Genomic DNA, 72089 nt, shown 5'->3' with positions numbered 1-72089 from the left:
GATTTTTTGGAACACCAATTACCTTAGTGAAGCTTGAACTTTTTATTTCCCTGGCATGTCAATTAAATTTTTTGGTAGAGTGACTCTATATTCTTTCCATCATAGTCCAGTGTTTCCTGCAAGAGTCAATATTTTGTCCATAAAATTATTCCATATATCAACTGGAAATTTGAGTTATTTCTTCAGTCCCTTTATATTTCAGAAATGCAAACTCTTTTCTTTCTTTTCGGTCTTCCAACATCGTCTTTGCAGATGTTATTCAAAGACTTACATTGTCTTCTTGATCTGACATCTGAGCTCTCTTAAGCTGCTTTTGGACATAACTAATTTAATTTGATTTACTATACACTCAAACAATTTCAGAGTCTTCCTTTTCAGAGTCTGTTTTTGTCATTTATTTCTTTCCTACCTTTTAAACAAGCTTTTGCTTTTAAGTAGTTGATATTATTTATGTCACTTTATAGCCCTCTGTTCTTCAGTCATTCATGCTAAGTCTTCAGATCTACCCTTGCCATGGTCTGAGTTAGATGGACTCTTCTCAAGGTCACAGTTTGGCTACAATAGACTTATTTTATTTTTTAAATCTTAATCTTGAACTTCTATATGAATAATTTATGGTAATCTGTTTGATGCTAACCTTTTTAACACCGATGGTATTGATTTTGTCCATCAATTATACACACATTGAGTGGATTGATCCCTGTAAGTTCTATCCAGTGACATCTACATCTACAGTATTCATGTATGCTGTCCACCACTCATCGGTTAGTTTCTTGTAATGTGTAACTTGTATGTTGCTTTGGTGCAGAAAGTTTTTCCACTAACAGGGATATCCAAGGTGAAAAGATTTTAATTTAACTTTCATATTAAGAAAATAGGAAAAAGAGATAACAATCTATTTCTTTAAATATTGGATAGGGAAAACTTTAATAGAGCATGGAAATATTCTCTGACATACTGCTAAAAATTAGCACCCTAGGTTGGAAGAAACTCAAAACAACCAAGGAAGAGCTGTCTCCTAATAGTAAAATTGACTTTGAAAAGGTGGGTAAAATAGCACTGTAAGAATTTTCATTTGTTGATATGACAAAACTGAGCTGAATAGAAATAACTTCAAGCATAAATTGTGATATGTATAAAATATGAATCTAGGGAAATTGGAGGTCATTACATTTAAATGGGATCCTTAATAATTAATATCCTGGATTCAGAATTGGCTCCATGTCAATATGGGTTTTTGTGTGTTTGTTTTCTGTAAGCATTATTGAGCTGATACAAAATGGTATTGGCCATTTTAAATTGGAGAAACATAAGGTCTACTGTGCTACAAATGACTAATTGAAGTGGAATGAAGCTATATTAACATCAAAAAGTATATTTCAATAAGTATCCTGAAATATAATACTGTCTGTGATATGATGTGTATTTATACCCATGTGCATACAAGAAATCGGCAATTTTGATTACTACTTAAATTTAATCACTGGTTTGGCTAGTTCTCTAGAAAAGCAAATACAGTGATGCATTTATTTATTTATTCATTCATTTATTTATTTATCGCAAGGAAATGGCTCACACTTTTGTAGAACAGTTGATACATCCAGTATGGCTCAAATTTGGGGTCAGTTTTTAAGCTCTGGTTTTTACTGACTCATGTAGCTAGCCGGGCAGACAAAACAGGAAGCAGAAAGTTGATACATGAAGGAGGGAGATCACAGACTGGTGGAGTCATAGATGGATAAATCAACTGTCAGTAAGTCAGGTTAGTTGCTTCAGACTTGCTGGTAATATGGCCTGCCACTACTCCAAGGGCAGGCAGGCAATATGGTGATCTATTGGCTTAATGCCAAAGGATCTGCCATGCATGAGACATATTCCAAACCAAGACCTGCGAGAAAAGACAAGCCTTCCGACAGAGCCTGCTTATGTGGATGAAGTAGGCCCAGCCCCACAGAAACTTAATTTGCATTGGTCTCTGATCAGAGTAAGGAGGCTACATTCTGCTGTAATTTTCTTGTTATTGTTTCCTGAATACAATACACCCCATCACAGAACTGATTAAATATACGTTCAAATCCTGGGAGAATACTAGGTCCCATTCAAGATAATACTAATAATCCTGGCCCAGCCATATCCCACCTTAATGTCAAGAACATCTTGATGATAGATTTGTCACATTGAAACTAATGACAGGAGACATGATGAGCTGTGGGAAAACATTATGAACATTATTTATGAGAAAGCAAAAGGCCATAAAGAAACAAAAAAAGAAAATAGGATGTCAGAAGAGATTCTGCATTTAATCTTAATTGTAGAGTCACTAAATCACATGCAAGAAATGATGAAGTCAAAAAGCTGAGTAGCCAATTTCAAAAGGCAGCTCAAGAATACAAAACAAAATATCACAAAGGATGTACGAACACCTAGAATTAGAAAAACAAATGTAAATAATACATTTGGTATATTTTTAGCTGAAAGAATAAAAGAAAAAATTAAAGTTTTGAAATGCGTTATTGAAAGATCCTATGAGAAAAATATTGAATGATGCTGGAAATCTGAAAAGAGGATGTAAATAATACACAGTTATTGTATCAAAATGTTCTAATACATTTTCCACCATTTTGGGAGGGAGCATATGAACAAATACCAGTGATGCTGAAGGATAAAGGACAAGCAAGACTACAGAAACTGATGGAATACAAATTGAAATATTTCAGCAAGCTGATGAAACATGGGAAGCACTTGTTCATCTATACCAGAAATTTGATAGACAGTTACTTGGCCAAGCAATTAAAAGAGACTTATACTTATACTAATTCCAAAGAATGCAGACTCAACAGAATGTCAAAACACAGAACAGTATCATTGATATCACATGAGAGTAATTTTTATTAAGATCATCCAGCAATGTTTGGAGCTGTGTATTGATTCAAAATAGGTTCTGGACAAGGGATATCATAGCTAATGTCAGATGGATTTGGGTGAAAGCAGAGAAAACAGGAAAGTGTTTTTATTAGTGTTTTATATGACTGAAGCATTATAAACTATGGATAACCTTGAGAAGAAGGAAATTTTAAAACAATCCATTGTGCTCATAAGGAAATCCTGTACATGAGTTAAAAGGCAGTTGTCTGAACAGAACAAGGGAATACTACATAGTTTAAAGTCATGAAAGCTTGAGTAAGAGTTGTATATTTTCTCCATACTTATTCAATCTTATGCTGAATAAATAATCAGAAAATCTGGATACTATAATTAAGAGTGTGGAATCAGAATTAGAGCAAGTCTTGCTAACAACCTGTTATACGCACATGACACAACCTTGCTTGCTGAAAGTGGGGAGAACTTGAAGCACTTGAGAAGATCCAGGATGGCAGCCCTCAGAATGGATTGTACATCAATTAAAAAAAGAACAAAGTACAACTTGAGCAAGAGTTAACATCATGATAAATGGAGAAAAGTTTACATGTGAAAGTTGGACATTGAATTCAGAAGTACAAAGAAGAATTGATGCATTTGAATTTTGGTGCCCCAGAGAATATGTAAATTGTGGGAGACTGCTAAATGACAAACTGATCTCTGTTTTTAAGAGGTAAGAATGTTTTTTAAGGCTTAAGATTGGCAAGACATTTTTTCTTAACATAACCTTTGAATGTTGTCAGGAGGGAGCAGTCCATGGAAACGAATATCATTCTTGGAAAAGTAGAGCGGCAGAATTTAAAAGGAAGGCCATCTAGGCATGGATTAATTCCATGGCGGCTACAATGAACTCAAACGTAAGAACAATGGTGAGCATCGCATAGGACGGGGTCATGCTTCCTTGTGTTGTGCATAAGGTCACTGTGGGCCATCACTGTCTCGACGGCACCTAACGACAACAGTTTTTGAGTTAGCAGTGCCAGGTTCTTGAAACACAGTGTAAGTAGCATATAAGGGACATTTGATAGTTCTCTTAATAATATCCTTTAGAACCCTGCTTGCAAAGTGATGGTGGACTAACTGAAATGTCAGCAATTCAAAACAAGTAGGTGCTTTTCAGGAGAATTACTAGACTTTCGACTCCAGTACAGAGGTACAGTATCTGACAACCAGAGGGTAGTTCTACTCTGTCATACAGGGTCACTATGAGTTGGAATCAACTCCATGAAACTGTGTTACTAATAATATCCTTAATATAGATAACGGTATAGAATTTAAAATAATAATGTGGAAAGGAATGTGCACATGAATAGGGAATGTATTCATCTAAAATACATGGAAATTTCACTGTTTTAAATGTTTTATTAGGGGGTCATAGAACTCTTATCACAATCCATAAATACATCAATTGTGTAAAGCACATCTGTACATTCATTGCCCTCATCATTTTTAAAACACTTGCTCTCCACTTAAGCCCTTGGCATCAGAGCCTCTTTTTTTTTCCTCACCCTCCCCGATACCTTCTCCCTCATGAGCCCTTAATAATTTATAAATTAGTATTTTGTCATATCTTGCCCTGTCCAATGTATCCCTTCTCCGCCGTTTCTGTTGTCCATCCCCCAGGGAGAAGGTCACATGCAGAACCTTGTAATCGGATCCCTCTTTCCAACCCACTCTCCCTCTACCCTCCCAGTATGGCCACTCACACCCCTGGTCCTGAAGGTATCATCCACCCTGGATTCCCTGTGCCTCCAGCTCCTATCTGCATCAGTGTACATACTCTGCTCTATCCAGACTTGCAAGGTAAAATTTGAATCATGATAGTGGGGAGGGTGGGGGGAAGGAAGCATTTAGGAAATAGAGGAAAGCTGTATTCTTCATCGCACCCTGACTGACTCATCTCCTTCCCTAGACCCCTCTGCAAGGGGATCTCCAGTAGCCGACAAATGGGCTTTGGGTCTCCACTCTTCACTTCTACCTTAATTCACTATGGTAAGATTTTTTTGTTCTGATGAAGCCTTATACCTGATCCCTTCGACACCTCGTGATCACACAGGCTGGTTTGCTTCTTCCATGTGGAATTTGTTGCTTCTGAGCTAGAAGGCTGGTTGTTTACCTTGAAGCCTTTAAGACCCCAGACACTATCTCTTTTGATAGCTGGGCACCATCAGCTTTCTTCACCACATTTGCTTATTCACGCACTTTTACAGATTACAAATTTTAGTGACTAAACACTGCTTAAGAAAACAATTGATGTTAGACACAGGGGAAAAAAGTTCAATAACATTTATTCACACAGCAAGAATGATGCCTGCAGAACCACTACATGTCACACAAAACAAAATAAATATGTGAATAGAAAAATATATTTTGATTTTAGCTCATCAATGCTTGGGAAACCTTGAAAGATAGATTTTTGACCCAGAGTCTAATGATGAGAAAAATCCAGGATGTTGGATGTTACCAACTCCAGGGTATTAGAGGTTTAAGTCAAAGGTAATATTTATTCCCTTCAATAGCATCATTTAAAAATATGGGAAACTTTGGGACACTATAGAGTGGCAGGTACTGCTAAATGAAAAGTGACTCTCTCTGAGGTGTGACCTCCACTCAAGAAATAATTTTTAGATATACAGATAAAAGAGCAGAAAACACATCATAAACATTAGATAGTCACATCATAACATCGTTTAGAACACTGTATTAAATAACTACGTGACCTGAGACCAGAAGCTAAGCTTTGCCTTGGTGTTATCCTCATAGTAGTAATATCTTATAATGTTTATCGTTTTGTGATTGGATAACTTCACTCAATATATTGTACTCCAAGTCCAGCCTTGTCATAAAGATCTTTGTAGTGTCTTCAGTGACTTTTGTACATATATACTATTCCATAATGCGTATGTGCCAGAATTTCTTTGTCCAATATTCTACAGAAGGACTATTGGGTTGACTCTTGGTTATTGTGAACACTCATGCAATGAACCTTGGAGTGTATATATCTATTCATAATATGTCTCTTACTTTTTATGATATTCATCCATATAGGCATTGCTGGGTCATATGGAATTTCTCTTCTAAATTTCTTGAAGCATCGCCAGATCCCTTTCCAATGGTTGTACACATTTCAGACCCCCTGGCAATAGACACATACAAGTTTTAATCTTTCTAGTATGAGTTTATTTTAATAGGCTATTGTTTTGAGTGCTATTGATATCTCATCAATATTTTTATTTCATCTTCAGCATAGTGATTCTGAGCTTGTGTGTGTGTGTGTGTGTGTGTGTGTGTGTGTGTGTGGCCATTAAAACATCTCTTTGGATGAACCATGTATTCATGTATTTTCTCCAACTTTTTTTTTTCTATTGAGATACTGCATTGTTTTATAGAGTTGAGAAATTAGTCCTTTTTCTGCTGTGTCATTGATAAGGGTGTTTTTACCAGTCTGTGATCTCTTTTAAAATACTCTTTAGATTACGACTTTGATGTGCATATGTATCTTATAGTTAGTAGGTCCCAGCCATCTGTTTTGTCTTCTAAGGTTTTGTCTTCCATTCCTGTGTTTGATAGTGTATATGTAAGTAGGAAGTTTACCCTCATATTCCCATTAATGATCTTGATAACTCTGGGATTTACATTAAGGTCACTGATTTACATTAAGTTTGATATTGTAAATGAGGTGAGGTATGGGTCTTGTTTTATTCTTATGAGGTGAGATATGGGTCTTGTTTTATTCTTCTGCGCACAGATGTACAAATTTACCAGCACAATTTGTTGTATGTTTCTTTCCCAATTATTGTTATTTGGCCCTTGGTTGAATATCAGTTGTCTGTAGGTGGATGATGTTCTTTTTGGATTTTCTATTCTATTACGTCAACTTGTGTATATATCATTGTACCAGTAATGTGTTGTTTGGACTGCTGTGAATAGATAGTAGGTGAGGTAGTTAATTGTAACAAGCTGACCAATAAACACACGTGGGATTAATTGAAGGGTGTAGAGATAAATGATTCATCGAGCCTCACCTTTCTAATTCTCAGGTCTCTTGCTATGTGATGGTCAGACCAGAGTGCAGCTGCCTTAGCCAGTTCCCTGCTTCAGCTAGATAGGCTCACTTCCTGCAAGACGTCCCCGAGGAGAAACCACATGGACCTACCCAGATGCAGCCCTGGGTGCTGAAGCAACCATCTGGAGACCCCTGCCAGTGCCGAGATGCTTACACATTCACTGGTTTGGCTTTCCTCCTGCAGTCGGCATCATTGTGTATGTTTTGTGAGATGGAGGAGTACTTTGTGGATTGGTGTCGGACATATGGGTTAATGTTGGTCTTGTGGGCTTGGACAGCACTGTTTGAGATGTTTTCTTGATGTGCACTTACCCTTTATATAAAACTCTCTCTTATACATGAGTTTCTGTGAATTTGTTTCTCTAAAGTACCCAGACTAACACTCTAGGTAATAAGGTTAATCAATCTGAGGCCTAAAATTTTCTTCTTTTTCTTTAAGAGTACTTTGTTTATCCTTTGGTTACACTCTCTCCATACGAAGATAGTAACTCATTTTTCCATTTTCATAAATAATGAAACTGGGGTTGGATCAGGATTGTATTGTATTTATAGCCTGCCTTGGGCAGTATTGACATGTTCACGGCATTAACCCTATCTATTGACATCAACTCCATGACAGTCTTTTGGTTTAGAGTTGGGTAGCCATGAGCATAGGAAGAAAGGATATTAGTGATAGAAACAAAGCTGGAGATCACATGATAAAATTTTGCAGGACCAACATCTTCAGTGCAAATACCTTTTTAAAAACAACACATAAGGTAACTACACACTTGGATTTCTCTGAATGGAATACACAAAAATAAAACTGACAACGTCTTTGGAAAGAGACAATTGGGAAGCTCAATATCAGCAGGTGAAATCAGGTCAGTGGCTGACTGAAACATACCATTAATTGCTCTTATATAAGTTCACGAGCAGTTGAGGAAAATGAAACACATCTGATAGAGTCAATATATTGCCTTGAGTCTATTCCACTTGAATTTGAAGAACAACTTAACACATTGGACACATTGAACACTAATGACAGAAGACATGAAGAAATATCAAAGACATCACACACAAAGAAAGAAAAGAGAAAATGAAAGTGGAGGTCAGCAGAGACTCTGATAGTTGGTTTTGATTGTAGAGAAAGTAAGGTAAATGGAATAAAAACATTTCAAAAGCCAACTAGAAAAATACAGAGAAAATATTATAATGAAATGTATAAAAACAGAGTTAGAAAACCAAAAAGTAAGAATAGGTTCAACATATTGTAAGCTGAAAGAAATGAAGGAAAAATTAAATTTCAAATTGCAATGCTGAAAGATTCTATGAACAAAGCTGGGAAAGATGCATGAAGTGTCCTTAAGTACACAAAAGCCAAGGTAAATAACCCTTCAGAAACTACAGGAAGAAGGAAGGGGGAGGAGGGGTACCCCACTTAATTGGAATCAGACGACATTTTAAGTGAATGGATATATTCAATTGTGTAAGCTATGGCAAAATACTTATTATAGGTAAAAAAGGGGAGTTCCTGTGGGTAGTGTAGGGGAGGGAGAGGTTAAAGGGGAGGTGATATCAAAAAGTTCAAGAAGAAAGAAAATATTTTTGAACTGATTGTGGTAGCAATTGTATAATTCTGCTTGATGTGGTTAAATTATGGAATGTTATGATATCTGTAAGAGCTACCAATAACATAATTAAATTAAAAAATAATTGCTATCTGGCATTCAGTCATTTGCAGATGTAGCATAGGAGCCTGGAAAGAGGTGATGAAGGAAGAATTTCAAGATGCACTGAAAAAGAAGCCTCCAGGAATTGATAGAATACCTATTGAAATATTCCAACAAGCTGATGAACACTGGAATCATAAACTCATCTATGGAAGGAAGTTTGGAAATCTGCTAGTCGGCAAACTAACTGGAAGTGAGAGTTTTGCTTTTCTTTTCCCAATGGTATTCCTTTGATATCTTTGTGTTGTCTAATGTTTCTGCTACGTCTTGCAGCACAATGCTGGATAATTAGTTGAATGAGGAGTTACAAAGGGCATCCCTGTCTAGTTCCTGTTCTCAAGAGCAATGCTTTCCATTTTTCCCCATTAAGTAAGATGATGGTCATTGGCTTCAAGTGTATGGTGTTTATTGGGTTATGAAATGTTCCTTTTATTCCTATTTTGTTGAGTGTTTTATGATGGATATGTGTTCGATATTGTCAGATATCTTTCTCATGTTGATTTATACAATCATGGGATTTTGTTTGGTACTGTGGATTACATACTTTTGTTATGTGCCTATTGTGGTTTTATACCAATCTGCTATAATTTGTGTATACAGTGCATTTCTAGAAATGTGTCCATTTAAGTTAGGTTTTCAGACTTGTTAGGGTACCGTCTCATACTGGTGTGCTATTGCTATTTTTATTCCATGGCTTCTTACGATCGGTTGCGATGCATCGTGTCCATCTCTATTTGTACACATTTTTATCTTCTCTTTTTTTCCCTTGGCACAGGTTGATTTTCACAAAGCAAGCCTTAGTCAATTTTTTAAAAAAATAATTATTTAGTGTTCTTTGTGTGTTAGTGGTGTGTGTTGTTTCTTAATTTATACTTGGTTTGCTTTGCTTCTATGTCTATTTTTATCAGACATTAAAATTGTGAGTGAAGCTTTTTTTAATTGCCATTGTGTTGTTGAATACGTCTCCATCTGTGGTAGTTAAATTTTAAGTTTTATGCCAACTTGTACCTGTCTGCAGGTGTAACGCTTGATTTCGATCTATTAATCTAGTCACAATTTTATAATGCATCCTTGAAGTTTGGGACTTTTAATAAGGGAGACATTTGTAACTTATTTTCCTCTTGACCTTCATCGTCACCCTTGCTGGGACTCTTTCTGCCTGGAGGTAGCGCTATGGGTACTGCTGACCCTGGGAGCAGATCTAGGAGCTGTTTGTGCCCTACCATGTAGCTGCTGGCTTTGGACCTAGGAGACTCTGCAGCCGCCAACCTGGGATCTTCCTGTACCCAGCTGCAATGGTCTGCATCATTAGCCTCAGCTTCACAAGTCTGAAGATGGTTCCAATCAGCATTGTACCCATACACTTGGGTTAGACTTTGCTGGTATGCTTTCTTGATATCAAATTACTTATTGGTAGAGGGTTTCTTATAAATGTATGCTGTCTCTGGTTTTATTTCTCTGGACAACCCAGCCTAATAAAGTATTCCTTGATTTTCAGTCATGTTTTTTTTCTTCATGTTTTAGTAAGTATATTCTTATTTTCAAATCCAGGCTCCTACTATCTGTCTCTTGGTTGGGGCCTTTAATCCATTGACAGTCAGCATTGTTATTAATTTGTGTGGGATTGTTGCTATTATTTAGGTTTTTAAAAAATATTTTATTCATTTCTGTTTTCTTTCTCTACTTCTGGGTTATTTTGGATAAGGCTTTTATTAGTTTCTGGGTATATTTTTCCAATATGATGCAGAATTTTTATTTTAATAACATCCAATATCATTTGTAGGTTTTTCATATTCTTAGTTTTATGTTTTTTCTCAAGTTTTATTCCAAAGACATGCCTCAAATCTTAATAATTTAGCTTTCTTTCTTTTTTTTTGAACATTTTGCTACTATTACTTAGCTCTTTATCCTTTTTTTACCTCTGCTATCTAATGGTTTGCCTTCTGGTATTTTATTTGGTGTAATTTATTTCCTGTATCCATTGTAGGCATTTAAACTTCATTCTCTTGAATTGTGATTCCTGATAATCCTAGGACAACTGGGTATCAGGGACAAGGGATCCTATTGGGGCCAATGGGGAGCTGAGCTAGGTTTATCTGAGACAATCAGGCAGAGTGAACAGGGACGCCAAGCTGAGCTGATCTGAGATGAATGGGGCAGCCAAGCAAAGCAGAGCAGGCCAGGCAAGGAATTGTGCCTGGAAGAAGGGACAGGGGTCTGAGAAGCATTGATTCACCATGGGCCTCTGATCAGTGTTGAGGGGGATTCACCCCCGCTGCCCCCCCCCCAATACCATGATTGCTGAGTTGGCTCCTGGCAGGGGTTGCAAGTACTAAAAAGCAGAGCCTGCTAAACTGCACATGTTGGATGAGAGATCTTCCTCCCCTTGTTTTGCCTGTCACTACAGACTCAGAACTGCAAAGACCCGGAATGGTTTGGTTGGCATCTACTCCCCTGGTTTTCAGGGAATTTATGTGTCCCTTCTTGCCAGTATTTACCTACTGTCTGTTGAGGAAATTTTCCTGCACTTGATAGTTGTCAGCTATCTTCCTTGAAGTTATATTCCATTTACTTTGGTCCTCTTTAATTTCCTGTACTGTGTTTTGTACTTTTACATGTTAAAAGCTTGCATTTGTAAGTTTAAAAAGATTGTTTATTGTTTTGAATACTATTATTAGTAGCTGAGTTTAATAAGCCAGAGGACAGGAGTGCCTCTACTTTCCATGCCTTTTACCCTGTTCTGATATCAACCATCCTTCCAACATCCCCAACATGATTCTAATCCTATGTCGGGATTTGAGCATTCACTCCAATGGCTAAACTGCACTCTCAGAGAAGTTAACATGCTCCAATTCAGCTCAGAAATGCACAGGCTATGGCTAGGTAAGCACAGTTTCTTCTCTACCTTGCCCACATCCAGGCCTTGTTCTGGACCTTATTTCCTTGGCCTGGCACCTCCTCTGCTTGACAATGCAGTAAAACTTTTCTAGGGCTGTTAATAAATGCCCAATGGGCGTACTAATGTAGGACATGACCCCAAAGTACTCTGTTAATAAACCAAAGCTCCCCACCACGGAGTTGATTCCCACCCAGGGCAACACTATAGGTCAGGGTAAAATTGCCCAGGTGGGTTTCTGAGAGTCCAGTCCTTTAAGAGAATAGAAAGCGGACCTTTTCTGATGGCCTCTGTTTGAAGGCAAGGCATTTTGTATCTTTGGTCAATGGTCTTATGGAATTCAATAATGGCTTAATCCAAGTGGATCCTTAGATAATCTAAAGAGTTGATATTAATATTATATTGTTGAAGAATTTTAAAAAGTACACCGACATGTATCCAGTCATATATCTTATCCTCACTGTTGCATGTTCTTTCTTATTAATGACAGATTAACTGGAACATTTCTCAATAGCTCTCCCATGAGAATTTATTGAGTCACGTTGTAATCCTCAAATGAGACTCACATTAGAAATTAATTTCTTAGATGCATCCATGTCTTAGATGTTCTCCCAAAGGCAATTCAATGTATTCAAAATTATCTTTTTAGTGATAGCTAGCTTACTTCTTATTAAATATTACAGGGATTGAAACATTGCAGTCCCTGTAGCTGATTCTCAACGGGCTTTTCTGTATTTTATAAAAGCGTTTGTCACCCTTTGCCAGCCATGGGCAAAGTTCACATTACACAAGGAGTACATATCAGATGCTTTTATCTATGACCAATTCTCTATGGTCTCGCTGGAGTGTGTAGTGGATTACGTGATAGACGACTAATTAGAAGTAGAAGGCCAGCAATTGAAAATACCAGGATCTCCACAGGGGGGAAAAAACCCCAAATGAAGCTTTCTACTATTGTTAAGATTTACTGTCTTGGAGATCCACTCAGGCAATTCTGCCCAGTCCTGTGACATCATTATGAATTGTAATCAATGCAATGGCAGTGAATTTGAGCTTTGAGTGTGTTCATTCTAAATGTGTATTTAATAACCAAGAGATGATTGATAAAGAATGTTTAGTCTTCATAATGTATTATTTTCAAAAATAAATTTATTAATTTGTAGATTTTACTTGCAGAAAATAATGAAAATTAAAACAAAGTTAAACTGGTCAAAATGGAGAGCAAGGTATTACATGTTAACCTAACTGTGCTTCTGCCATAATTGACTTCACAATGCTTTCTGTCTCACGGCAAGGCTACTAACATGCCACGTTCCACAAACTTAAAGGAACTTTAGTATACATATAACTTGTTTCTATTTTCTCAAAGTCTCTAGTTTCATATTAAAAAGGAATACATATTTCATAGATCATGTTTAGCGTGTATTTTCTTTTAATGTTCTTATTGAATACCCCTGAATTAACTAAGTCATTAGAAAACAAATTCTCTTACCAAGAGTTACAACTAGAATGAGCATATGTGAATTTTCATTATTGAGAATTCTTATTCATTTTAAGTTTACCTAAATACAAATTTATGAGTACAGACCTGTAAATATTCCTAATAGTAAAGTTTATGAAATTGTTTGTATACTTCTTCAGTCTAAATAAAATACCATCTGATCTGTATTTTAATGTTTCTATGACCTACTTTAGAGAAGTTAATACAAAATGTTAAATAGACCACCAATTTTTATTATTTACAAAAGAAATTTGAAATTTAATTTAAATAAAATTATTATATTTCCATATGCACTATCTAAGAATATTTTTAACAACTTTCATGAGCCCAGTTAAGCTAGTTTTTATGCTTTATATGGAAAATGATTATAAAAGCCATTCAATGTTATTAAATTACATTTGCAAAAAAACTCTCCTACATTTCTCTACTTGATGAATCTCACCCTAGAGTTTCATTTTATTAAACTATAATTATTAGCTTCTCTAATATTCATAAAGGGTGAGCCTGTATCACACTTTGAGCTCAAAACTAAGCCGTGGGAAGACAAAGTGTAATGGGACAAGAGAATTAAAATAGTTATAGAAGTCCATTGAAAGTATCAGTTCCTTTAATATATGTTACAGTAATTAGAATGAAGTTTGACTATACTTTATTGTCCACATACAGGTTGACTTTCTAAAATACCACCTTCATTTTATAAACTTGCTGAACATATTTTGTACTTACTATGCTTAGAATTACTCTAAGTTGCTGTTTTCCTTTTTTTTCTTTTTATCATTCTGAACTTTTTGGTATCTGATGTTGTTTCACATTACACAAGAATTTGTACAGGACTTCTTATATATCATTTAGGTACCCTCATCAATATACCCTAAAACTGGCATCCACAAACTATGGCCTGCAGGCCACATGGGGCCCGCCGAGGACATTTATCCAGCCTCCCAGGTGTTTTGCTCCGTTTGCTCTTTTACATCAAAATAAGATATGTGCCGTGTGCATAGCACTTTGTTCATAGTTTTTTTTAAAAAAAAAACAAAAACAAACTATAGTCCAGTCTTCCAATGGGTCTGAAGGACAGTGAGCTGGCCCCCTGTTTAAAAGTTTGAGGACCCCTGCCCTAAAGGATAAATAATGGTGATATCGTGGACCACAAGTAAATCATAGTCCATTAATTCTATAAATTTCAAGATCCTGTAATGGCATTTAGATCCACCTGGAAGTGTCAATTATTTCTCAGCAGAAAAAGCAAAAGAAAAAATAAGAGAGGAAAGAATTCTTTTCTTTAAAAAAGCATCTTGTTGAATGGTAATTCCATTTATTTCACTACTTCCTGAGCAAGAGAGTAGAATCTCATTGTTGCTAGGTGCCCTCCAGTGGCTACAGAGCCTACCCTCAATGGGATGGAACACTGCCCGGCCTGTGCCATTCTCACAATTGCTCTGATGTTTGGGTTCAAGTTTGCAGCTGTTGTGTCAATCCATCTTGTTGAGAGTCTTCCTATTTTTTTTCTGCCCATCTACTTTATCAAGCTTGATGTTCTTTTCCAGAGACTAGTCTCTCCTGATAACACATCCAAAGTAACGGAGATGAAATCTCGCCAGTTTTCCTTCCAAGGAGCATGGTCTGTACTTTTTCCAAGACAGGAAAGAATCCTTAATGAAAGTACACATACAAATACTCATTTCAAATGTGCCATGTTCATCTTGCATTGTATTTTTTAAAGATCATTATACTGATAGGAGAGAAATAGAGAGAGAGAGATGAATGCAGTGATAAGTGAGCACAAAATTCAACTTCAGTTAGTATGCTAACTTCTCTCAAAATGTCAATAGACACCAGGGAGTTGATACATCTTTTGATCATTCTCAAACAAAAAGTATATTATTATGGTGAATAGTTAAATATTAACACATTGCAATGAAGACTGCCACTGAAACTATGCAAACAAATGAAATGTGGTGTCAACTCTCTAAAAATTTTAAGAACTAGTAAAAATTCATTATATTCATGTTCTGTGCTGCTTGAATTGAACAGTGAATGATAAGTACTCTCCTAATAGGTGGACACACAATGATATGATTTTTTGTTCTTTGATACCTGATCCCTTCAACATCTCATGTTCAATCAGGCTGGAGTGCTTTTTCCATGTGGGCTTTGTTGCTTCTGAGCTAGAAGGCTGCTTATTTACTTGCAAGCCTTTAAGACTCCAGATGCTATATCTTTTAATAGCCGGGCACCATCAGCCTTACTTCACCACATTTTCTATGCACACAATTATCTTCAGCGATCATGTTGGGAAGGTGTACATCATGGAATGTCAATTTAATAGAACAAAGTGATTTTGTATTGAGTAAGTACTTGAGTGGAGGTCCAATGTCCATCTGCTGCCTTAATACTAAACCTATAAATATATGCACATAGCTCTATTTCCCCACCATCCTATATAAATATATTTACATATGTACATGCTTATATATAGACCTCTATAAATGCCTTTTGCCTCCGAGTTTTTTCCTCTATTTCCTTTTACTTTCCTCTTGTCCCACTATCCTGCTCAGCCTTCATTTAGGTTTCAGTGATTTCTCTTGGTTACATTACCCTTGCTGAATCCCTACCAGACCTCACACACCCTCCTTGCCACTAATTTTGGATCACTTTTTGCTGGGTTGATCAACACCATCTCCTTTCCCCTGCTTCCCCTTCTCCCATGTCCCGCCGGAACTATCAGTCCCATTGTTTTCTCCTCCACACTGTTCATCCAGCCCATCTTATCTACATAAATTTAAGAGATAATAATATGCACCAAAAAACAAGGTGTAGCAAGAAAAAGCAACAAAAGAGAACACAACGATGACAACACCAAAGAAAACCAATGACCAAGGAAAGAATAAATTAATTTAAAAAAATAAATAAGAAACACCTGTAAATAGATCAAGGTCTGATCTTTGACCTCTTTGCATGCCCTCTAGTTAAGTTCAATGGGGTGCCAAGCTCTGGTCCCAAAGTATGTCCTTCGTACTTCGTCGAGATCTCCCTGTTCTGCTCCCTCAGTTGCTCTGCTGCGTGCCCTTAGTGTTTTGCCTTGGTGTCATGGGGTCAGTCTGAGCCAATCCTGGCACTAAGTCTCTAGTGTTGTCCCTTGTAGTGGCATGGGTCAGTGAGGGACATCGTGTCTCATAGTGGGATCAGCCATATGGTCCACTCTGGCTGTTCACAGCAGGGATATCGTCCTCCAGGCCTGGTGGGCCAGGTGTGCTCCACTCTCTCTTTATTCCACTCATTTGCTCCATGTTCTCTGATAAGACATGTCCCTCCCCCCTAGCTGCAGCTTCAGTGCCATCCTCTAAAGTAAACTCTTCTAGGCAGAGGGGCAGTTGTTCATGTCCAGCTGGGATTAGGGCCAAGCCCTTAGGCCCCTCCACTGGCTCCCTCCTCCATGCTGGCATGCTGCATTCACATCCCAGAACACTGGAATTTAATCTGATCCTTCTTTCCCCATGGAGACACAAAAATCACCCTGCCCTTGGGACGGTCAGTGCCCTATTGCCCTGCCACATAACTCTGTGTTTTTTTTTCCTTTCCTCCTATCCCCACCCCCTCCTTTTTAGTGAGCCACCATATATGTACCCCTGGATTTGGTCTGGCCCCTGCCATATTACCTGGATCTCATCCCTGGAGTGTTTGTATACAGTAGCTTTTTCTCTGTGTCTCTTCTGCATTTTTCTTTTCTTTTTATAGAAACTTACTTCAGCAGACTCATGTTGTACTTGTCCTTTTGTGCTTGGCTTACTTCATGTAGCATAATTTCCTCCAGTTCTTCCCATGCGGCGATATACTTTATGAATTCATCACTCCTTTTTAGTGATGAATAATACTGCATTGTATGTATGCACCACAGTTTTTTAATCCATTTGTCTGTTGATGGAAAGTTGGGTTGTTTCCATCTCCTTGCAATTGTGAACTGTGCCACAATGAACATTGGAGCACAGATGTCTGACCGTGGTTTGTTTCTTGCTTCTTCTGGGTATATGCCCAGGAGGGGGATTGCTGGGTCATATCCTTAACTTTTTTGAGTTTTCAAAACAATTTTCTGGTATTCTCTGCTTTCAGTAACGTTCCATTTCCTGTGAACGAAGTTATCCCTTATGCCATTTCCTCTTCTGAATCCAGCTTGCGTTTCTGGCAGTTCTTGTCATAATCTCTTGCAAAAGATTTATTATCATATTCAGCAAAATTTTTACCTTTGTGATATTAATTATTTTTTATAATTTACACATTTCTGTTGTATTTCTTTCTCTAGTTGGAAAAAATATAGTGTTTTTCAGCTTGTTAACTAGAAAACTCTCTTCCAAATTTCATGGCATGGGCCAGGGAACATTTCCAACTTGCATATGATTGCTGAACATCTCATGATATTCTATTAATTCTTGAAGACTTGATTTTCATCTACTTTTGTTCAGTTTGTACCAATTGCATCTGGTACAAGGAATCTGCTTATTCCTTCCATCTTTTGTTGCTGCTTCTTGCATTCCTCAATAATATTCTGATATAATTTTTCAGCATTTCAACCTGAGCTTAAATGTGCACTTCATTTCGTTTATTTAGAGAAATCCTGGCCATGCATTTCCATTTTGGTTTTCCAACTCCAAGTCTTGGTGTTTTTTTTTTAATAGTGTGATTTATCTTCTCAGGATGTCTTTTTATTGTATTGTTTATCTACTTTAATTCCAAGAAATGCAATGTTTTGTTGTTTTTTTACATAAATATGGCGCCTTACAAAAAGAAAAAAATCTGTTTTCTCCTATTTTACCTTATCTGTATATCATATGTAAATACTCCACTGGCAATATTTTATTCTTTTTACCAATTTATGCCCTTTCTTTAGATGCACAATATTATCATCATTATCTACCTATTGACCCAATCTTCTTTTTTATAAATTACTTTTATTGTGACCTCTTACATCGCTTATCACAATCCATACATTTCTCCAATGTGTCAAGCATGTTTAGACATATGCCATCATCATTTTCAAAGCATTCTCTTCCCACTTGATCCCATGATACCAGCTCCCCATTTCATCTCCATCTCTCCACCACACTCTCCCTCTCTCATGAACCATTGATAAGTTATAGATTATTTTTAAATACCTTACATTGTCCTCTGTCACACCTCACCCAATTTTCCATTATTCGTCCCTCTGGGAGGGAGATCTAAGTTGATCCTTGTGATTGATTCCCCTTTATGTCCTGACCCTCCCTTAATCCTCCTGGTATCTCTATTCTCCTTGTTGGCCCTGGGAGGTTTATCTATACTTGATTCCATGTGTTGCAAGCTCTTATCTGTAACAGTGTTCATGCTCTGGTCTAATTCATTTTGTAAGGTAAAATTGAGGTCATGATAGTGGGGTGAAGGAAGCACCAAAGAGCTAGAGGAAAGTTGTGTGTTTCAGCAGTGATATACTGCACCCTAACTGCCTCATCTCTTCCCTGTGGCCTCTCTGTGAGGTGATGTCCAATTGACTACAGATGGATATTGGGTCTCCACTCCATGACCTCCGTCATTCATATTAGGAATGGTTTTATTCTGAGTCTTAGATGCCTGATAGCTGATCCTACCAACACCTCGTGATCACACAGGCTGGTGTGCTTCTTCCATGTGGGCTTTGTTGCTTCTGAGCTAGATGGTTCCTTATTTATCTTCAAGCCTTTAAGACCCCAGACACTATACCTTTTGATAGCCAGGCACCATCGGCTTCTTCACCACATTTGCTTATGTACCTTTGCATAATATTTTACTTAATCATTTCTTCCATTGGCTAATATTTTTATTATTGTCTAACATCTACCTTTCCTTTTTTTATTTCCAATCTTTTAAACTATATTTTTCTGTCTTTATATATTATATTCTTGAAATCATCTCACAACTTGCCCAATATTGGATAATTAGTGTTCTATTTTTTTAAAAGATATTTCTGAGAATCTCAAAAATTCAGGTGAGATATACTCAAGGCCATACTATACTGTCCATTAATTGTTTTAATTTTCTTCAGTTTCAAACTTCAATTGATTGTGCACAATTGATCATATGTTCTGCAGTCCACTGCTGGTCTTGTTCAATCCCTGATGTTGAGCTTCTTCATCATCTTGTCCCACTGATGCAATCAGTTTGGTTCCTGTGTATGACATCTGGTCGGGTGCCTATTTGACAGTCACCATTTATGCTGTTAAAAACATATGTTCAATTAATAAATCTTTGATCTTGGGGATCTCTCTCATGAACTATATAGTGTTATTTCCATAGGCATGATCATGTTTTCCAACTACTGATCCTTATACTTTATTTTCAACATCTACATTCCATTCATCAGTAACTACTAATACAATTTAAATACATGTTTGATATTTTTCAGATTACTAAAGGTGGCAATAATTATCAAAATTTTTATCTTTGCTGTGGACAGTCAGATCATCTACCATATCAAAAGTGACCAATTGAAGAGGAACAGAGTCCTTTAGAAAACCATCAATATCCAAAAGAACATTTCACTATAAGTAACAGAGTATAACACTGTCAGTGATCATATAATAGATAACCTTTTACATGTAATAACAATTAATATGGCACTTATACAATTTTCACGTCAATCTATAATGCCAAATGTAAACAATTTAGAACATATTAAACATATTTTGAAGCTTCAAATTATTGTTAGGTGCCACTGAACTGGTTTCCATGCATAGCAACCTCACATATAACATAAGGAGACACTGCCCAGTCCTGCACTGCCCTCACAATTGTTCCCACTGTGTCAATGTATCTCATTGAGGGCCTTTCTCATTTTCTCTGCCCATCCACTTTCTATTATGTCCTCTTCCAGGGACTCATTCTTCTGACAATATGTCCAGAGCATATAAGACCAAGTTTTGCCATGCTTGCCTCTCAGTAGCACTCTGGCCATACTTCTCCTAAGGCAGATGGATTTGTCCTTTTAGCAGTTCATGGTGCTGCACGTCCAACATTCTTCATCTGCACCATAATTCAAGTCCATGCATTCTGCTTCAGTCCTCGTCATTCGATGTCCAGCTTTCATTTGTATATGATGCAATGAAAATACTATAATTGGATTAGACCAGAATATGCACACTGCTACAGATAAGAGTCTGAAACACAGGGAATTCAGGATAGATAAACCCTCAAGGCCAACAAGGAGAGTAGAGATATCAGGAGGATTAAAGGAGGGTGGGGAGGAGATAGGGGGAATAGAACATATATGGATCAAATTATAACACCCTCCCAGGAGGACAAACAACAGAAAAGTGGGTGAGCAGCGACTGAGGATGATGAAATATATGAAAACAAGAATCTATAACTTATCAAGGTTTTATGAGGAAGACTGAGAAGGGGAGGGAGTGGGAAGAAATAGGAAGCTGATAGTAGGGACTCAAGTGGGAAGAGAATGCTTTGAAAATCTTGATGTCAGCATATGTGCAAATGTGCTCGACACAATGGATGAATGTATTGATTATGCAAAGATATGTAAGAGCCCAATAAAGGTATTTAATTACAAATACTATGGATAGGGTCAGGTGCACCTTATTCCTCAGATTTATATCCTTGTTATCCAATATTTAAAGAGATCTTGTACAGCAATTTTACCTAGCACACACATCCTTTGATCTCTTGTGTGCTGCTTCAATGAGCATTGATAGTGGAGCCAAGCGAGACAAAATCATTGACAACTTCAGCCTTTTATCCATATATCCTGATATTACCTATTGGTCCTGTTATGAGGAGTTTGGTTTTCTTTACCTTGAATCTTAATCCATACTGACGGCTGCAATCTTTGGTTTTCATCTGACAGTGTTTCAATTTTCCTCACCTTCAGCAAGCAAGGTTGTGTCATCTGCATATCTTGGGTTGTTATAAGCCTTTGTCCCATCTTGGTGGCACATTCTTCTTCATGAAATCTAGATTCTCTGGTAATTTGCCCAGCATATAGATTGATGTATGGTGAGATGGTAAAACCCTGATGCTCACTTCCCCTGATTTAACCATCCTGTATTCTCTTGTACTTCATGACTGATGTTGCAAAGTTCCTTTTGACAGTGAACACCTTGATATGACAAAATAATTGTTTTATTTCAGGCATCATAAGTTATTTTCTTTTCTAAATCAAAATGACCAATTCTAGTCAATTTAACCCCACAAATGAGTAGGATATTGACCTTCATGTGTTTCATTTCATTTTTGATGACTTCCAATTTTTCTAGTCATATTTTGCACATTCAAAGTTCCACTATGATCAGATTTTTTTTCAGCTGTTTCTCCTTAAATTGGGGTTTGTCCCGTATGCAAATGAAAATCCCCAGGGTCCATTCCCTCCAACTTGATCCAACTCAGGATACAATGGTCAACAACACACTTAGTAATCAGCTCATCCTTAGTAACATTGTAAGTGCCCCCCACCCCCTTCTTAGAGGCCGATGCCCCAGCACTGTTGCTGACTGTTCTGCTTCCATTTTTCAGATTTTGATACCTGACAATGTTTGGAAGCTACGTATATGGTTTTCAGAAGCCCCTCCCTCCAAAATGATGAGCCTAGTTATTCTTGGACGTTTGTTCTTAGTCTGGAAGCTCCATTGCAATCTGTTCACATTGGGTGACTCTGATAGCACCTGAAACACCAGTTAAAGCAAGACACAAGACACCACAGTATGACAAACTGACAGACAAATGGTGGGGAACATTAGGTAGAATTTTGATAGATGGAGAAAAGATTGAAATTATCAAAAATTATCTTGCTTGCATCCATAGTCAGTGCCCATGGAAGCAGCAGTCAAGGCACCAACAGATGGGCTGCATTGGGAAAATCTGCTCGTAAGACTTTCTCACAGTATTGAAAACGCTCACCTGTTACTTTGAGGTCTAAGGCAGACCTGACTCAAGACAGAGTTTTCTGAATAGTCTCCTATGCTTGTGAAATTTGAACATTGAGTAAAGAAGACCAAAGAAGATCCCATGCATTTGAGTCATGGTGCTGGTGAAGACTGCAGAGAGCATTATGGACTGCTAACAGGACACACAGAGCTTTCTCAGAAGTTCAGCCAGAGTGCTTGTTAGAGGCAAGCACGCTCTTACATAGCTTGGACATACAGTTAGGAAAAAGTCATTGGAGAAGGACGGAATATTTGGTCAAATAGAGAGTTAGCAAAACATGAGGAAGGCCTTAGAGGACATGGATTGACACAATAGCAGCGGAAATGAGCTGCAGCCTAGCAGTAATGTGAACACTGAGATGGCCTCGTCTTGCTGTGTGGCAATCATCTGAATGGTGCCCAGCAGCCATGGAAACCCCTCCTGTTCCTGCAGAAACTCCGCAGGAGTGCAAGGCATTGCTCTGGCATTCCCATATTTCAAAGTGCCGGGCATCATACATTATGATCCACATAGTTGAATAACTTTGCATAAACAATAAAACATAGGTAAACATCTTTCTGGTATTGTCTACTTTCAGCCAAGATCCATCTAGTATTAATGAGCATATTCTTCATTCTAACATCTCATCTGAATACAACTTGAAATTCTATGATTCTTAGTTATGTGCTGTGTAACAATTTAAATTATCTTCAGCAAAAATTTCACTTTTGTGATATTAATGTTTTGTTTATTCACTTGTAAAAAGAATTAATGGTTATAGCCCATATACTATAATATATTTATAGTAAAGTATTTCACTATAACTTCTCAGTTGCTGAGCAAGGTTGTACTCCAAATATTATTTAGATTTGCTCAAATATCCAGTACCAAAAGATTCCAGTAACTTTGCTCTCTCAAGATCTCTTTTATTCCCAATTCAAATTAGACTAATCTTCCCACTTGGTATCTGATGTACTTTGAAGCCATGCTAGTGCTGACTCCTTTCAGTAGTCTTACAAAAGTGTGTCTCAGGACTGCATCCTCTCACCATACCTGCTTAGTACATATACTGAACAAAGCCTTAAGAAGCTGATTTATATGAAGAAGGGTTGGAGGAAAGCTTATTAACACCCTGAGATATGCAAATGAAACAACCATACTCGCTGAAGGTGAGGAATGATTGAAGCAGTTACTAATGAAGATCAAGGATTACAGATCAAGGATTCTACATAGATTATGCATTAATATAAAGGAGACCCAAATCCTCATAACTGCACAAATAGGTAACATCAAGATAAATGGAGAAAAGTTTGAATTTTTCAATGATTTTGTATTGTTTGAGTCTCCCATCAATGCTTAGGGAAACAGCAGTTAGGACATCAAATAAAACATTGAAGTAGGTAAATCTGCTGCGCAAGAACTCTAAAGTCTGGAAAAGCCAGGATGCTGCTTTGAGGAATAAGATGTGCCTGACCCAAGCATGGTGCTTTCAATGACCTCATACACACGTGAAAGTTGGGCATTGAATAAAGATGGAAGAAGAATCAATGTATTTGAATTGTACTGAACAAAGTACTGAAATATCATGGACTGCTAAAAGGACAAACCAAACTATATCAGAAGCAATATGGCCAGAATGATCCTTAGAGGCAAGAACATGGAGGCTGAGTTTGGATGTATTGTCATTTGGATGCATTGTCATGAGACAAGTCCCTGGAGAGGGACAGCATCCTCAAAGGAGAAGGCCCTCAGTGAGATGGAATGTCACAGTTGCTGCGGCCATGGCTCAGGTACAGCAATCATCAGAGGATGGTGCGGGTGCCCGCAGAGACTAGGTCTGTTGTGCATTGGGTCGCTGTGTGCACAAATGGACTCGGTGGTACCTAACAACTCCAAAAACTGCACAAAGTGAGAAAACAAAAAAAAAGCATTGTCTTATAAAGAGTGGCTGTGGTAACACTGTGTTACAAAAAATGTTAAAACATTGTCCGGTTTGTGACATTTCTCCAAAGGCTTTGAACCTCAGCTACTTTGTAGGATACAATTGATACTTCTAAAAAGCTACTGAAGCACTCGCAAAACAAAAAGAAATGATAACCAATTATCCACTGACATGGATCAGTTGGGTGACAGAGAGCAATCTTTTAGCCTGCACACTTCTCCACTGTTCCTCCTCATGTGTTCACAGTCTGAATCTACAATGCACACATATATTTAATTTAAATTGTATGTAAAGTGTATTTCTTCTCAGGGTAATTTTACTCTCAACCAGTAGCTAGATTGGTTCTCAAGGAATGATTTTTGAATTTTGCCTACAATTCTAAGAGACAACTTCTAGAATAAAAAAATGAGAGATTAATGGACTTCTCTCAAAAGGGATTAAACATAGATATAAAATAAAGCAAGAAAGTCTTATGTAGGCATTAAAATAACAAAACTTTAGGGATTTGGGGAGGGGCTTGGCTTTTCAATCATTTTATTGGGGGCTCATACAATTCTTAACACAATCCAGACACACATTCATTGTGTCAAGCATATTTGTACATTTTTTTTGCCATCATCATCTCAAAACATTTGCTTTCTACTTGAGCCCTTGATATCAGCTCCTCGTTTCCCATTCCCTCTCCACCCCCCTCCCTCATGAACCCTTGATAATTTACAAATTATTATTATTTTATCATATCTTACACAGTCCGACATCTCGCTTCAACCACTTTTCTGTTGCCCATCCCCCAGGGAGGAGGTTATATGTAGATCCTTGTAATCGGTTCCCCCTTTCAACCCCACCTTCCCTCCACTTTCCAGGTATCGCCACTCTCACCATTGATCCTGCAGGAGTCATCTGTCCTGGATTCCCTGTGTTTCCAGTTGCTGTCTGAACAAATGTACATCTTCTGGTCTAGCCAGATTTGGAAGGTAGAAATGGGATCATGATAGTGGGGAGAAAGCATTTAACAAGTAGAGGAAAGCTGTATGTTTCATCGTTGCTACCGTGCACCCTGACTGGCTCATCTCCTCCCCACAACCCTTCAGTAAGGTGCTGTCCAGTTGCCTACAGATGGGCTTTGAGTCTTCACTATTTAGCAATGACACATCAGACAAAGACCTTTTACTAAAATTTACAATACTCTGCATGCTTACAATAGGAGAACAACTAACTGCCGACTGAAAGGTTGCCAAAGGACCTGAACAGAAGTTTCACAGAGTCTGAAATCTGAATGGCCAATAAACATATAAGAAAATGTTCCAGATCATAAGCCATCAGAGAAATGCAAATTAAAACAATTATGAGATACCACCTAGCATCCTCAAAGAGAGCCCAATTCAAAAAATCAGGAAGCAACAAGTGTTGGAGAGGCTGTGGTGAGATAGGAACTCTCATCCACTGCTGGTGGACCTGTGTGTATGTACATCCACTATGGAAATCGATTTGGTGATTTCTAAAACAGATGGAAATTGAGCTACCATATGACCCAGCAATCCCCCTACTGGTCATACACCCAGAAGAGGCAAGAAACAAACCATAGCCAGACATCTGTGCTCCAATGTTCATTGTGACACAGTTCACAATTGCACGGAGATGGAAGCAACCCCAATGTCCATCAACAGATGACTGGATTAAAAAACTGTGGTACATACATACAATGCAGTTCTATGCATCACTAAGAAGCAGTGATGAATACATGAAGCATATCACCACATGGAAAGAACTGGAGGAAATTATGTTAAGTGAAGTAAGCCAAGCACCAAAGGACAAGTACAACAGGAGTCCTCTAAAGTGAGTTTATAAAAAAAAAAGAAAAGAAAAATGCAAAAGGGGCAGAGGGAAAAAGCTACTGTATACAAACACTCCAGGGGTGAGGTCCAGGTAATATGGCAGTGGCCAGACGAAATCTAGGGGTACATATGGTAGCCAATTAAAAAGGAGAGGAGGAGGAGGAAAGGGGGGAAAAAGATGTGTGGCTGTGGAATAGGGCACCAATCCACCCAAGGGGAGGATATTGTTTGTGTCTCCAAAGGGAAAGAGGGACCAGACCTAAATCCAGTGTTCTGGGATTGCTGGAATGAAGAGGGGAGCCAGTGGAGGGGCCTAAGGGCTTTGCTCCAATCCCAGTTAAGTGGAAAACTGACCCTACCCCCAGAAAAATTTACCTTAGAAAATGGCACTGAAGCTGCAGCTTGGGGAGAGGGGCATATCTGATCAGAGCACACAGGAGCAAATGAAGGGGGAGGAAGAGAGAGTGAAGCACATCCTGGCCCACCGGGCCTGGAGGACAATACCCTGCTCAGAACAGCCAATGCACAGAGTGAACCATATAGCTGATCCCACTATGAGACACGCCATCCCTCGCTGACCATTTAGGGATTTATTTTATTATCTACTGTGAATATAGTTTAATTAATTAATTAATTAATTTGGTGGTAAGTGAAATGAGAGCAAAGTTTTTTTATAAGGTGGGAGTGGAGCTAATTTCCCTTTTCACCAGGATCTTCTTTATGCTATATAAGGAATGAAGAGTTTCAGAAAATTATAGAACAGAACTGGTGATCATAGATCATTTAGGACACATACCTGTAGATAGAGTAACTGAAACAGAGAATTTTTATTTTTAATCCACAATGTCAACTGGGGACAAGGTCAAGATGAAACCTTGGGAAGTTGATAGTTGATAGTTGTGTCATTTGAGAAGTTAAATCAGAACTTGAGTTCATGGTAATTGACAAAAAAGCATCTCTCTTACTGTTAATTATTGAACCAGAAGGATCCTGGTATCATTTATTTAAGCAGAGGCTAAAAACAAATAAGCAAAACCCTACCTTAATCATATTGAGTCTGAAAAATGGGATTTCAGTGACTGTAAGCACAGCCTCATCTTTTTCACTCAGTACTATTGATGGGTTTGAACTTTCAACCTGGTGGATATCGCAGAACACCACCAAGTAAGAGATAATAAATCAAGAATGATGAGTTTTGAAAGTAGAAGGATCTAATAGTGTTAAAGAGATGTTTACTTTCTAATTTAACTCTAAACTTAATGTCAAGTACAGGTATATAAAACAAGAAAACACTGCATGTTTTAAGATAAGGAGAGGTGGGCAGTAGGGTTGTATCTTTTCACATGGCTTATTCAATCTACAAATTGAGCAAATAATCCAAGAAGCTGGACACTATGAAGAAGAGTGCAGCATAAGAATTAGAATAAGGCTTATTAATCAGCTGTGATATACATATGACTGGACTTTTATTGGTAAGAGGAAATGAGGGAGACTTGAAGTACTTGCTGATGAAAATTAAGGACTACAGCCATCAAATGTGCATTCCAAAGAAAATAGAACCCAAAGAAATAAAAAGCGTCACCACTGCCCCAATAGGTAAAATCATGATAAATGGAGAAAAGGTTGAAGTTGTCAAGGACTTCATCTTGCTTGGATCCACAATCAATGTTCATGGTCACAGCAATTGAGAGACCAAACTATACTTTGCATTGGGTAAATCTGACGCATAAGACCTCATTATAGTGGTGAAGAGCATGGATGTCACTGTGAGAACTAAGCTACATCTGAGACATAGGATTTCTGAGCCATTCTAAGCCATTGCATTTCAATCACCTAATTTGCATGTAAAAGTTGGACATTAAATAAGGAAGAATTGATGCATTTGAATTAAGGTGCTCTCAAAGAGCATTGATCATCCCTGTACTATCAAAAGGACAAACAGATTTGTCCTGGAAGAAGTAAGCAGAGAATGATCTTTTAACTGGAGGTGGTGAGACTTCTCACATACTTTGGATATATTATAAGGAGAGATTATTTCCTGAAAAATTAAATCATACTTGGCAAAGTAGAAAGGAAGTGAATTAGAGGAAGACCATGAATGAGATTGATGGACAAACTGGCCGCAAGAATGGGTTCAAGCATAACAATTGTGTTAAAGTTGTGTAAAAATTCTGGAAGTGTTTCATTCTGTTGTACAGAGTTGTCATTAGCCAGAATTAATTGACAGCACTTAAATTCTGCATGAGCAGAAGTTCCACTCTTCTCAGTTATTCATAGTTGGTTATAATCCACACATTTAAATGCCTTGACAGAATCAATAACACACAGGTATTACATCTTTCTTGTATTCTCAGCCAAGCTCATGGAGCATTAGCACTAATACCCCTTGTCCCACGGCCCTCTTCGGAATTCAGCCTGAATTTCTGGGCGATCAATGTATTGTTGCAAATATTTGTGAATAATCTTCAACAAAAGTTTTCATGCATGTGATTGCAATAATATTGTTCTAACATTTGAGCATTCTTTAAAATGGTACAAATATGGATCTCTTTAAGTATGTTCGCTACATAGATATCTTCCAAATATCAGTACTGGCTAAATGTCACCTAACTACAACTACAACAAAATAACACATGATATTTAATAACCAAAATATTTTCCACACATTCAAACTCCAGTTAATATCTTGGGAAAGGGTAAGATTGGTTTAGTCACCATTTTCCTCTCATCCCTCAATTACACATTGAGGATATACGTCAGAATATACATGGTATCTGAGGAAGCGGAAGACAGCTGTACCAAGACTGGTAAACTACTGGTAGGCAGACAAATATGTTCTTGCTACACCAATTCTCTATATGCTGTATTACGATATTTATTATTCTGGAAACTTGTAACTGACACTTTCAGTGATTATTATTGTAAATATCCCTAAGAATTAACCCCCATTGTTTGTGTAAATAGGTCCATCCATGAAAAGTTTGATTCGTACAAGTGAATAATTCAAGTGCTCTGATAGGGAGTTACCCTACATTGGTCCAATATTCCTCTCTCCACAGAGCTTTAAAAAATTAGCACTGGGGGCTAATCAAGTCATTATTAATGGAAGATCAGTATTCTTCAGGGGAATGATTAATAAGCTCTCTACAGTAATTAACAAGGAGGTATTGAAAGGGAGCCACGGCCCATAAAAACAAACAAACAAAAGTGTATAGATCCAGGAGTGGATTTGGGGCTTGCACTAAATCTCAGTCCCAACATAAGAACAGTTAGTTCTTAAATCAAGGCCCTGCTCAACATTGGCCTTCCGAAAGTGAACTCAGAAGATCTGGGTATGATAGCGAGACATAGCAAAGAAATTAGATGGCGCCCAGCTACCGGATAAAATAATGTCTGCGGTCTTAAACGTTCCTTTACAAACAAGCAGCCATATAAGTGAGATGTCAACGCAGTCTATGTGGAGGAAGCAAACCATTATCAGTCACCAAAAGATTGTAAATCATACAACCTGAGGTCAACGAGGGAACAGTATCAGAGCGTACATTGTGAGAATCGTGTTTGCAGAAGGCTCTGGAAGACAGTGGGAGCCCAAGATACATTTGTGGGAACTACACAGGAAAAAAAAAAAGCTGTTTCCCTTTCAAACATCATTTTGTTCGTAAAACTAAAAGAGAAATAGTGACTTTTGAGGATATCCAAATTACTTTTTTTGGTATGTCTTAAATAAGAGTACAGAACTTTTAAGAGTCAAATCTAACCAAACTCACTACCAATTGGATTCTGATACATAGAGACCCTATAGGACAGGATGGATCTGCCCTCTGAGTTTCTGCAACCTTACCTCTTTACAGGAGCACCACCTTCAGGACTATGTAGACCTAGATGGACTATATGTTGACAATTAATAGCACCACATTTTGGTACATCTGGGAAGATATGAATGTAGCTTTAAGATTAATCTCACACACTTCCTATTTTATCACTCTCTGGTTTCAATATTATGGTGGCAATTTTGCTTCTAAATTTCACTGAGAAATTCTACACATATGTTCAGGAACCTCTTGCAGAGATATGTATGTCCCCATGCATTCTGTACTCTTTCTGCTCCTGGTCTGCTCTGCAGCACATTGACGGGGAAAGCTGGAGTGATTTCTGGAGTGTATTACAAAGATGCATTAAGAAATGATAATAAATTAAGATTTCTAAAGTTATGTTTAAATTATGTTGGGGAAATATTATAGTAGAATTAAGTGAAACACGTATGTGATCATAGGATAGATGCATCATTATAGAAAGAGAAAATTTATAAGGAACTAAGAGTATATTAAGCTGTGTTTTATCAATGGTTCCCAGGAATCAGATACCACTCAGATGATTGATTTGCATGCTGTGACGTCTGCAGACCTGGGTTATGGTTTTCTGTCTCCACCTGCACCCTCCCTATTGCATAGTTTTGTTTCCTGGAATTTTTTTAATTGTTCACAATGAATATGGATCTTTAACATATTTAACTATCACAATTCATTGTATAAAGTTTATAGTAAGGAAAATATTAAGGTAAAAAAGTTTACTTGAAATACCAACACCCTGATATAAACCAATTCCACTTTATTTATACATGTATGTACCATTTGGACTTGCTCTTTTTATGATTTATTGGTGTTTAATCTTTGATGATACTAGTTGATTTCTTTTCTGCCATGCTGCATGAATTATTTTTGTGCTACTAATATTAATAGTTTATATCTCCTACTTTTCTAATATGTTAATAGTTCTGCAGATTAAGAGTCTGCACTACGTTTAGAGTTATATATATAAACTCACTGTTTTTGAGTACTTCTGACTCATAGTCACCCTAGAGGACAGGGTAGAATTGCTCCTCTGGGTTTCTGTGTCTAGGACTCCTTGCTGGTGCAGAAATTCTCATCTGAGCTACTGGTGGTGGTTTCAAACTGCTGACCTTGTGCTTAGCAGCCCAACGTACAAATACTGTGCACCAGGGCCCCTAAATACACACACACATGCACACACACCAGATGCTCTCTTATTTTGCTTGTATACATTTTAAAATTTTTATATATATATATATATATATATATATATATATATATATATATATATATATATATATATATATATATATATATATATATTCATGTGTAGTTACCAGGTCTTTTATAGGGATATGGGGGTTCTGCATAACTGTGGAACTGGGGATGAATAACCTGAGACAGCTTGTTGAAGTCACTATCAAGTTGGCTATGGGATCTCAAATAAGAAGAAGAAGGAGAGGGAAGAGGACCAGGAGTAGAAGGAGTAGGCAGAGGTGGAGGAGGAGGAAGAGGGCGGGGAGGAGGAGGAGGAGGAGGAGGAGGAGGAGAAGAAGAAGAAGAAGAAGAAGAAGAAGAAGAAGAAGAAGAAGAAGAAGAAGAAGAAGAAGAAAGAGAAAGAAGAAGAAACTCATTGCTATTGAGTCTGTACTAACTACTAGAGACCCTATAGAAGAGGGTAGAATTGTCCCTGCAATTCCTGGGATTGTAACCCTTTAAGATGAGTAGAAAGTCACACGTTTCTCACTCAGAACAAGAATAACTCATTTTGTGAAATATCCCTTATACAAAAATTTGAATTACTCCCAGATGGTAATGTGAACCTATGTTAAAATTGGCTGTGTTGTCTTAAAATTAGTCTTTGTCTCTAACCAGGAAGATCCCATCTTCACTGACAACAACAGTCACCAGCAACCCTCGACCATGAACCTGTGCAAGGAGCAAGGAGCAACAATGACACGTGTAGCACATGGCCGTGGAGGGGGACCTATCTGATCTGATCTAGCGTTCCTACTGCCACGAGTGGAGGCTACGGCAGCCTCTGCACCCCATCCTACCTTATCTATCCTGACACACACCATTCCTCCTGTGGCACTGCGATTTTTAGAATTATTTTTGTCTCCTGTACTAGTGTGGAAACTGATAGCCTGGAAGAGAGTGTATGAGGACACATTCTCTGCGCTCCTATTGAAGAAACCTGGGAAGTAGATTCTGCTGAAGGAAGGCCATCACACTCATGAGTTGGAGATTGTGTTAGACAGGGTTCTCTAGAGAGACAAAACCAGATTTCTAGTAATTTTGTATATATATTTATAAAGATAGATATATAACACAAGACATGAACTGTTAAATTATATATAGATATGTAATTCAAGAAATGAATAGCTAAATTATAAAGCAATACAAATGGCTCAGTGCAACTCACTCCCGTAAGAGAGTTGTGAGACACTGGCAGTCCTTTAAGTTTTGAGGGCCGCCAGTTAGTCCTGTGTAGAGAGAGTTAGGCTAATATCAGCACAGGCAGCAAACAGCAAGGCAGGTCACCAACAGTCAGTCCCCAGTTCAACAGATGTACATTCCAATTCTGTGGTCTTAAGGGACCTCAACTTACAGCGACACAGTTCACAGGCAAGGCGTCCCACAGGTAGTGTAGCCTGAAATTTGAGGCACAGAACAAGCAAGGCAGCCACACACTGGTCTGATGATCAAAGAGCGAGAGACATGAAAGGTGAGGCTCACCTAGCCATTAATCTCTCCACCCTTCAATTAATCCCACATGTGTTTATGGGCCAGCCTGGCACAATAAACTAGCTGTCCGAGATGTTTCCCAGTTGCATTCTCCTAAGTGAAAGCTATTCTCCGCAAGGTCCCCTGTACTCATGCCAACTTGAAGGTGCTGCTTGAAAGGACATGGTTGCTTACTACTTGCCTGAAGGTTAACTGCTTGAAGAGTACGTGTCTGAAGGTGCTCTGCCATCAGAAGCAATCAGACCATTTAACCCTAAGTACGCCCCACCCGCTGGTTCGGGTCAACATGGAAGCGATGAGCTCTTACATGCCTGGTCTGATGTTTCTTTAATTTATCCATCAATTACAAAAAAAAATGCCTCTTGGACCTGTTTGGAACGGAGGCTGGTCCCCCACATTCTGTCTTGAATTTTTTATTTAACCATTTTATTCACACATAATTCATCTATCATACAACTTAGTAGTTTAAATATATTAATAAGACTTGTGCATTACAACAATTGCACTTTAGGACACTTTCTTCATTCTTGTACCCATAATTCAAATGCATGGATTCTCCCTTGGTCTTCCTTATTCAGTGTCTAACTTTTGTGTGCACATGTGGCCATGGAAAGCACCGTGGCTTGGGTAAGTGTCACCTTAGTCCTCAAAGTAACATCCTTTTCTTTGCAACACTAAAAATGCGCTCAATGCGATGCAAACTTGAATCCCATGCCCGTTCCTTCCAGGAGCACTGATTGCTAATCCGAGCAAGATGGTCCCTGTGCCAACTTCAATGTTTTCTCTGTCCGTCATGATGTCATCTACTGATCCAGTTCTGAGTGTTTTTACTTTCTTTACAATACGTTGTTCCATAATGAAGCCTGCAATCCTTGATCGTCATCAGCAAATGATTCGAGTTCTCCGTACTTTCAGGAAGCAGACCTGTATCATCTGCATTTTGCAGCTTTCTAATAAATATATCTCCAATCTCGATGCCGCATTCATCTTCATGTATTACATCTTCTCTGATTACTTGCTCAGCATACAGGCAGCATCCCCGTGTTCCAGTCCCACAACTGCCTCTTGATCCATGTACAGGTTCCACATGAGCACAATGAACTGTTTCTGGAATTCTCATTCTTCTCAGGGCTATTTGAGCTGTCTAAGTTCATATTCTCTACTTAGTCTCTAGTTCCTAAGATCCTTTAATAGCTACACAGAACTCACTGACAAAATTCATGTTTAAAGGATTCATTAAGGTAATTAACACATAATGCCAGTGAGAAATGGTCATGGTTGTGTTGTTTATCAGGACATGCCACAACGTTCTTTCAGGTCTTCTAGTAATTGCAAAATGAACACACAACACCACTGTCAGCCTAAATCCTAAGGCTTTCAGTTCAAGATCCATTGATCAGAACCCACCCTGCCTTAATGAAAACAATATTCATGGTCATTGATTGATGCAGACTTATTGTGCCCCTATAGCCCCTATGAGTTTCTGTAACGCTGTATTGAAGTAGAAGGCCTCTTCTTTCTGCAATGTAGCAGCTGATGGTTTTGAACTGCCGACCTTGCAGATTGAAGCCCAAAGTGTAACCTCTATGTCACTTGGGATCCTTAAAAATTCCAGCTCCTTGATTGAAGTAAGTGCCTTAAGGCACCCCCCTTCACAAGCCAACCTCCTGCACACAAACACTCCATTTAACTTGCTCGGTGGTTTAAGATGTCCTTTGGTCTGTTCCCTGCTCTGCCTCCTGGTTCTGCTGCTCCTTCTCTGACTTCTGGATCCAGGACATTCACTGTGCAGGGATCCCAGGTCCAGAGGACATGGTTCACTCCGGACACTTGCAGGTAATGAGATGTTTCATCCTGTCTCTCAGAGGGCTCATTTTATACACAGCAGAAGGATAGTTCAGAGAATCCTGTTCACAATTAATCACAAGTGAATATTACCAGTACCTTCCCCCTTGTTCATACAAGGCCAGTGCAGGATAAGTCATTTGATGGGCGTTAGAGACTTGGCTAGAAGAACCACATTAAATAATTCATGGGCCCTTGCACTATTTATTATTTGTTATCATCCACAGAGCAAAATGCCTTTATATAGTTAATAAAGCAAGTAAACACCCCCTAGTATTCTCTGCTTTCTGCCAAGTTTCAGGTGAAATCAGCAACAATATATTTTGTTCTACATCCTCTTCTGAAAATCAAAAGATATAACGGCCTTTAAAAATAACACAATATAGATTTCATTGCAATAGGACTATTTTTTTTCCTAAAGAGACTGAATACGAAAGTAGAATATATTTGAATGAAGCAAAAATTTATTTAAATGATTTCTACAGGTAGTTATTGTGAAAGCAAATATAAGAGGAATTCTATTTCTAAAAGTCTAACATATTATTTTCTGCAGAGAGGAAAAGTACATCAATGTAGTATGGATTTATAGCATATTAAACACAAAATAAAACCAAAGTTGAGGTATTCGTGGGTTATTATGAGGACGGTAGGGGTGCATAGCATGTGATCTATCGGTCAGATAATCATACTCAACATCAGCACAAAGCCAATTCCTCCTCTGGGGCTGAGTTAAGCCAGGCCTCTACTCCAAAATCTCCCTTACCAATTCCAATATCAATTGTCACTCAACACTCTACTTCTCAGCGGGATCAATACTTCATTGCAATGGTGTGGTAGTCACACAATCTGGTATCAAATTGAGAGGATTATGAGTGAAAGTGTGGAATCTGGCCTGTCAATCAAGATCTAACCAATGAGGCCTCTGTGTGGGCATGGTCTTCTCTTGAGAATTCTGGGAACTCCTGTATTTCCTCCTTGGAGGCAGGAGACACTCTCTCTGCTCACTCCCTGGGAGATGTTGCAGCTGACAAGACACATGGAACTATGCTAGTGCCCCGAGCTGGAGAAGTTCGTGGACCTAGTCTGATGCAACCAGGCCTCTGAAGTCGGAGAAGCCGTGTAGAGACCCCTGCCAGCACTGAGGTGCTTAGGCTGCCACAGGATCCAAAGACTTTATACCCACTGACCTGTGATCATCCTGCGTTCAGCATCATTGTATATGTTTCATGAGTCTGAAGTGGACTTTATAGATCAGTGTTGGACATATGGGATAATATTTGACTTATGGGCTTGGACTGGGCTGCGTTGGCATACTTTCTTAATGTACAATTTCCATTTTTATAAAACTCTCTCTTCTACAAATAGGAGTTTCTATGGATTTGTTTCTCTAGTCTACCCAGACTAACACAAATGACCACACAGACCCTACTACTAGTAGGGAAATTACTAGGTGAAATTGAGATTCATAAATGCTCAACACAAAGTTCTCCATCCAGAACAGCAGTTTGCTAGATAGATGAATATATGCAAGGTGAGTTTTTTTCTGGCTCTTGGTCTGTTAGCTGTGTATCCGCTTGGCCTCTGCTCTGCTCTGCTGGCCAGTATTTGAACACTCTTTGAGGGCTGCCAGTGAAGGCCCAGTAGGCATCTTACTCTTCCATCTACCTCACCTTGAAGGCTCTCTGCTATTTCCAGACACTCAGCTTTACTTACTCGGTGGGCCAGGAAGACAACTGCCCTGACTCAGTTTGGATTTGGGTTCTATTGCTTCTTTGCTACTCCTCGGCAGTTTCTTTGTTGTCAGAGTTTTCTGTTCCTGGATTTAACTTGAAAGTTTAAAGGATATGATCCTCTAATGCTTGTTTCTTAATGATAGTGAGATCTTTCCTTCTTAATATCTAGATGGCTCTTTATAAATCTAATAATGGAAAACCTCATCAAATGGCAAAAGAGGTAATGCTTTTGCTCTTATTCAACCCCCCTGTTTTCACAATGAACTCTGTTAGCAATTACTAACAACTAAACCAGTTAATTCCTCCCTCTATACTTATGTTGGGTTTTTTTTACCCAAACCAATCAGGAAAAGAGTAAGTACATCCAATCTGAATGGGCAAAGCCGCTCGTTGAGTGGAAATCCAAAGACTATGGATAGAAGAATCATATCAAGTAACTCAAAGGTACCACAGTTAGCTTTTCGTGCCAGCTTATTTTATATCACAAATTAATCTGAGCAACGAACTGAAGAGCATTTCATGTCAACATAAAATATTTCTTTTAAGATGTGTTTTGTTTTTATTTCTATAATTCATAATGTAATGATAATGATAATAATTAATTTACTTAATACTTTATTAATGGACCATTAAATCAATTACATTTTCTTACTATAATCCATGATGTAATAGATGAGTAATTTGATTCATTGTTTCAATATATTTGCAAGATGAATTTCTAGAATCAAATCCACTTTGATATAGGACATATGCCATTTCATATTCATGTAGTCAAATTTTATTTCCCAGAGTTTAGAACCAATGTATGCCTACCAATGTATGAACAGACATGCTTGTCCACACCTTGGGACATTATATGCTTTTTGTTTTTATATTCTATAACAATCAGAGAGGTAATACATCACTATTTTAAAAAAATACTTATGTGACTTCATGCTTATTTAAGGTTTCAACATTTAAAATTCAAGGAATAATGGATGCATTTGAATTATGATGTTGGCATTTATATTCAAAGTAGACTGCTAAAAGAGAAAACATATCTGTCTTGGAAGAAAGAAATATAGCCAGAATGCTCCTTACAGTCAAGGATGGAAAACTTTATCTGATGTCCTTTAGATATGTTTCCAAGAGACACCAGTCCCTAGAAAATGACATTGTGTTTAGTAAATAGAGACTCAGTGGGAAAGAGAGCGACCTTCAAATAGATGGATTTATATAGTTGATTCCACAACTTACACTAATATCACAACAATTATTTTAGTTATCTACAGATACTTATTTTGTACTATCTTTTTCTGTTTTGTTTTTTGTTTAATCATTTCACTGGGGGAACGTACAGCTCTTATCACAATTCATGCAGGAGGACTGGACAGTGCTCCAGCGTGCTGCACACTGAGCCACAAAGGGCCAGAACCAACTGTTGGCACATAAGACCACTACCTCCATGCTGACTTTTTTATTGTTGTCATTTGTTGAGTCAATGCTGACTCATATGAACCCTATGGCACAGAGCAAAACTGATCCACGTGGTTTTCAAGAAAGTAGTCTTTATAGAAGGAGACTGATATCCTTTTTCCCATGGAACAAACGGTGGATTTGGAAGGCTGACATTTTGGTTAGCTGCTGAACCCAGTCATACTAATTCTTTTTCTTTTTTCTATATACACTATGGTATTTCCAGTTTTCACAGATAAGCGTTTGAAACCCGTAAACATCTGAGTACGAACAACTACAGTTAATGTATTTCAATACCTTTAGTTTATGTGAGCCTTGGTGTCATTGGGCTGTTACCAAACAAAATACAACAGTCTGAAACCACCAGGGGGAAGAGATCGCTTTCTATTCCTGTAAAGAGTTAAAGTCACAAAAACCCACGGGACAATTCCACCCTGTTCTGTGGGGCTGCGTGAGTCAGAAAGGATTTGATGACACTGTGCATTTGTTTACTGTTTTTTTCCAGTTTATGTTATAGAATATAAAGTAGGCATAAAATAAAAGTCTAAATGAATTTCTTGTGAATTGAGTCATTTTGCTCCTACACAGAAGTCCCTGTGTGGCAAAAACAGTTAAGAGTTCCACCACAAGCTGCAATATTGGTGATCTGAACCCACTGTAGGGACCTCCCAGAAGAGCAAACACCTTTGACCTAGTGCTGAAGACCTAGGTTTGTTCTAGTGTTGAAATATCCTCTGGTTTAGGATAATTCTGGTGTGTTTTGGGCCTTGGCCATCGAAGGCAGACAGCTCTGGTGCTCCTTGACATCAAAATTGAGAAAAAGGAATTAGCCAAATCAATAAATGTATTCCAGGTATCAGGAAATATATGAATATGATCAAGCAATTAGCCTATGTCTCAAAGAGCAATTGACTTTCAAGTCCCTATCTGGTTAAATTTATAATAATTCAGTTATTTAATTCATAATAATTCACTATCATCCATTTTGTCCCCAAAGCCAAGTAGCTGAGACAGATAGGTAACATGGAAGGAATCAGTGCCTCCGCATCCTTCAAGTCCTGGTTGGTGACCCTAATCTTAGCAATATCTTGATTTTGGTATTGATTTTGGTTTACCATTTTCTTAGCTATAGAAAGTTCTCATGGATTCCACTTGAATTTTCCCACAATAATCTTTATTACACACTTTTGGGATCCAATATGGGTGTCCTATCAGTTGCTGAATCTGTCTATTTCAATAATGCATTCTGGAATAGGACAGAGAAATCACTACAGCATGGGTTGAGGGATTATTCGACCCCCTTGTGAGATGCATATGAGGTCACACTGCTTAACACCTTGACCTGGATATGGTCTGATTCTGACCGTGACCTCATGTATACATTCGAGCATAACACCAACTGAATATCAGCTGAGGCACTGATTTTACCACAGAAACTGCATGAAGAACTCGACTTATACACAAGTATCTATGGGTAACTATGGGTAAGTGATATTTTGTGTCTATGCAAAGAGCATCAGAACAGTGCCACGATCTGGGAACAATTTGGGCAACTTTTTCTACAAAATACCAAAACCGACCTGGTCCTTCTTGATCTAATGTAGGCCGCTACACATTCCATGCTTCAGTGAACCAGCCAACACATGTTTCAAACCTTTCCTACTTCTTGAACTAAAACATTGAATTAAGACTCTCTACTTGGTGGGCCTGTGAATGGGGTGCTACTCTAAAAAATAACTGAAACATGAATGTTTTTGAGGAATTGGTTAATGAGACCCTGAAAGAGCTTAAATTGCCTTGAGAAACAATTTTGAGAATGGCTCAGACCAAGCAGTGCTTCGATCTATGGTATACAAGGTAACCATGAGTAATAGCTGACTCAAACCGAGTAACATTCTCTTTTGGTTCCCATCCTTTCATTTCAGCCATCTCAGAGTAGATTCACAACTACTCTCAGATGGCTCCTTTTTTTAATGCAGCAGGATATTACTGACAATTGAATCAGGGAAAGATCATTTGGTGAGATTTTCAGAGAATATGCCTGGAATATCTACATGAAATAATTCAGTGTCCTGTGCTGTGTACTTTGAAAAACCCAAACCTATTTCCTTAAAGTGAATTATGACTCATTGTGACCCTATATAATGGTCCTAAGACTACAAATCTTTATAGGAATAAAGATCCTCATCTTTCTCTAATGGAATGGTTGGTGGATTTGAATTGCTGTCTTGAAACTTGCAAGTTCATGGTTAAACCAAACCACCATGGATATAGTCAGCCTTTCTGAGGTTGAAAATATTTTCCAAAAATATATCACTGTCCTTAATAAATCATATCATGCTATCTCACACTTATTTTATTACCAATGGCATATACTTCAACTACTGTTATTCCTTCTTATTCATAGATTTCACATTCTAATTATCAGTATTCTCAAGGAATTTTGATTTCATGATTGGTCATTTTCAGATGTAGTAGTTCATAAATGTCTTCAATGTCTGCATAGTTTGTAAAAGTGGTTGGTGTGTAAATTTGAATAGTAGTCACATTAACTGCTCTTCCTTGAAGGTTTATAGGTATTATTCTAACACTGACAGCAATAGACTTTAGAATAGATCTTGAGATATTCTTTTTAACAATTAATGCAATCTTTCCACTTCTATTTGTCATTCCTGGCAGAGTAGACCACATTATTATTTAATTTGAAATGGCCACTATCAGTCCATTTCAGTTCAAGAATGCCTTAGATATTTTATCTTCAAGTATTTTATATCATTTTGTACACCTTTAAATATTCCCTAATTACACTTGTATATTCCATATTTGGATGTTTTAATGGACATTTGTAGCTATTTCTTATAATTTAAGGAACAGACATATGTTTTGTAATAATGATGGTCCTTGTGTTAACCTGGGTACATTAGAGAAATAAATTCACAGAAACTCATTTGAATAAGAGATAGTTTTATATAAAAGGGTAACTGCACATCAAGAAAGCATCCCAACCCAGTGCTGTCAAAGCCCACGAGTCCAACATTAACCCATATGTCTGACACCACTCCACAAAGTCTTCCTCCATCTCACAAAACACACACAATGATGCCAACTACAGGAGGAAAGCTGAATCAGGGAACATGGAAGCATCTCAGCGCTGGCAGGGGTCTCCACACTGGTGCTCCAGCACCCAAGTCTGCATTGGGGTAGGTCCATGCAGCTTCTCAGGGGTGTTTTGCAGGAAGTGAGCCTTGCCAGCTGAAGCAGGGAACTGGTAAAGGCAGCTGCACCCTGGTCTGACCATCACATAGCAAGAGATCAGAGAACTCAAAAGGTGAGGCTCACCAAGACATTTATCTCTCTGCCTTACAATGTACCCAACATGTGTTTATCAGCCAGGTTGGCATAATAAACTTTAACTGTATCAGTCCTTTAGATGTGAAGATGTACTTTGGACATATTTTAAGAGGGGCCCATGCCCAGGAAAGAGCATTGTTCTTGGTAAAGTAAAACGTCAATGAGAAACATGAAGAGCTTCAGGGAGATGGGTTGATATAGTGGTTGCAATAAGGGACAAAACATAGCAGCCATTTGAAGGATGACGCAGGACAGAGCAGGGTTTCATTTCTTTATACATGTAGTCTCTGTGAGTTTGAAACCATTCCACAGCAGCTAACATTAAAACAATACTTAGTACCTTATTCAATAATTCCTGTCTCAATTTCTAACAATACCTGATACAGTTTGAGTTCAATGTAAATGAAAGTTTATGCTCACTCTTGGCCGTTGAGTGATTGATTTGCCAACTTATTTTTATTTTGGCTTTTGTCCCATGAATATTTTTGGTCTACTGTTGGCTGAGTCCATGGATTAAAGAACCAACACACAATGCTGAGTCACTAGTATTTTTGGAAAATCTGATAACATACCTCTTTAAAATTTTAAAATAATAAAGATGTCTCATTAAGGACTAAGGTGCGCCTCAACCAAGTCATGGTGTTTTCAGTCATTGCATATGCTTACAAAATCTGAACAATGATTACCGAAAACTGATGAATCATTGACGCAATCGAGTCATTGTGTTGGCTAAAATCCTTTACTGTAGGATACTCTGACACTGCACGGTTTAAAATCAGGAAAGGTATGTAGCAAGGTTATATCCTTTCATGATACTTATCCAAACTCATCAGAGAAACTGGATTATCTGAAGAAGAATCCAGCATCAGAAATGGAAGAGGCTCATTAATAACATGCTAGAAGCAGATGACAAACTCTGCTTGCTGAAAGTGAGGAAGTCTTGAAGCACTAGCTGATGAAGACAAAGAATTGCAGCCTCTAGTCTGGATTATGACTCAATAGAAAGGAGTCCAAAATCCTCACAATTGCACCAGTAGATAACCGCATGAAAAAGAGAAAAAAGGGTTTAATTTTTGTCAATGATTTGTCTTGCTTGGATTGGCAATCAGGATTCATGTTTGCCCCAGTGAAGTGATAAAAAGATGTATTGCATTATGTAAATCTGCTTCACAAGGCCTCTTTAGAGCATTGAAAAGCAAGGATATTAGAGGACCTAGCAGCACTGACCAATGGCATGGCATTTTCTATTGCCTCATGTGTACATAAAAGTTAGATATTGAATAAGGAAGACTGCAGAAGAGTCAGTTCATTTGAATTCTGCTAACTAAGCAAGCTAAAAGTCTCCTGCACTGCTGACAGGACAAACTGATCTGTCTTGGAAGAAACAGAGGCAAAGTGCTCCTTATAGGCAACTATGACAAGGCTTTTTCTTATAGATTTTGAATTTATTGTCAGGAGAGATCAATACCTGGAGGAAGATAGCAATACCTGGAGAAAGGTAACTATACCTGGAGAAAGATAACGATACATGGAGAAAGATAACAATACCTGGAGGAAGAGGATCAGCAGTGAAAAAGAGGAAGGTGCTTCAAGAGATGGATTGGCTCAGCAACTGCTACAGTGGGTTCCTTTGTGGGAACAATCCTGAGGGGGGTGCAGGGCCAGGCACTGTCTAGTTCTCTTTTGAATTGGAACAATCTTCAGGGCACCTAACAACATACTCCAGGTTCCTAAGCGAATTTAGCCTACTGACCCTTTTTCATGGGAAAAAAAACAAAACATGCCTCCTGGAAAATAAAATTCCTGTAATATGATCTGTTATCCAAAATGAAATGCAAGTATCTGCTTTGGCTACCTGCCCTGGTAGCACAGTGATTACGCTTTGGGCTGTGATCCCCAAGATCCAGCAGTTTGAAGCCACCAGCTGCTCCATGGAAGAAACAGTGTTTTCTACTCTTGTAAAGAATGACTTGTTAGTCCAAATAGAGCAGAGAAACATATTCATAAACACTCATATGTGTACAAGAAAGAGCTTTATATAGAAGAGCAATTGTATATTGAGAAAACATCCCAGCCAGTCCAGATCAAGTCCATAAGTCCAATATTAGCCCATATGTCCAATAAAAACCTGCAAATTTCTCTTCAGACTCATGCAACACATGCAGTGATGCTGGATGCATGAAGATCACAGGCCAGTGGGTGGAAAGTCTTGTAGACACAACTGCAGTGGAAGCATCTTAGCAATGGCAGGGGTCTCCACATGGCACCAGCTCTAGGGCTCTGGCTCCATCAACATAGCTTCATCAGGATTCTCATCAGTAATTTCTCACAGGGAGTGAGTGTGTCTCCCACCTCTAGTGATCGATTTATTTCCTTAACGCCTCCAAATGAGGTCATCAAGCTGTGATCTGATTGACAGGCTAAACCCCACCCCTTCATTCTTAAGTCTCAAATTGTCAACTCATTATGTAATACCCCAATTACAGTCTCAGAAACTCCTGTTTCATAGGGTCATTATATTTTCACATCCACTTAATGGCACTGAGTGGGTGAGCGATCTGCTTTGGAAGGTCCCTTGGACTATTCCAATACCCCTCACTCCCCACCCCGCCACACACACACACACACACACACACACACACACACACCGCCCAGAGGCAGTCATGCCCACTTTGGGAAACACTGGACTACGCCATGGACTATAAGAAGATCAAAGAAATCTGTCTTCCAAGAAGTACAACCAGAATGCTTCTTAGGGAGACTATGGAGACTTTGCCTCCCATACGTTGGGTATGTTAATAGGACAAAGTTGTCCCTAGAAAAAAATCAATGGATCAATACAGTGACTTCGACAATAGCTCACAACAAAGCCATTGTTCTCTAGATTGGTGCAGAAACTGACAGTGGTTCATTGTGTTGTACGTGGGTTGATTGAGAAGAGTCTAAATAAACTTGACACTGACAGCCTCGTATCACACATGAGTATGCATATAGAAATCCAACACCACTCCTCTGCTCCAGGGAAACCAGATTTGATATAGAGGAGGTTCAATTGATCATGTACTGGGGCTAAGTATATACACATCAAATACTACTTTAACAAACATTGGACATTTTTACAAATACACTGACTTAGAAATTAAAACCTTGTTTCTTTCAAATAAAACAGAAACTAACTGCTGGAACTGTATAAGGCACAAACCAATCAGAAAGGGGAAGTTCAAATATTTTACACTAAACCATCAGGAAGCACCCTGCCAAAAGCAGGAAAGTTATGCGACCCTGAGAAATTAGGCAGTACCATGAATCCTGACTCATAGTTTTCGGTGTAAATAAATATTTTAAAAGCATTTTGTCTCTCTCTGTGTGTCAGTCTCATTAACAAATTTTGAATTTACATATGCTGTGTGTATTCAAAATTTAAATTCAAACTTGTTATACTACTTAAACTGTTAACTCTCAGATAATTTCCCAGAGCTTTCTTCCCACTTACACTATTTCTTTAATAAATGCAAATTAAGTAATTATCTAGTTAAATTTTGACTAAGCATTATTCATTTTAGAAAATGTTACTTTATAGTGCAAAGGAAGCATTTTTTCACCTTTGGCACTTTACAGCAAACTCATTCTGATCTAAATTGATTGCTGTGGGATTAACTTGGAGTCATTAAAATATTGCTGTATTGACATTCACTAATGTCTTTAATTAGCAATTTTAAATTCCAGTGTTTGACATTTAATATGAACAGTTATAATGTATTGTATCCCTATAGCTGTTTATTCAGGTCTGTTTGTATACCCATTGAGCATATTGAAATCTTATTTGACTTCTTTGTACTGTATTAAAACAGTCCATTTTTCTGCATAATTAGGCTTTCATATCTCCCTTTTAGGAGCCCTGTGACAGTGAAATTTTGTTTTATTTTTGGTGGTGTACTGACTACATGTGGGGCTGCTACCTACTATTGCTAGAATTCAAAATTACAAGCTGCTCCTTGGGAGAAAGATGAGGCTTTCTATTCTCATAAAGAGTTACAGACTCAGAGACCCACAAGGCAGCTCTTCCTGTCATATAGGTTCTCTATGTTTTGGAATCAAATCCAGGGCTGTGATTTGGTTTTTGGTTTTATCTTTCTTTATAATAAAGGATGTATCTGTGTATATATATAGCTTTCACATATATATGAAATAAATATATAAATAAAGACTATGCAGACACGTATGCTCATATGTATACATCCCTCAACCACTTTGAAACTGTAATAAGGTGTTGTTGAGTGCTGTCAGGCTACGTCAGATTCTCAGTGACTGTGGTGAAATGAAATCGCTTGTTAGGGCTCTTTCCTCCATAGTTTTTGCAACTCACACCCAGTTATTGAATGGGAACACCTATCAATAAAAAGGACTCTAACTCTAGGCTTGGTCCATTTTGCCAGTTCTCTGAGTATAAAGATATCTCAGAAGCAGGAATAGGAAATACCAAGATCATCATCATCAACATAAAAAAAAAACGCACCAGCAGAGCATATATTACATCACACCTGAGGAGGAGGAGGCCGCAGAGACATGAAAGATAGAGCAGAGCGCAGCCTGACAACCGTGCAACAGAGTGGCAGACGTGCAGGCCGAGTACATAACAGAGACCAAGGAACCAATTACTGAGAGACTAAGAAAAGGAGAAAAACTTGTTGTGGACAAAACACTATTGTGATAACCTGTTCATTTTCCTAATAACCCCCTAAAACCTTGAATATTGTCTTCAGTTCTAAGAAGCTACTTCAAGGGATTGTTGAACCCAGCAGAGATGTTCAGTGCCAGCAACAATGGCTGGTGATAAAGCAAGCAAAAGAAGGGTGGAGAGTGAAGGCATGTCTGACCTCTGTCATGTTACAATTGCCTGGAGCTAATTTGGATTTGGAATTTCAGTGACTAAGGCAGATCAGATGTGGCCTCTGGGACTTTTCCTCAGCCATGCGATGGACAGCAGAGGGAAATGTTGACCCAGACTCATGTCTTCCTCATAATCCTGGGTGTGTTGGAGCCTATGGTCTCAGAAAGTTTGTCAATTCTTTCTCCACAGATTTTCCTCTTTTACATGGACACCTTGCTTTACCAAGCATGACACGCTTTCCCGGGTACTGTCTACTCCTAATATTTACAAAATATGTGAGGTAACCTGTTCCCACTTTTACATGTAGGGAGCATTTTCCAAGTATATATAATATTCTTCCTAGCACCATAATTCACACACATTCTTCCCTGGTCTTTCTCATGCATTATCACAATCAAGAGGGCTGATATTGAATTCATCGTCAAAGAGGACATGTCAAAGTATGTCTTGAAGCACAAAACCATACAAGGAAATCCGATCCATAGATCCATTATTAAAATCATGCACCAGCCACTCAAGTGGTTGAATAAACTAAATAATTGTACCAAGATCTTCAGTCTAAAATTGATCAAGCATGCAATCAAGATACATGGATGATGACAGGTGATTGGACAACACAATCTGGAAACAAAGAGGAAGGAAAAGTAGCTGGAAGACATCAACTTGCTGATAGAAAGAAAGCTGGAGACCACATGAGAGAATAGTGCAAGACCATCCACTTCCTCATTACAAATACCCTTTTCAACAATGTAGTGGACTACTCCAGGTGGAATGCCCATGAATTAAATTGACAACATTTGTGAAAAGAGAAGATGGAAAAAATAAATATCAGCAGCTAACGCCAGATCAGGGACTGAATGTAGACCATACCATTAATTATTCATTTGTAAGTTCAGGTTGAATCTGAAGAATATGAAATCAAGTCCAAGCGAACAAAATATGACCTTGAGGATATCCCACCTGAGATTTGAGAAAATCTTAAAGGCATGTTTGATGCATTGATCACTAATAACAGAATACCTGAAATCAAGAATATGAAATCAAGTCCAAGCGAACAAAATATGACCTTGAGGATATCCCATCTGAGATTTGAGAAAATCTTAAAGGTATGTTTGATGCATTGACCACTAATAACAGAAGACCTGAAGAGCTATGATGACATCGAGAACAGCATACATTAAAAGGAAATTAAAATAAAACTTATTGTCACGTTTATTCTGACTCAAACCAAACCAATTAAGATGGGATAGAATTTTCTCTGTGGCTTTCCTGAATTGCAACTTTTTGAAAGAGTAGAAAGCCTGAAGGTTAAAAGACCAACATACTACCCGGGCTCCAGGGCACTAAAAAACAAACTGGATGTTAGAAGAGACTCTGAAACTTGCTCTTAATTATAGAGTAGATAAACAATAAATAAATAGAAGGAATCATGAAATTAAAAATAAGAGAAAATTTCAAAGTCTGTTCGGGAAGACAAATTCAAGCAAGATAGTGACATGTACAAAGACCTGGGTTAAGAAACAAAACGGATGAATATCCTCAGCATGTCTTAAACCAAAAGCACTCAAGAAAAGCCCTCAAGACTTGACTTGCAATATTGAAAACTTCCATTGGAAAAATAGTGAATGATTCAGGAAGCATCCAAATGGGATGGAAAGAATATGCAGAGTCACTGTACCAATAAGTGTACTAATTGGCACTCAATCATTTCAAGAGGTCGCGTATGAGCAAGTCCCAACAGAACAGAAGGAAGAAATCCAAGCTGCACTGAAGGCCTTTCCCAAAATAAGACTCCCAGAATTGAAGCAATATCAATCAAAATGTTTCAAGAAGTTGGTAACTCACTGGAAGAATGCACTTGTCTATGCCAAGAAATTTGGTAGCCAACTACTTGGCGAGTTAATTGGAAGATATCTGTTTTGCACCCATTCCAAAGAAAGATAACACAATAGAATGCTCAAATTATATAACAATAGTATTAAAATAACTGATGGAAAAATTTTGTTGAGCATCATCCCACAATAGTTGCAACAGTACATTGACAGGAGTGCCAGAAGGTCAGGCCAAATTCAGGAGTGGACATCAAACAAGAGATATCATAATTAACATCAGATGGATTTTGAAAGAAGAGAAGGCAGAAGTTTTTAATTGACTATGCAAAGATATTAAACTGTGTGGACCATAAAAAAGGACAGAATGCCAGAGAACATAAGGGTGTTGTGTGCCTTAAAATAAAGAAAGTTTTGTGTCAGGATTCTACCATTTCACCATACTTATTCAATGTTTATGCTGGGTAAATAATTTTTGAGAAGCTGGATTATATCAAGAAAAATATAGCATAAGATTTGGAAGAAAGCCTATGTGGTAGTTAAATAATTTCATGTAAACTTAATAAAAGAATGAAGGGTGGAGTTTAGTCTGTCAATGAAGTCAAAGCCTGCAGATGTCTCTTTGTGAGTATGGCCCCATCAAGAGGATTCTAAGAACCCCCTCTCTTCCTCCCTGGAGGTGATACACTTGCTCTGCTTCCCCTTCCTGTTGGCAAGCCACATGGAGTCAAACTGATGGCAGACAGAGCCCTGGAGCAGGAGTAGCCAAACAAAGATCCACACCAGCTTTACCGCCATTGGATCTGCAAGACTTTTCACCCAGTAGCCTCTGATCTTCCTGCATTCAGCATCATTGCATGTGTTGCATGCACCTGAAGAGGAATTTATAGACTAGTATCAGACATATGGGCTAATATTGGACCTCTGAACTTGATCTGGATTGAGAAGGAATGTTTTCTCAATATGCAAGTGCCCTATGGAATAAAACTCTCTCTCTTACACATATATGAATGTCTCTGGATTTGTTTATCTAGTCAACCCAGACAAACACAACTTATTAACACTGGCCACAGGTAGAAGACAAATGTTGTTTTTGGAAAATAAGAAAAACTTGAAACATCTGCCGATGAAGATCAAGGATTCCAGCCTTCAATAAGGATTAAAATTCAATGTAAGAAATACTAAAATATTCACAACTGGACTGCTGAGTTATACCAGGAGAAAATAAGAAAAGATAGCATTTATCAAGGATTTCTTCTTTCTTCTATGTAAAATTAGTGTTCATAGAAGCAGCAGTCAGGAGATGAAATGACATTTCACACTGGGCACATCTGCTGTACAAGAGCTCTTTAGAGTGCTGAAAAGCAGTGGTATTACTCAGAGGATTAAGGTGCTCTGGACTCAAGCCATGGTACTTACAATTGCCCTGCACGCATTTCAAAGTTGAATATAGAATAAGGAAGACTGTATTAGAATTGATGAATTTCAATTATGGTGCTGGCAAAGAAAATTGAAGGGACCATGGGCTGCCAAAGTAACAAACAAATCAGTCTTGGAAGAAGTACAGCTGGGTTGCTCCTTAAGAGATGAGTATTGTAAGACTTAGTCATGTCCTTTGGACATGTTATCAGGAGAGACCAGTCTCTTGTGAATGGGCATAATGCTTGGTAAAGCAGAGGAGCTGTGCGGAATAAAAAGACTCTTGACAATTAGGAATAATGCAGAGGTCAAGGATAGGCTCAAACATAATTGTATGGATGGGGCAGAACTGGAGTTTTTTCATAGTGTTGTGCTTAAGGTTGATGCGAATCTGAAGTGATTAGCTATCACCTAGCACAAAAATATTACTCTGAAATATGTTTATAATATTTAATTTGATTTAATAAAAATACCCAGACCCTTAAAAACAATGTAAGGCTGTCTCACTTAAAAATATAAATGCATGATATTTTTATTGAAAAATAATATAATTTTTAAACTTTGAAATATTATAATTTACAATTTTTGTAATGTTATTTTCACCTTACTTGTATCCTTTTAATTTCAGTTTTTTCAGTATGGATTATATTATACTTAACTTCATGCAAAAAGAGTAATCAGTCACAAAAGTGAAAGACCAAACAATCATTTTGAAAGGGCCAGAGAACATCATTAAGCTGATAAAATAAAAATGATTATTTTTTTCACCATGAATTCTGTGACAATCACCTGGATGTATCAAGTTTATTAGGATATAGTGCTCAGTTAATTGCTATGAAGTTATTTATATGAGATTATAATTTATATTAGTTGTCTCAAATTAAAGCAAGCCATCTTGCATAATGTGATTGGGATGCATCTGAAAAAATTAAGGCTTTAAAAGAAAAAAATTAGAGGCGAAAAAAGTTTTTCCCTTTGTTTTTGTCTGTTGAGGGAAGAAAGATTCTACCTTAAAGCATAAATAGAAATTCTGCTGAAATTTCAAAATCACTGCCTGGTTACTTATTTCTGAAAGAAAGAAAAAAGTCATTTCCATACTTTTTGCCTGACCTACCAATTTTTGACTTGTCAGCTTCCCCCATCTTTCTCTTTAAAAAAAACTGCATTTATATGTCTGCAAATAATTTGTACTTCCCCCCTTTATTTTTCTGGAGAATTGTAATTAAGATAGCCTCATCCTTTCGAGCCAATAAAGTGAAATTAGAGGAAACTTTTGTTAGAACAGGCTGAATTTGTATTTTCATATTTCCATGCATCCTATTTATTAATTTGATTGCATTGCCTCTGTCTATAAACATTATTGCTATAAAACAGGCAAAACAATATTGATTATATATGTTTGTACTGAGACAGAGACAAAGCAGGGTCCATAAAGTGCTCTTGGATTTCAGAGACCATCTCCATGGCATATGAGCCATTCTTTAAAATTGATATATGTTTTCACTGGATAACTGGAGACCTTCATAAAACACCAGAACACTCAACAAAAGAAAATCTAGATTCTTTCAAAACAAAGTCCTGAAAACATTCCATACTTTAATGATGTGACAAGACTAAAGAAAATGTCACCCTGGTGATACTGTAATATTCATAACCCGCCGGCTATTTCATGCCAAATTCTATCTCTGTATCTTTCTGTTGGGTTCTTTCTCCTTAGAACATCCTTCCTCATGATATCTCAATTGTTGCTTCCTTCTCTGCGTTTATGGCTCTGCTCTCCAGATCCAATACTAGCTCAAGGAATAATTTCTCTGGAGCCACGCTAATAAGTTTACTTTCATTTATTTATTTTAACATTCATAAGAATAAGATAGAATGTATTAGTTTATCTGTGAGTGCTTAATATCTGTCTTATTTTAAAGAGCACACACTTCTTGAAGCCAGACATTTAAATTCCTATGTCACGATTATATTACCTCCTTATGGATCAAATGTTAATACCTGATATCTGCTGAATAAGAGCTATTGGGTAAATTGGTGAGGTTTTTCTGGATTTTAATTTTTCCTGATAAAAACATGTGCAAGTAGGAATCATGGAACACCATCAGCTGCTCTGCTCCTTACATTGATGTTGTTTCCTCACTATCGACACCAACAATGTGAAAATTCACCTTCCCATAGCATTAGAAAGATAGTTCTATCCAAACTGTATATAAAAATATGAAGCCATATAACCATCTCTTAACATTAGGCATGCCTATACCAGTGTAAATTATAATTGTTTTACCAAATGAGAAGAAACAGGGGTATATTTGTATTAATAAAACATATTGAATGGAGATAATAAAGAGCTATGTAATTGAATTTTGTAGAAAATGAACTAGAAAACAGAATATTGCAGGATTTATAATCAAGCTAAGTGTGTTTCATGGCTACATCATCTCACCATAGCTATTCAATCTGTATACTGAGCAAAATCATCAAAGAAGCTGGATGATATGATGAAGAATATGGCATAAGGAGTGGAGAAAGGCTTTTTATCTAACTGCTGTATGCAGATGACACAATTTTGTTTGCTGAAAGTGAGAAGGACTTAAAGCATTTGCCGATGAAGATCAAAGAATGTAACACTCAGTAGTCATTACTTGATGTAAAAAGACCCAAATATAGTATCTGAGGTCTGAAAGGCTTGAAGGTAAACAAGCAGCCATCCAGCTCAGAAACAACAAAGCTCACATGGAAGAAGCACACCAGCTTGTGTGATCACGATGTGTAGAAGGGACCAGGTATCAGACATCAAAGAACAATCATATCATTGTGTAACCACCTTCCTGATATGATCACTGAAGATAAATGTGTGTATAAACAAATGTGGTGAAGAATCCTGATGGTGCCTGGCTATCAAAACACATGGCATCTGTGGGTCTTACAGGTTTGAAGGTAAACAAGCAGCCATCTAGCTCAGAAGCAACAAAACTCACATGGAAGAAGCACACCAGCATTTGTGATCACAAGGTGTCAAAGGGATCGGGTATCAGGCATCAAAGAACAAAAAAATCATATTATTGTAAATGAAAGGGAGTGCAGAGTGGTGACCCAAAGCCCATCTGTAGGCAACTGGACATCCCCTTACATAAGGGTTGCAGGGAGGAGTCAAGCCAGTCAGCGTGTTGTGTAGCAATGATGAAACAAACATACAACCCCCCTCTAATTCTTAAATGCTTCCTCCCCCCGACTATCATGAACCCTATTGTACCTTATATATATGGCTAGATCAGAGGATGTACACTGGTACAGATAGGAACAAGAAATACAGGTGATGGAATCCAGGACAGATGATCCCTTCAGGACCAGTCGTGAGAGTGTCAATACCAGCAGGTTAGAGGGCAAATGGGGGAGAAAGGGAGAACCATTTATAAGGATATACATATTACCTCCTCTCTGGGGGATGGGCAACATAAAAGTGTGTGAAGGGAGACGTCAGAGAATATAAGATATGACAAAATGATAATAATTTATAAATTATCAAGGGTTCATGAGGGAAGGGGCAGTAGGGAGGTTGGGGGAAAATGAGCAGCTGATACCAAGGGCTTAAGTGGAGAGCAAATATTTTGAGAATGATGAGGGAAACAAATGTAAAAATGTGCTTGACACATTGATGTATGTATGGATTATGATATGAGTTGTATGAGCCCCCACTAAAATGATTTTTTTAAATAAAGACCCAAATCCTCATAACTGAACCATACATAAAATCATGATAAATGGAGAAAAGGTTGGAGTTGTCAAGGACTTTATGTTGCTTCAATCCACAGTAAATGCTTATGAAAGAGGTGGCCAGCAATTATTGCATTAGGTATATCTTCTATACCAGAGCACTGTAGAGTGTGGAAACGCAAGGATGTTACTTTGAGGGCTAAGGCATGCCTGGCCGAAGTCATGGTATTTCCCATGGTCTCATATGAATAGGAAAGTTGAAAATTGAATAAGGAAGATGAAATTAATCAGTACATTTGAGTTGTGGGACTGGAGAAAATATTGAAAGTACCATGGACTGCTATCCGGACAAACCAACCTCTCTCAGAAGAAGTAAGGCCAGAGTGCGTCTTCAAGGCAAGGATGGCAAGAGTTTCTCCTCTTTCTTTGGACATACTGTCACAGGAATCCGTCCCTGGAAGAGGACATGATGGAAAGTGGATGGGCAGAGAAAAAGAGGAAGGCCCTCAATGAGATACATCGACAATGGGAACAATTGTGAGGGCGGTGCAGGACTGGGTAGTGTTTCCATGTCATGTGTGAGGTTGCTAGGTGTGGAAATTGACTGAATGTCACCTAACAATGATAACAACAATAAACTATTGGTCCAGGTAACCCACACAGCAATGTTCTTTACATTGATTTGTAATTGTGGTAAAATTAGGTGCCTCGACTAATATTCAGGTCAGCTTCTGCTCGAATATATAGGTAAACCTCTTTCTGGTATTTTCTGCTTTGAAGCAAGGTGCATCTCAACATCAGCAATGCTAGGCCTTGATCCATGCACCTGTTTGAATTTAGCCTGAACCTCTGGCAGCTCCCTGTTAATGCACTACAGCAGCCTTTGTATAATGAGCTTAGGCAACTTTTACTTGCATGAGCTCTCAGTGAGGTTGTTGTTGTTAAGTGCCATGGAGGCGGCTCTGACCCACAGTGACCCTGTGAAGAGCAGATGGAAACATTGTGGCATCCCCCCTATCTTTTCCTTTGTTCCTAAGCCTGAGCCCAGCCACTGAGTCTTTCCATCACTTTAAGGACCTTCCTCTTTTTTTTGCCACCCCTCAACTTTATGAATCATGATATATTTCTCCAGGGACTGGTGTCTCCTGACAATATATCCAAAGTACATAAGATGATATCTTTGCTATCATAGCCTCTACGATGCCCCCTGGCCTGCCGTCCTCCAATAAAGATGTCTTTTCAGCAGTCCATGGTATGTTCAATATTCTTCTCCAGCCATGATTTAAATACATCAATTCTTCTATGGTCTTTCTTAGTCAACGGTCAACTTTCAAATGCATATGTTGCAATGGAGAATAACATGGCTTAAGTCAGGTGCACTTTAGTCCTCAAATAAACATCTTTGCACTTCAATACTCTACAGAGGTCTTGTGTGGCAGATTGACCTAATGCAAAATATCTTTTGATCTCTTGATGGCTGCTTCTGTGAGCATTGACTGTGGACCCAAACAAAGCAAAATCTTTGACAATTCTACCTTTTCTCTATTTATCATGATGCTACCTATTGGTGCAGTTGAGTATTTTGGTCTTCCTGACATAGAGCTGAAATCCACACTGAAGGCAAACATCATCAATTATCATCAACAAATGCTTCAATTCCTCCTCATCCTCTGCACACTGCAGGTTGTTAATAGACTTTCCTCCAATCCTTATGCTGCACACTTCACATTTTCCAGCCTCTCTGATGACTTGCTCAGCACATAGGTTGAGCAAGTATGATGGGATTATATAACTCTGCTGTTGACCTTTCCTGATTTAAAATCATGCAGTATTCCTTTCTTTCAAACAGAACAAGGAAATATTTCATGTTTTAAATTCAGGTTTGTATTTGTGTCTGGTTTGTATTTTCTCACTATACTTATTCAATCTGTATGGTGAGTGAATAACCAGAGATATTTGATTGTATAATAAAATAAAATTCCATCCGTATCAGAAACGGCTTAGGAACACATAGCATTATGCATCTAATACTACTTTGCTTGATGAAAGTGAGGAAGACTTCAATCATGTGTTGAGGGACATCAAGAGTTTAATCCTTCATATGGATTGCAAGCCAACTTAAAGCACAGCAAAATCTTTTCAATAGGCAACATCATGGCAAATGGAAAAAGTCTGAAGACATCAAGTTTTTCATCTTGTTTGGATCTTCAACCAATGCTCATGAAAGCACCAGCAGAGAAACCCAAGGGCACCTTTAATTAGGTAAATCTGCTGCAAACAACATCTTTAATCTTTTGAAAACCAAGGATATCATTTTGAAGACTCGGGTGTGCTTGACCCATGCCATGGGGTTTCTGATTGCTTTACATGCATGTGAAAGTTGTACATTGAGTAAAGCAAGCCAAACGAGTTGGTGCACTTGAATTACATTGCTGGCTTAAACAAACAAATTGGTCTTTGAAGAGGTATAGCCAGAATGCTCCTTAGAAATGAGCATGGTGAGAGCATTAATTACTTTGAAAATTATATCAGGAGAGACCAGTCCCAGGAAAAGGACATTACACTTGAAAAAATAAAAATTCAGTTAAAAAATGTAGACTGTCAAGAAGATGGATTGATATAGTGACTGTACTAACGGGATGACATATGCCAATGGTTATGCTGGTGGTACAGGGTGACACACTGTTTATTTTTCCCATTGTATGTAGGGTCTATAGGTGTTAAGACACGACAACAATTGTGCTGGTGGTACAGGGCAATGGAGTGCTTCATTCTATTGTAATTAGAGTCTGTATGGGAGGAAATGAATTGACAACACCGAATAGAAAACAAGGGAATTGAATGTTATCTTTATTATAGTCTCTTATCAATCAGTATCATGATTCTAATGAGGATCATATCACACTATAGATAATCTTCAGAAGAACGAGGAATCAAAAACAATTTATTGTGCTCACGTAAAACTTATGTCTGGATTAAGCGATAGCTGTGCAACAGAAGGAGGGCTTACTCCGTGGCTTTGCATCAGGGATGTAGTGGACAGGGATGCAACCTCTCATCGTACTTACCTGATGTAAAACAAATGCATTTCGTTGGGATGCTGGTGAAGGATATTAAAAGTTCCCTGGACTGCCGAAGGACAAACAAATCTGTTAGGAGAAGTACGGCCAGAGTGCTCTGTAGAGGCAAGAATGGCAGACTTAATAACATTTATTTTGGACATGTTATTAGAAGAATTCACTCCCTGAAGAAGGACATCATGCAGGGGAAAGTAGAGGGGCAGCAAAAGGGAGAAAGACCCTCAGGAAGATGGATTGACACAGTGGCTACAACCATTGACCTATGTGTAGGGACAATCCTGAAGATGACACACGCAGGGCAGGGTTCTGTTCTGTTGTACATAGGGATGCTATGGGCTGGAACCTACTCCTTGGCACGGCAAACAACAACAACAACAACAACATCATAAGTATTGTTGCAGTTGTTTCACGCCTTTTCCCCTGGTATGGTTCTCGAATCACTTTTGTCACTATTATAATTAGGAAAAAACAAAAGTCAGTCAGCATAATATACCAACTTTCTGGTGCCAAATTGAGAGTAAAATGGCACTGCTGCCTGCCAGATAAATTATTCTTGGACTTTGACCGATAGTTCTGGCACCCATCTATGACCCTTGGTGGCAGCTGATGATTAGTTTAGAAGATTGTATCTCGGTTTAGCAAGCCTCATAGTCCACAGAAGAATGAACACAGGTCACACAGGCACACAGCCTTGGGATTTCTGGTTTTAAATAGCTTGAGGCAAAAATGATAGCTCTAATTTACAAAAACACATTTCATCCTCAGGAGAAAAATTTTTCTAAGAGATGAATCTGGTGACCTTATTTTCCCTATAATGTGAGAATATAAAGACTTGTATTGCTTGGGATGGGTCGGGGGAGCTCATGTCATGCTTTGGGCAGGGGGGCGGCTCATGTCATACATATATTTCGATTAAACTTTTCATATACTTATATACTTCACCATGGAAAAATAAAATAATCTGGGAAGATATCTACAGTATGTTTACATCCACTCTGCAACAAAAAGTTGGGGGAAAAACGAAGAATCTAAAACTGAGTTCTGAAAGTCTCAGGTGGGAGAGATGCCTGGGGCAGACATACATTGTCAAAACTGAAGGGAGGCACTCACCCAAAGTGGGGCGTTCTCAGCAGGCCGATTGCCCACTGCATGCCCTTCCCAGGACAGAACTGCCTGATCCTCTGAAGTGAGAGAAGTGTGTGCAAGAGAGGCGGGCCATCCACCCCACTCCCCTTAAAGGGGAGATGGGGTTAACCAGGACTTAATTTCATGCCACAGAGGATGGTGTAATCTTACCCTCGTATACCTGGGAGGATAAGTCCAAACCGGGACAGGGCAGACCTAGAGGACTACGAAAGGAGACCTTGATATTGATGTTAGTTGCCATTGATTCAGTTCTGGCTTGTAGCTCCCCTGTGCATAACAGAATGAAACACTGGGCAGCTCTACACCATTGCCACAAGTCACATTTATGCTTACGTTTGAGCCCATTGTTGCAACAGTTGTGTCAATTCATCTTGTCAAGTGTCTTCCTCTTTTTCCTGCCCCTGTGCTCACTAGGGATGCCAGTGTTCCTCTCCAGAGACATGTCCGAAGTTGATAAGACAACGTCTCACTATTTTCCCTCTGGGGAATTATAGTTGGATTGTACTTCTCCCAAGAAAGACTTGTTTCGGTTAGCATTTTGGTTTCGGCAACCTGTGATGCTTTCAATGTTCTTTCTCAGCAAAGCGCTCAGATGGTCTGGGACAATTTGATGGACTAACCCTATTATTATAATCTGTTATGTTCCTAGTATCCATGCAACGTTTCTTTTCCCAAAAATCTGCCTTCCTAATTTTTTTTGTGTACATTTCAATATCAGTTCTTAATCAACGTTCTGTTTCTAAAAGATCTAATCTAAAGCATTCCTAAAGGATTCTAAATTTCATCTGCGTGATACCACCTTTCTCTTGGATGTTCCTACCACTGAAAAAATATGCTTTAGTTCAATTTTAAAACATCAATTCTATAAGGCTTTTGTTTGCTTATATGTGTACGCACCAATTTATGAGGAGGATAATGCAGTTACAGAGCTGGCAGGATCATCGTCATCCAGTTATTACATCAAGTCACTGGATGCACTCCTACCAAAGAGTGAGCCTAAGGAAGAGAGAAATAATTGAAGCGCCAACTTTGGGGATAGCAACATGTGAATGATAAACAGAAACTGAAGTTTGTTCGAAGAAATCAGTGAAAGAGCTCTCTGTGGAAAAGCCTTGTAATTAGGGAAAATACAATGGTATGAAATGAAAAGAATTCTAACATGTCAAACTGTGAAATTCAAATGAATTTTTAAAATGGTCAAATAAAACTTGACTTATCTATAGTTTCTAATCTCTGAGAAATTTATATCTGAAACAGTGTAGGTTAATGAGTTGTTTTGTAGAAAAAGACCTTTGGATGGAAAAAATATTACCTGTAAATCCTCATTTGAAAAATTGAAATGGCACAATTTCACTCGAGTAAAGAATTGTACCAAGGGACACACTAGAATAATTGGTCAAGTAGGATATTTAAATATAGTAAAATGTAATGTTTCATTCCACGGTGAGCTTTATGAACTTCATTATGGATTTGATTAATTTTGTTTTCTTCTCTGCATGCCCAGTGTTTTTATTTAAAAATAATTAATGTAGACATCATGGGTTATGGTTCCTTCCTGTTGTTTCATAAATACCCATGCTGTACTAAAATTTTTTAAAGATGGGGGAATGCATACACAGTGTGTGAAATAATTTTCTACACACATTAACTTATCTCTTCCTTGAAACCATCACACTCTTTTCAAAATTTTGATATTGGACATCCTTGAAAACCATATGTTCTCAGGATAATTCAGAAGCTATATCTAGCCCCATTTGAGGCACTTATTTTAATTTTACCTTTTACTCTGTCTTCCATATGTAACTTATTTTATTTTTCAACAGCATATGCATAGTGTAACTTTTTAAATGAATGTATTTGAGTATGAAAGGCAGGAAATAAAATCAGAGAGGTCAGTGCTTTGGATTAAATGATATAAACTTTTCGTAAGACATCATAAATATTTCCTATTGGCTGAAAATAGATTGCTTGCCTTTGTATTAATTGATAGAAATTATTGAAAGCAATACTGCTTGCATAACTAGGTAAGACATTTTGTTTGTTTAAATATGAATTGTTAAAATTCCCATTTTCTTTATTTCTTATTCAATACATTTCTTTATTTCATGTTTTTCTTACAATATTTAGATTACATAGAAAATAAAATATTCTGAATCATTATCATTATTAGTGAGAGAAATGCCACTATAAAGAAATGGGTTGAGCCTGGCCATTGACAACTGTGGACTTGGTTTACAGGAACTAGAAGGAGAAAATGAGAGCAGTCTGACAGGTCTGAAGTTCATGACCTAGCACAAAGGGTCTGGGGTTGTTGAGAATTTGTGATGGGCCCCATGGTCTAAAAGGAAATGGCAACCAATGGGCACTCTGGTGAGGCTAAGTGAGGCAGCCCACATTGAGTTGACCAAGACCTGACCAGACGAAGAGAAGATTTTTGAGCCTGTGAACTGGTGCATATTATTGCTGACTTTATGGATGGCCTGTCCTGATTTGACGTTGCTTATGAATGCAGACTCACAAGGTTCCAACTGTAATGACGATTATTCACATCAAAGAATATGATTGTCTCCCCCGAGCACTAAATGGGCAGAATAGAAATTGGATACCCCAAATTGGGGGGGGGGGGGCGTGCGAGGGGGAGGCATGAAGTGGCTGGCTTACAAACTTTCTGAGGTATGGAATATATTCATAGGATTAGAGGATTATGGTGTAGGTGTTACTAAACTGCAATTGTTAGGCATAGAATATTTTTTCTTTTGTTCACTTACAGAATTTTATGTTTAAATGAGGGTGGAATATTTTGAATTGTATGCATTTTAGTTTTATCCTGTGAGGTACAGATATTTTATTATTGTTTGTTTGGAAATTATATATGGCTAAAGAGTTTGTGAAAGTGTTAAATTGACAAGGTTTGGCCTGTGGTGGTTACATAATCTTTTGTCAATTTGAGACTTTTAAGAGAAGGTGGGGTGTTAACCTGTCAATCAGGTTGCAATTTGATGACCTCATTTGGAGGCACTCTAGTGATAAATAGCTCACTGGAGGCAGGACTTGTCTTCTTGCTGACTGGAGACCCCTGAGGGAACTAGAGTTTTGTAACTGGAGGAGCCATGTAGAGACTGATGCCCATTCTGAGATGCTGCACCACCACTGGATCCACAAGACTTTCCACCCACTGTCCTATGATCTTCCTGCATTTGGCATCATTGTATGTCTTGAATGAAGCAGAAGAGGAAATTATAGACTGGTATTAGACAAATGGGCTAAAAACAGACTTAAGGGCATGATTGCATTGGGCTGGGATGTGTTCTTAGTGAAGAATTACTCTGATATAAAGTTCTCTATTACACATATATGAGTGTCTATGAATTTGTTTCTCTAGTCATCCCGTATTAACACAATAATTGTTTTTTAACTACTCACAGCCATCAAGTCGATGATGTCTCTAGGTGGCCCTATGGGGCAGGATAGAACCAGCTTTGTGAGTCTTTGAAGACTATAACTCTTCGAAGGAGCAGAGGTCCTCTCTGGTTTTCAACTGCTGATCTTGGGGAGCAGGCCAAGGCTTAACCATGAAACCACCAGGATTTCAGGGTTCATTGTGGAGCAGAATACCTCCACAGGGAAATGTGTTCAACAAAGTTGCCCAGCTCATATGAAGGCAGCAGGAGGATCCTATTATGTGTTCTTGATATGTGGTTCTTTTTGGTTCTTCCTATTTTAAGCCATCGTCCATTCTCCTTACCTTCCTGTTTCTTCCCTTTCTTCTTCTTAACCAGCCTGGCCTCACTGTAGCACTGGAAGTCTTCTTTGATGTAACCTTTTTTTGTTCTTTTTGAACTGAATACTGATGGTGTTATAAAATATGTATTTTATGAGATTGGTTCACTTGCTCAGGCTAATATTATCTGATTTTGACCATATCTTAGGGTGTTTGACAGACTATCGCATTTTAAGGTCGCATACTATTTCAGTGAGTGAATGTAACAGTGTTTTTCTATCCATTCTTCTACAGATGAGGCTCTTCATTGTTTGAATCATTTTGCTACTCTTCGATATTACAATTTGAGCTTGACTTTTTACTTCAGTGTTTCATCTTTAGAACTGCTGGTTTTCTAACACTAGATCTTTTCCTATTGTATCATGTGTTGTCTTCTTGAGATTTTCATTGGAATTTTATATCCCAATATTTTCTGTCCTCTTTCCTTCTGTTTGTTCCAGCTACTCTGACTTTGAGTGAGGAGAAGTAAGAAAACGTTTAAGAGTCTCTGATGACATCTATTTTGGCTTTTTCGTTTTTCCTTGTCTTTTTCAGACCCTTTTGCTTTCTTCATGTATGATGTTCCTTGATAAGCTTATGAGGTCTTCTACTATTGGTGTTCAATGTGCCTAATCTGTCCTTGAAATGCTTTCAAAGGTAGATGGGGTATGCCCAAGTGATATGTGGCTCTCATGGACATTTAAATATTTTTTGTAGCTTCACTTGACCTTGAATATCAACCATTGATAGTTCCACAATTGGTTTCTTTCCTTATTTTAACTTGTGCTGTTGAAATTCTCTAGTCTTTTACTTCAGATTTAGTTAATTTGACTTGTATTTTTCATCCAGTGTCCACATGGATAGTTTTTTCTGTGTGTTATTGTAAAAAGTCTTTATAAGAAAAAATAATTTGGTTTTATAACTTTTTTCCAATATAAGTGTGATCTCAAGTGTCCTTTCTATCACTGAAATCATATATGCCAACTATAGCTCCTAATTCTTTTATTAAATTCTCATATTCCAATCGCTAGAAATTATCAAAATATCTTGATTGTATGTTTGAACGATTTTGTACTGGAAATGATAGAATTCTCCATCATTGATTTTAGTTTTGGTACATAAATTTCAATAATGCCAATATCAGCTGCATTTCCTTATATGCTTATCTTGGATTGCTTTAATTAATTTATTTATTTGAAGTTAAATACTTCTACAATTTGTCATTCCTATCATAATAACCTATTGTGTCCTTTTGAAAATGGCCAATTCTGGTTCATTTCACATCACTAATGCCCATGATTTCCATTAGTATGGGTTCTGTTTTATTTTTGACAAATTCCGAATTCCTAGATTTATGCCACATTTGTTTCATGTTCCATTTTCCAGCTGTTTTATCTCATTTTTAGCCGTGCCCATAATACCTAATGAAGGTCCCCACACTGTGCTCCCAGCATGGCAGTAGAAGCCACTATTGTGCTTGGTGGCCACCCTTCGTGGGCTGTCTCTCAGAGGCCCTCCAACATGCGGAGCTTATGTGGTCTTACCACAGACAATATTCTGTTGCTAGTCATAGTTGTGAGTGGCTCTTTTTTTCACACCTGATCTACCTGTTGTTTCTTCCTATATTATCTCACCATTGGAAGCTTTGCAGGACCTGGTCCACCACACGTCTCCCTCGACATCAGTAAGAATACAGTACAATGCCCATAATCACATCAAAAGGCAAGTCACAGAGTCAGGTAAACAGAGTTGGATTGCGGATATTTTCTACTGCTAAGACTCATTTGCCCTTTATTTTGTCTTTAACTCAGTTTAATTCTTAGTGCTTAAGGTTGTGGTGCAGAAGCATGTCTGACCACTTCAGGCTACAGGAAGAAGGACAATCCAAAGTCATACTTGCCCAAGCATCCTCTTATGAGACACAGGTCAAACAAATCTCCCACTTCCTTAATGCTTATGTGATACAGACAAACCCTTCCCGGCACTCTACTTCTCCATGGAGTTTAATAAGCCATTTCCACAAAGTCTGTGACCACACAGACATCACAGATTAAACTCACCAGTGCGGAGATTAATAGGGAGGTTCACGGGTTAAAAAAAATGTGACGGATACTGTACCTGTTCTTAGCCAAGTTGGCAGGCACACTCTCTCTGGACCTCAGCCTCTCAGCCATGACGTTTCTGGGCCTTTCCCTGCTTTGGCAGGTGTTACAAACCTTTGTAAAAATCTTTCCTGCTTTGGCATGTATTACAAATATGCTACAAAACTTTTTTAGTACTGATAACTTCCCAAGGGTTACCCCACTGTGCCAATCACCCTCCTTCTGGAGGGCATTCAACTTCACTTTTTATGTGGGCTAGGAAATCCTCCTCGCTGTCTCACTATTTAATGCACTTCACTCCTGTGGCCTCTTCCTGTTATTTATGGAATTCTTTGTATTTTCCTAGAGGAGTGGCAAAACTAACCAATCTCTCCTATTGGTGTCCCCTACACCCCATTTTCATGGTCCCACCCAGTCATTAGGCACAGTTATAATGATTGTGGGTAGAAGAGCCAAACTAAGTAATTTTATTTCACCTCAGTGCTTCATGAGGCAAGGACTGTTTCATCTTTATTTTCCTCCCAAAGTTTGCTAAAACTATCATCAAAGGATCAATAAGGCAACTCTTATTGTGTTGTATTTTACATAAAATTTAAATTATTAACCAGAAATGCATTATTATGTAAAAATAAAACATTAAATTGAAAGCAACACAAAATTAGTTGACTAAGAAAATTGGAAAATGATTACATGAAAGAAATAGTATTTCTTTTTTTTTTAATTTATTTATTTTTATTTTTAAAAATTTATTTATTTACATTTTATTAGGGGCTCATACAACTCTTATCACAATCCATACATATACATATACATATACATACATCAATTGTATAAAGCACATCCGTACATTCTTTGCCCTAATCATTTTCTTTCTTTTTTTTTTAAAATCTTTTTATTGGGGCTCATAAGGCTCTTATCACAATCTGTGCATACATCAAATGAGCAAAGCACCCTTATACATTCGTTGCACTCGTCACTCTCATAATTCACCTTCCACTTGGGTTCCTGGAATCAGCTCGGTTTCCCTTTTTTTCCCCCATCCCCCTCCCTCCCCGATCCCACCCCTGGTCCCTTGATAGTTTATAAATAATTATTATATCTTATCTTACACTCCCCGGCATCTCCCCTCACCCGCCTCCCCCTTGACAATCTCCCAGAGAGGAGGTTACACATAGATCTCTGAGATCGGTTCTCCCTTTCTACATGCCCTTCCCTCCTGGTGTCGCCTCTCCCACCGCTGGTGTTGAAGGGTTTGTCTGTCCTAGATTCCCTGTGCCTCCAGATCCCCACTGCACCGCTGTACATCCTCTGGTACAACCAGGTCCGCAAGGCAAGGTAGGTTTGGGGTCATGATGATTGGGAGGGGAGGAAGCGTTCAGGAACTAGAGGAAGGTTTTGAGTTTCATTGTTGTTACACTGAACCCTGTGTTGGCCCATATCCTCCTCACTACCCCTCTGGAAGCGGTGTTCAGCTCTCTACAGGTGGGCATTGGGTCCCCATCATGCACTCCCCCTCTTTCACGGTGATGTGATTCTCACCACCACCCCACCTTTGATGTTGGAGAACTGGTCTCCTCTGTCCTTCATGGTCACCTATGTTGGTGTGCTGCTTCCGTGTGGGCTCGGTTGCTTCTGGGCTAGATGGCCGCTTGTTTGCTTTCAAGCCTTTAAGTCCCCAGACGCTATATCTCTCAGTAGCCAGGCACCATCCGCCTTCTTCACCACACTTGCTTATGCACACTTTCGTCTTCAGTCATTATGTGAGGAAGGTGATCACACAATGATTGTTTTTGTTCCTTTGTATCTGCTACATGGTCCATTCAACACCTTGTGTTCGCTTAGGCCGTGTGCTTCTTCTCTGTGGGCTTTGTTGCTTCTGGGCTAGATGGCCACTTATTTGCCTTCAAGCCTTTAAGACCCCAGACGCTATCTTTTTTTGATAGCCGGGCACCATCAGCTTTCTTCACCACATTTGCTTACACACACGGCTGTCTTCAGTGATCATGTTGGGAAGATGGGTATCCTGCAATGGCTGCTTAGCAGGGCGAGGTGCTATTGTATTGGGGGATTATGCATGAGGAGGCCCAATGTCCATCTGCTACCCTACTACTGAACCTATAAATATATGCATATAAATCTATTGCCCCCATAAACATAAATATATTTACATATGTACATGTCTGTATTTAGGGTTCTCTGTATGCACTTTGCCTCCTACTCCTTTCCTCTATTTCCTTTCGCTTTCCTCCCGACCCATTACCATGTTTGGCCTTCATTCTGGATTCAGTAGTTCCTCTCAGTTACCTTGCTCTTGGTCACTCCCTTCCAGTCCTCCCCTCCCCTCCCTCCTCTGGTTTAGAACCATTCGCTGTTCCCTTGTTTCTGTGTTGGGCGACACCTCCTCCCTTCCCCTACCTCCCACGCTCTCATGTCCCTCCAGGACCATTGGTCCTGTTGTTTTCTTCTCTCATTATTTGTCCAGCCTATCTTGTCTAGGTGGACCTGCTGAAATGCATTATTATGTAAAAATAAAACGTTAAATTGAAAGCAACACAAAATTAGTTGACTAAGAAAATTGGAAAATGATTACATGAAAGAAATAGTATTTCTAATAAAAATTTTCTGTTTGTTAATTTGAAGATATCGACCTGTAATTTGTTTAAATAACACTCATCAGATGCAATAGGTTTTTATCCGCTCAAGAACTGCTCATTTAGTACAACACCGTGAGACACGTAATGTGCATAGACTATTAGGGTAGAAAATGCCAAACACTCTACATGCTAAATGAAAATGCATCCCACAGCAAACATTCCTAGGATAATTACAACTACAAAAATATAAGAAATTCATTATTAAAAGGACAGAAGCTCTGTACTCCTTCCTCACATGATACAGCGCCATTTTTCTATTATGGTTACTGTATACATGATTTATGCCAGCACCATTTCAAAAGATCATGTAAAAATGAAAGCCATGTGACATAGTGGGCTATCTTTTCTGCATAAATTGTTAATTTGTTGTTGTTGGCTAAGCATTTATTTTCCACTTGCTACACGTTGGGTGATACACTCCCAGAGAGCAGCCTTCAGGGACCCCACTCATGTGCCCATCGTTCTAGTTCTTTGCGTGGAATAGGTGTATGACAAACTTCCAGCTTTCCTTTGAAATCTTCCCTCTAAAGTCCCCGGATCATTCCTCTGTGTTCTAGCCACGTGGGGCAACAACCAGTAATGCAGGGCAGGGGGCGGAGAGGCAGAACCTGGGAAAGGGCTGGGAGAGGGACTCACAAAGACAGTCAACTCTCTGGAGCAGTTGCTGCCTGGGCAGAAGTACCTGGAAGAAGGCACTCACCCCTGTATACAGGGCTGGTCCTCAGAGATGCTGACCTACAATTCCACAGGCCTGGTTCAGACAGCGCCCCAGAGTGCACTCACCACCTGTGATCACCTGCATTCAGCGCCCATGTCTGTGTGACTTGGCAGACCAGGAGGCTTCTTGAAATAGCTTCACAGGAGCGCTCCTACTTTGGAAGTAGCTTGTCTACAGCACATCTGAGACAAAAGGATCCAGGGTATCCTGCATAAACTTCAATATACGCTACAGTGTTCCCACATAGCTATAGCGATATCATCTCTATCTGAACTTGTACTTCTATCTCTCTAGCTGTAGAGAGCCATGGCGGTGCTGCGTGGGTAAGTGTTGGGCTGCTAGTCTGAAGGTCAGTAGTTCAGACCCATCAGCTAGTCTTTGTGACAAAGATAAGACACCTGCTTCTGTGAAGATTTACACTTTAGGAAACTCAATGTAGAGTCACTGTGAGTCAAAATCTAATGGATGGAAGTGAAATGTTATATTTATATATGATACATTCAGTTCAAGAGCTTGCTATGCACTGCCTTTAGATAGTTAGTCTGAAGTCTTTTATAATTAGTGTTTGCAAGCAAAAGTTTGCCTAATTCCAAGCCTCCCTTGTTGCGCTACTATAGTAGAACCCAGATTAACTTGACAATTCTCATTTGACTTAGTAAATTCCTTTTTTTTTAAATAATTATTTATTCTTTCTGCTCACAAATAATTTCAAAGTACACCTTCTGATGCGTCCAATGTTGTTATCTTTCTGGTAAAAACCAAAAAATGAATAATATTATATTACTTATTCCTTTCATTTACTTTGAAATGTGTGTTTCATTCAGAAATGAAAACAGTCCCTTGGTGAAGAGTTGTAACAAAGTACTTATGTCAGGATTAAAGATGAAAAGGATATGTTTATACATTCAAGACCAAGATCTCATTTATGTGTCTAGCATCAAAGTTCATTTATAACATTAGTTACTGAGACTGTACATTTTGACTAAAACTTAAACTATACAAAAATAAAAGTGGTAATTAATTTTAAATCTGTTAATATATACAAAGCACTTAAACAGGATCCAACACATAATAAAAGCTGTGAAATTTAATAGATACAAATACAGTCTAATAGAGCAGATTAGTGGCAGAGTGGCTACCTGTTGGGTTACTAATCAGAAGGTCGGCGGTTTGGAACCAACAGTTGCTCACCGGAAGAAAGAGGGGTCTTTCTGTTCCTGTAAAGCATTACAGCCTGGGAAATCCACAGCAGCAGATCTACTCTGCCCTACAGGATAGCTGTCAGATGGCATCCACTCGGTGGCACTGAGTTTGATTTGGTTTAATAAAGTCTAATGTAATGTCAGTTGCTCTTTTAGGCTGCAGAAATACGCACAGAACAAACAAGACAACTGAGACAATGCCTTATCCTTACAAAATTTCCATTCTGTCTGAGTCCTAATGACAATTAAAAATAAATGTAAAAGTAAAATTATTATTTTCAAATGGAGTGAATGGGAGTACCAGTAAATTAGGGTATCCCATTTCAATAGGATGGAAGTAAGTGGTCAAAATCTAGAACCAGGACTCCAAATTGTAACAGTATCTGTTAGTTTGATATACAAGGATAGTTTCTAAGGAAGAGGCCATGAGTAGAAATGAAAGGAGGTAAGATAGTAAGGGGAATGCTTTAATACTGGAGAACAGCCAATAATTCAGAGAAAACTACAAAAAAAAAAACAACAAGGAACCCAGCACAGCTGGAATCTCGTGAGCAAGAGGAAGGTGATATTAGAAGGGTCAGAGATGGAACCAAGGGGTTACTATAAATCAATTATTGCAAGGATTCCTAGATTTCTGGAGTAATTTTGGTTTCCTTATTTTAGTTTAATCTATAAACCAGAAAATAATTGAAAAGATAGAATAAGATGGTAGCCTGTATTTGCAAATATCTTTTGAGTGGGTTGGGTTGACTAGAGAAACAAATCCAGGGACATTCATATGAGTGCAAGAGAGAGCTTCGTATCAAAGAGCAAATGTATATTAAGAAAACATCCCAGTCTGGTGAGATCAAGTCCATAAGTCTGATATTAGCCCATATGTTTGATCCTAGTCCAGGAGTTCTGCTTCAGACTCACACAGCATATGCAATGATGCTAAATTCAGGAAGATCACTAGCCAGTGGGTGGAAAATCTTGTGGATCCAGTGGTGGTGGAAGCAAACTCCAGGGATCTGGCTGCCATCAACATGGCTCCATGTGACTCATCAACAGGAATGAAAAGCAGAGAGTGGATCCTGCCTCCAGGGAGGAAGAGAGGCTGTGACCTGATTGACAGGCTAGACTCCACCCCTTCATTCTTTTATCAAGTTGATATGACATTGTGTAACTATCACAGTAGCATTTAAGAGAACAAAGGTTTCAGAGGAAGGCAGGGTGGAAGGCTATCACAATGTAGCTTGGGTAAAATGGTGGTTGAGGAAGGAATAGGATATAGTCCAAGCTTGTTATACATTGAAGACAGAGCTCAAGTGGATTGAGAGTACAGCAGCAAGCATAACATAATTTTAAAAGAAACTATCAAATTAAAGTATCCATTAGTATACACAGGAAACACTGAGAGATGGGTGTTTAGCAGAGAAGCATCCACAAGTCTTATCCTCTACATTAGCATCTTCTTTTGTTAGATATTTTAATAATTGATATGGCTTCCCAGCCTGGATGGGCAGAGTGTGTTGTCCTTGACAAAATGAACATAAGGGAGAGGTTGAACTAGAGGTTTCATGAGTAACCATCTTGATTAGATTCCTCCCTGTCTCTTAAAGATATTAGTGGTGACTCAGAAAATTGCCATATTTGCTCAGTCACCCTGCTTGCGTCTTAAATCCAAGTCATTATAATAGTCCCTTTATCTCTATCCCAAGCTGCTGACGTTATCAACCAAAAGTATGGTTTATTTTAGTAGAGATTTTTTTCTTAGGCTCAACTTCCATTTGGTATTTTCTTAGATTCAACTTCTTTCATTTTTTAAAATAAACTAAATGTAAACTTAATATTTAATGTGAAAGTAATGGTCACATTAATATTGAGGTAAGACATCTATGATATCTTATTAATATGATTAAATTTTAATAGGGGTCATATACCAACATATAGAGAGAAGGATAGGGAGTATCGACACAATTTCATTTCTTTTTTTCTAATTGTCATTTTAAGTCAAATATCAGATAATAAAATAATAAAATAGTTCTGTTGATGAATAAGATTTCAGTGGTCCTTTAAAATGTGTTTCTAAGAATTTCCAAAATGTCAGAAGTGTATTCTATCAATTCCAGTTATCACTTAATAGGTGTTTATCCATACCTATTTCTAGAGTGTGTGGTGTATTTTACTATTGCCATAACAAAATATGACAATCTATTACAGGTATTATAGTTCGGATTTCTGGGTGATCCCAATTTTCTTTGGAGACTAGAAGAATTGTGGATTGCATGCAGTCTTAGAAAATAAGATTTCCACATCCTGAATCAATGGTTTTCACTTTAACATAAAAAAGGACTGTCATCCAGTCTGTTCTGACATGTAACGCCCACATATAGCAAGACTGTCAATGCTTTTGGAATCAGACAGCTTAATTTTCTTCTTTTCAGCATCTGGTGGGTTTAAACTGCCTGCCCACAATCAGTCCATTATTCATAAGAGCTTCATAGGACATTGGAAAACTGTCCCCGTGAGTTGGGGACTGTACCTGTTTCCAGGAGTAGAAAGCCCTGTCTTTCTCCCATAGAATCGTCAATGGTTTTGAACTGTGGATCTTGCGATTAACATCTCAACAGGTAACCACTACACCACCACGGATTTCTCTCTCTCTCTCTCTCACACACACACACACACATACACACACACACACAATTAAAAAAATAAGCTAGAGCTCCTCTGCCATAAGTAATTCTATAACTTGCACACTTACCTTCTGATGATTTAAATTAAAAAGGGCATTTGTCATGAGAATCTTTTAAGAAGCTCGATTCCTTTACTTCTTCCTAATATAATCCTGAACATAGTCCATGCTGCCAAGTTAAATATAAATAACAAGATCAATAAGTTCTCCTGTTTTTTTAAAAAATAAAAGTATACATGCCTATGTGTATGTATAAAGAGGAAAAATTAGTAGAAGGATATAATAATTAAATTTATCAACATCTGGCTTTGGTTTTTGCTTTTGGAACTGATTCTATTTTCCACCTGATCCAGGTCATCCTTTCATGTTAGCTTTGGGCTTCTAAACACAAGGTGGAGCTTCAATCACAATGACTGCTCCATGGGGGGAAGAAGAGACTATCTGCCACAATAGTGGTTTGGGGCCTCAGAACCCCTACCAAGGTCACCAGGACACAGATGCAACTCTGTAGAAGAACACCTCTGGTATGTTCTGGCTTCATTCAATTTTTGGATTGGGACACCAAAGTATGAATGACACAAGTTACTTATTAAACTGCTAAGCAGAGATTTTAACTCATAGCTTGGTAAGACCATGTTGCCATGAAATCAGGAGTAGAACTATGTTCCATAGAATCTTCAATGACTTATATTCCTAAGATCTTTCTGCCATCATGCCTTTGTGTGGACTTGAATTTTCAACTACTCGCTTAACAGACACACTTGTTAACCATTTTCACCACATAGGAATTTTATGTAAAAATTCTAATAATTGAGTTTTTTGGAAGAAATACAGCATGAATACTCCTTACACACAACAATGGCAAGAGTTTGTCTTACATGCTTTGGGCATGATGTCAGGAGAGACCAGTCCCCAGAGAAGGACATCATGCTTGGTATAGTAACAGGGCCCTGGACCAGAGGACGCCCTCCATTCCACTAGCTGGATCGACACGATGGCTGCATCAATGAGATCAAACCTAAGAACAGTTGCGAGGCTGGCATAGGGCCAGGCAGTGTTTTGTTTTGCTTTGCATAGAGTCACACTGAATCAGAAGAATAAGTAACAGAGATTAGTGATTGAAAGAATAATAAAGGGCATTTTGTCCTTTATCAAATGAACTTTAATGCCACATTAATGCTACTAGTGTTAGGTAGTAGGAGTGGACATGATCTACAGAACAGAACATAGTTTGTTGCTAATTTTTGAGAAAAAATAACTTATTAACTTCCTTTAGCAAATAAATGTTGCATACGATTTGATCCAAGCATTTCAGTTATAGGAGTTTAACCCATAGAAAAATCTGGAAGTACCTGAATATTAAGTTTTACAACCCTGTCAACATCATTGACGTAATGTCAGAGCTGATATCAAAAAGTTCACAAAGAAAGAAAATATTTTGAAAATGATGCTTGTAATAATTGTACAATTATGCTGGATTTAATTGAATTATGGGTTTTTATAATATCTGTAAGCATTCCCAATAAAATGGTGAACATTATTAGTAAATCAATCTAGGTTTATTAATATAATTATATGCATATGTATAAAATTTTGACACAGGAAAGGGACTGTCTTCATTTACTCACACGTAGGCAACATTGTATAAATGGTTTTCTACAGGGAAGAAAACACACCCTGGTGTTTGATCTCACACCTACTTTTGGTGTGCCTCTTAGGCTGCCCAGCTTGTGGCAACTTGGGCATGTTGAGTAGCAAAATTGGGAGGTTGAAAAAATAAATCTGCCATTTTTCTATGGCTCTCAAGAAAGTCATCCAACTTTAGTATCTCTGAGAAAAATGCCTATGTATTGAAAAATGTAGAAATACATTTTTGTCGGATGTTCAATTAGAGATCAAAGCATGAATCCTCATGCATCTGAAATAACGAAGGAGAAAAATGACCTGGCTATATCACATATGTGTTCACCTTTTATTTTTAATTTTTCTCTTTATATATTTTTTCTAGATTAGAGAATCCAATGTGAAGTATATTCCATGTTCTAGTGAAATACAAAAGAGAGATCTTCTGAAAACTATTTTTAGCATTCTTTGTTTTATCCTTTATTTGTTTCCTACAATGCTCCTAGTGGTGATTGTCTA

This window comes from Tenrec ecaudatus, chromosome 2 (genome assembly GCF_050624435.1).
Source record: "Tenrec ecaudatus isolate mTenEca1 chromosome 2, mTenEca1.hap1, whole genome shotgun sequence".
NCBI classification, from domain to species: domain Eukaryota; kingdom Metazoa; phylum Chordata; class Mammalia; order Afrosoricida; family Tenrecidae; genus Tenrec; species Tenrec ecaudatus.
The sequence above is the reverse complement of the archived record's forward strand: the minus strand, read 5'-3'. Positions refer to the sequence as shown.